This window comes from Pithys albifrons, chromosome 3, assembly GCF_047495875.1.
Source record: "Pithys albifrons albifrons isolate INPA30051 chromosome 3, PitAlb_v1, whole genome shotgun sequence".
Taxonomy (NCBI): Eukaryota; Metazoa; Chordata; class Aves; order Passeriformes; family Thamnophilidae; genus Pithys; species Pithys albifrons.
The window spans coordinates 41079681-41133616 of NC_092460.1; the positions used below are offsets into that span (position 1 = coordinate 41079681).

Here is a 53936-nt window from a genome sequence, read left to right on the forward strand (position 1 = left end):
CCACCAAAAGCTGGGAGCAGAGTGGGGACAGAGTGGCTGGAGAGCAGCCAGGCAGAAAGGGACCTGGGGGGACTAACTGACAGGAAGCTCAACATGAGCCAACAGTGTGCCCAGGTGGCCAAGAAGGCCAATGGGTTCCTGGCCCGATCAAAAATAGCGTGGCCAGCAGAACCAGGGAAGTGATCCTTCCCCTGGACTCTGCATTGGTGAGGCCACACCTTGAGTATTGTGTTCAGTTCTGGGCCCCTCAGTTCAGGAAAGAGATTGAGGTGCTGGAGCGGGTCCAGAGAAGAGCAACAAGGCTGGAGAAGGGACTGGAGCACAAGACCTATGGGGAGAGGCTGAGGGAGCTGGGGTTGTTTAGCCTGGAGAAGAGGAGGCTCAGAGGTGACCTCATCACTCTCTAGAACTACCTAAAGGGAAGTTCTAGTCAGGTGGGAGTTGGTCTCTTCTCCCAGGCACTCAGCAATAGGACAAGGGGCCATGGGCTCAAGCTCTGCCAGGGGAAATTTAAGTTGGAGATCAGAAGAAAATTCTTTCCAGAGCGAGTAATCAGGCATTGGAATGGCCTGCCCAGAGAGGGGGTGGGTTCCCCATCCCTGGAGGTTTTTAAATTGCCATTGGACGTGTCACTGAGTGCCATGATTTGGTAAATGGACTGGAGTTGGACCAAGGGTTGGACTTGATGATCTTGGAGGTCTTTTCCAACCCACTTGATTCTATGATTCTATAAGGAGGTGGGAGCAATCCAGCAGGGCTTCCCAACCTCCCACAGTTTTTGCTCTCCTTGCAGAGAGGTCTCTTCCATACCCTTTAACACTGGCAGGTAAAAAGGAGCTACTCTCAGGCTCACAGCCTCATCCATACTCCACACAAGTTTGTGATGTGTAACTGGAAAGTTCCTACTGTGGCACATGAGGGAAGAGCTTTGTCAAAAATGCTACCCAGACAACACCCCAGAAGTGATTAAAACTGAGCACGATGGTGCCTACCAGCAGAAGGCACTTGAGCTCCCACAGACATCAGGAGACACATCAAAGGACACCTTTTCTGGTGTTCCATCTGATGTTCCAATTTTCTTTCTCCAGCACAGATGAAATTTTAGAAACTTACAGAAAGGAGGTTATAACTAAATGGGAAAACTCCCAGAGGGAGAGAATTATGCCTGTGACTGGGGTTCATAGGTGTGAGCTTAACCTCCATGGGAGCTGGAAAGGACATTGAACTGCTCTTCATTTGCACCAGCTGATGAATGTGATGATTCCATGAAAACCGTGGGGTTTGCCTTTCTCTGGTCAACCACAGTTTCAAGGAACATGCAGGTCACCATCCTCAGAGCACTGGAACCTCCAGCATTCCTGGCTGGTGGTCAGTGTATCCTCTGAACACAAGCAGCCTCGTGACTGACAGAGCCTTTGGAAGCCATTTGATGAACAACCAATTTTAGAGAATGACAGTGAAGTAAAACTCCCTGTCAGTGAACAGTGAGCCAACCTTGATCTACCCCACTCTCTCATGACACATTTTTCCATGGCTTTTCTGGGGGCTTTTCCTGAAGGATTTTCTTATAGAGTGCTGAAAAATCTTCTGAGCTCTGATGGGTTGTTGGGAATAAAGGGCTGATGAACGCTTTGGAGGTCAGCAATTGTGTTCAGCAGCCTGTGATTTTCAGAGGACTTGCCTTGGGACTGGAGGTGATTCCTAGCAATGCCACGCTACTTTTTGGAGCAAAATTTTTGTTTCTCTCATTTACAAACTACTGTTCCCACTAATAAGGTTTCATAGATAATACTAATTCCTCAGTGTAAAATATTAAGTCACTGTAAACAATCCCCACCAAGACATTTTAGCTAAAAGCATTCATAGCATTTGGGTAGTCTGATACCGTGTTCCTTCTCCTCAGCTCCTTGGTTTGCTCAGACTACTGCCAGATTTCCTAATCCTTCCTCATGTCAACTGAGATGGTGCAGGGTCCCTGGACCAGAACCATGCTGCAGCCTGTCAAAATGTGATAGAAGATGGCCCTGAAGCCTTCCTTGACTTAAACTGCAGCTGTCATTCTCCATCAGCCCCCACTGCTGCAGCTTAGCTCTTGCTGGCGCAGCACCCCCATGCAGTTTCAGCTGGGCTTTTTGCTGCAGGTCTCCACTTCTCACACAACTGATGCTTTTTACTGTCCTCCTCTTCCTCCCCAAAGAACCTTCCTCGTGTTCCTCTGATTTTTCTTCTCTGGCCCTGTTCCCTCTGTGCCTAAGGTCCCACACGCTCCCCTCCCCTCACCCACACTGCCCTCTCTGTGCTTTCACCACAGCATTAAGCCATCATTAGGAGGAACAGAAAAAAAAAAGGATTCTGAGGAACCTCTTCAGTGTCAGGTGAGGAGTATTTACAGTAAGACAGGGTGAGCAGCACCATCTCACCAGCATGAGACCTCACTCTTAGGATGACACTTCATGCACTCTGTCCCTGTGGGGCTGGAAACCACAATCCAGGCTCCCATGATATTTCCAGTCACATGTGTGGCAGCACAGTGAGAGGCAGCAGGTGGGTCTGAAGTGGAGGGCAAAGAGCCCAGGGAAGAAATGAGAAGGTACCACTTAGCATGCTGAGCAGCAATCACAGGACACCAGAGGCATCGCCACTGCCAAGTTTCTGTAGGGGCTGAGGAAGAGAAGAGTAGCACCGAAAGATCTGTGGGGCAGTGAAAAAGCTCAGCTATATTTAATAGGGAGCACCTTTCCTGTGTGAAGATTAGGAGAGGATTTGTTAGGAAGTGCCCCCAGTGGACCAGCTGTATCCCAAATACCACTTCCTTTCCTTATCCCTTTCAGTTACATGTCCTGATCTCTCTGATGGGATGAAAACAGGGAATAACTTTTCCAGAGTAAAAGCTGGCACTCTGGTTTTGGGTCAGTTTGTATGAGAGCTAATTCAGCCAGAGTATTGCACTTTTACCAGCTGATCACAAGACAAATGTCCCTCAAGTCTGACTCCTCCACCAGATTGCAGTGTCCACAGACCTGCACCAACAGAGCACTGTGCCTTGGCAGGCTTTGCCCAAAGTTGGCTTCACTGTCTTAAGCTCTCAAAACTCATATAATATGCCTTTCTATCACCTGTGTAAGAGGTGAATGCCATGGAAACCTCCATGTATTTCTCCTCACAGCTCTCTCCTTGTTGAGGAAGGAGATCACAGGTCTGTAATGATTTGGTTGCCCTAAGAGAAGGTGGAGATGAACCTGGATCTCCTTGCTGGCACATGGATAGTGTTTTCCCAGGTGTCTGACTGTACAAACACAAACCCATGGCACAATCTTCTCCCCCAGTAATCTTGCAATACTGCACCTGAGACAAGAGACACATGAAGCAAAGTGATAAAACAATGGGACACAGATGAACCAGTTCAGACCAAGGATCCACCTAACCCAGCATTTTGTCTCCAGCTATTCCCAAATTTATTTTAATGCTTGTTTCTTCTGTTCCACTATCAGGCTTGATGCTTCCCTCTGCCTCTCACCATGCTCACACCAGAGCCCACCACTGGCAGTGTCCCAAGCAGCTGTGACACAGGGCTCTCTAAGGGAGGCTGAGCAGAGCTGGGCATAACCCTTCTATCCACCCCATCCATCTGTCTGTATGTGCTTCCCCCCATCCTGAGCCCGCACTGCTCTCCCCAGCACACACAAATGTCCATGCTGGCAAAGACCCTTGGCAGAGGGGGCAAAGGGTGGTCAGCTCTGTGCCAAACCCATTGTTGTGTCTCCTGGCTTTTCCCTTTCCCTCTCAAAAAAAAAAAAAAAAAAAAAGCCTGCTGTACTTCTCCTGAGGTGAGCTGGCCAGATAATCCCCCATGGTGCCCTTCCCACAGCACTAGAATCTGTCCGTGTTCTTGTGCACCCTCAAGCAAGAGTGGACTCTGGATGGTGGCAGCTAAATGGGTCAGTCACTGCTGGTTTGCCTTTTTTTTTAAGTTTTTTTGCATATATGTGAAAGCACTACTTTAAGAATGGAAAAAAGAAGTAAAGGAAAAGCAAACAAGTGGAGCTGAAGTCCCCAGGGTCCAAAGCTGCAAGAAAACCTAAGAGAGATGCAAGAACGGGACAAATGTACATTATGGTTCCCCACACACGCTCCCATTTCCATCCCCTCGGGAGACAATGGCAGTCACTGTGCCTGGCTGGGCCCAACAGCTGGAAAAATGTACTGAATCAAACTTCAGAGCATGTCTGAGACAGACATACATGGAGATAACTGTATCTGCTTTCCTTGGAGACAGAGGGACGCTCTGTGATCCTCGCACGTCCGATGTGGAAGTGCGGGGAAAACCCTGATCCTTCCTTAAGGTCTAAAAACAGGGGCTGCCCTCACAAAATCACGTCCAAGTTGCATGGCAGACAGAAAGGCAAGCATTAGGCTGCGAGACAGCATTTCCCTTTCTGTCACATGAAAGATGAGTTCATTAGAGAACATCCTCTCTCAAGCCTGTAGGGAAAAGCTCGGAGGCTCACAGATAAAACAGCTTGAGTTATGTCTTCCTTCGCTTGCACTGAGTACAAGCACAAGGATTTTTATTGTCCCCAATGTTAGCAACATTGCATCGTCCAAAAGACCTTGTTCATTTATCAGCTTCCTTAAAAATCTTTTGTTCACAAGCCTCCTTGTGTGTGAACACAGAAAAAAAAAATTCAGCTCTATCTAGTATCAGCCTGCAGCTGTTCACTGACAGAAGGATTCAAAAGCTACGGATATGAACATGGGAAAATCCACCCAAAGCAGAAGGAAGACACAGTAAGTAACAGCTGCATGACAAGAATATGCTGTTTCTGTAGTGTGAGGGAGGGGAAAAAGCTACAGTTACAGTAAGCATCAGAAAGTTGTCAGCAAACATTCTAATTGGGGTTCAGCTCAGAAGATAAGCAAAATTACTTCTACTTCTAACTTTTTCTAGGTATCTGATGGTCTTCTGGACATATGTTCTGATTCTCAGCAGGGTTTGGAAACTCTGAGCCAGGAGCTGGATCCTTTGAACCATCTTCTAAGTACTGGAGCCAGCAGGTTTCAATCTGTCCCTGACTTTCAGGACACAACAAGAAAAAGAATCAGTAACACTCTGTCCCTCAAACCTGCTAAATCCATTCAAACCCCTACACATAATATTCTGATTATTCATAACAGGGCTGTGTTTGGGACACAGCATGTATTACCCATGTGCTTTTTATAGTTCCTTCAACCAAACAGATCCCACGCACAGAAGATTTCTAATGTGTTCTCAGGATGTAGGTCTTCCCTTCAATACTTCTCGCTGAGACCCCACAGCCAGAAAAGGAGATTAATGCTGACTTCTCCAGCTCTCCAGGAATTTTAGCTTAAATTTTTGTATGCATCCCCCCCTTGAAGTCATAATTTACCACCTCAGGGATAAATAACTATTAAAATACGTAGCAGAGCAATTGTGTAATGTTTGCAAAAATAATCACTCTGTAGACGTGCAAGAAAATCTACAGAGCCAAATAATACAACAGCAGAGCCTATCTGCACTTCCCTGCTTCTGGTTCTGTCCCATCCTTTGTCAGCCCCTTTCCAGGTCCTCTTAGGAGGAGTTTCAGAAGTTGTTCCCACATCAAATTGAAGCCATTCACAGGAACTTGTCTCATCATAAAGGATTCTCTCCTGCAGAGGTGTGTTCCCTTCTTGATGTTTTACCTTTCCAAGCTTTGTTTGTAAATGGCTTCTTAACCCTGCTTCTAAGGCAATTAGCTCAATTGGTTAAAACTTGGTTGTAAATAATGCCAAGGTCATGGGTTCAATCCCCTGTATGAGCCATTGACTTAAGAGTTGGACTTGATGATCCTTGTGGGTCCCTTCCAACTCAGAATAGTCTGTGATTCTGTGAATGGTCACCTCAATCCCAGCCTGCTCCAGGGAATCTGTGTAGCCTGACCTTCTCCATGATAGAGCAATTCCTTTGTTATCTGAAGATAACAAGCCCATTCTCAGGTGCCAACAGTCTCTAATAGTCCATCTATTCATAGACAGAGAAACCAGTTCCACTCCCTTTTTTCCTCGTGCAATGTTTGTCAGATAAGGGCTCCACAGAAGACTGTGCTAGAACACAAGAGTGGAAACCACCTATAAAATGAACCTTCCTCTCTGATGAGGGAGGTGTTACCGTTCAGGTACTGCTCCGACAAGATAAAAATTATGCTTTCCTAACCTGAGGGAAGCATCTGTTCTAAGAATGCTGATTGTCACCATCTGAGCTTTATCAGCAAAAATTTGAAACCCAAAAGAGAAACAGTTCATGTCTGGACATCAGAACAGCTCCCAGTCCAGTGCCCTAACTGCCAGCAGACACCAGCTAGGGCAGAGCTGAAGAGCAGGATGAGGAGCTAGAAACAATATCTCAGGGAACAAACTCCCTTTCAAAGAGGCTATTGCCATGACAAGATGAGATGAAAGCTCAGGTGCATTTCAGCACACAAAGAAATGAGGCAGCAGCACAACAGAGTTTTGCTTGGGGTACAGATTTGCACCATCAGGGATGAAGAAAGACCACAGCTCACAACCAAGAATGGAACCGAGGGAGGAGACAGTGGAGGACATCTGGAGGTTTCAATGAAGGAGAGCAGTGTGGACATGTGCTACTGATTTTCTTAGTTAATAAGGCAGTTTAGTTCCATTTACCAATAAAACCCACATCTACAGATCCTGCATGCTACATCCTGAGCTATATATATGGAGTTCTGTAAATGGACAATGAACCCCTACCACAGCTTCTTTTTGCTTTTCAAATACTCAGGAGACTTCAAGGGGATGAACAAGCATTGCAGCCAGGAACGCTGTGATCAGGCACAAGGATTCTTAACAAAGAAGCAAAAGTTGAGATCTTAACCTTTCTTAACAAAGGTTCTTGACAAGGTTCTTCCACCCTGAGAGCAGTGCTGCACTGAGGCATCACCCAGGGAGACTGCGGGATCTTCATCCCTGGATATTTTGGCTGGACAAGGCCATGAGCAACCCAGTCTGGCTTGGAAGGTGGCCCTGCTGTGAGCAGTGAGCTGGACTAGAAGGTTTCCAACCTAACTCATAATATGAGCAATGTTCTCCTCAGACCTGTGCATAGTTATATGCAGCAAAACATCTGAAGGGCAGCAGCACCACCCTTTAGAGAACAGAAGGTCGTGCATAGGAAGTTGTGTCTGTGTCTACCAACTTCAGAATCAGGGCAAACAGCAATGGAGCAAGAGGGTTTTCTAGCAGAGAATGAAAAACAAAATGCTGCAGAACAACGTAGCAGAGCTGCAGAGAGTGGAGGACATTTCCTCTACGAGCCCTGGGAAGAGGTAGCCCTTGGGAAATCTCTCTCCATTGTCCAGTTACTGCTGAAGGATTTTGCCCCTATGGAGTGATGATGGAGGAGCTTTGGGAGCTCTCCAGGGGCAGCAGCAGTGGATTTTGCAGAGACCTGAGAGAACCTTTCTTCACTTCAACATGAGGGCAGCTATCACTTCATGTCTCTGCCCAAATGACCTTCTTATCCACATCAGGAGTTCTGCCCAGACCAAACAGGAACCTCTTCAGATCTTTGGATATAACGCAGACAAAGCAGACCTGATTTCACCATGCCTGGCAAGGCATCCCAGGCAGTCAAAAACTGCTGGGAGCTGAAATGTGAAATAGCTGGGGCTTGAGGTTGAAACAAGGATGTTTGCCACCCCATTGCACAGAGAATGAGACCTCAAGATCTAGGTTGTCCATTACTCATACAAATGCCTAGCAAAGCCTCACTAAAGGGCACCAATGCTGAGCATGAGGATTTGGGGTGGCAAGAGATGCCAAGGAGCTCATGGGTGAGAGGGATGTCACACCATCCACAGGGTCTTGAACCTCAATAAAACCCTTTATTCAGAAGCCATGTGGCACCTGGCAAGTGGCTGAAGACTCTGGCTGTACATGCCACTGTGAAAAGGGGTAACACCTTTCAAAATGCTTCCATTTCATCACTCATGTTAAAATGCACACATCTTCACTTGGAGCACACTGGTGCTGGGACACTCCATTTTCAGGCTAAAATGCTGCATTGCCAAAAGACAAGGAGAGAAAAAAGAAGCAAACGATAGTACTGTATTCAGGTGGTCATTATTGGTATATGCAATGTAATATTTTAGGCTATTAATATTTTAACGCAATTTTCCCAAGTGTAGGTGTAATTGACACAGAGCAGATATCCAAATTATTTATCCATGGAATAGCTTTTAATTCAGCAGTTTGGGAAGAGGAAATTAACACGTAAAATTGTTTACCTCCGTACAGAGTATTTATTTACAGTTTTATTTTGTGTTACTATTGTTTTGGAATTCTTATTTGTCAGCCTCAGATATCAATGGTTCACACCTGTAATTTGTCAGAATTGTTCTTGCTCTTTCAAATATCTGCTCCAAAATCAAAACACCTCCAAACCCAACAAAAGAATGCCAGTGTTTATTACATTTCTGCATACCAGGGGCCTGATCCTGCAAAAAAAAAATGTCACCAGCTTTCCCTTTCAACTGACTTCCTGTCATGTGGGAGGCACCTGTTGCATGTTCCTACTCCCTGGAAAGGAACATCTGCCTTATCACCCAGCTCACCAAGGAGAGGATGGAGCACTGGCTGTAAAGGACATGGCACCCCTGCAAGATAAGGCTGTGGCACCAGGGAGTCAAGCAACACACCATTTTCCCTGTCTCCTGTACAGCCAGAAAAGTCCCAGTCCTAGCAGAAAATTCCTCATCCATTTCAACTCCTTCGCTTCAGGGAAAACTACAAGATCTCACATTCTGCAATTCTCCATTACCACAGGTTATAGGTGGTTCTCTACAGATTCACAGATCCAATAATTTTAAAGCCAAAATGTATCTCAGGGATTATGCACCTTTTTTTTTTGGTGTTACACTGGTCACAGAACCCCACACTATAACTCCACCTTCAGCTCTGCAAGTAGGATTTGTGGCAGAATATACCTTTTAACTTTTAACCTCATGAAACCTTAAAGACAAAGACACAGCCCTAAATGAAATAGAAGGGATTAATTAAACCTTCAGTCATTAAGTTCCCCTCGATGTTTGCCTAAATGTGGTGCCTACCACTGTGGTATCTCTACCATCCTACATCCACCTGAATTTCTCTGGCTTACATTCATGTCCAACCTGGGAGTGCCCTTGGGCTGACTGCGATCATTTTACCAGGTCTTCTAACCTAAAATTTGAGTCCCAGGTACATGATCATTCTTGTAGTTCTTTTTTGACTCCCTTTCCACCTCGCTTAATAAAGGAATCTGAGTGGATGGAGTTGTGCACTCCTTGTATAAACACAGTTTTTCTAATTATTACTCTGAAGAAGTTTAAGGAATGAGAAAGAATGCAGCAGAAACTTTGCAGAAAACAGAAAGGAGTAATTAATTTAAAATATGTTAATCAATCAACCAGAATTCATTAGTTAATGCTGTTAACTGTTGTGCTGCATAAAATCTCTCTCTAAAGTTAAACAGTTTTATTACAGGGTATATTTTACTTGCTTAGTACTTATATTCTCTAAGGTGGCTGTTAATTATAAAGCTCCCGCCATAGAGTTATTTAGAGTTGAAAATCAACTGTACAATTAAAATGCTCCTTGGAAATACATGGGTGATGTGCAGCAGATCCTGTGGTACCCAAATCTTTTCCTAGTCTTTCGTGCAAAACCAGAGGGAAAAAAGATTAATTTTATCATGTTGTTCCTGTGAATGCACAGCATGAAATTAAGGAATGTACCTTCGAACAGCTAAAAATCAGATATATTTAAAAAAAAACAAAACAAAACCAAAACAAAACCCAACCAAGCTACCAGGATAAACTGGTATGAAGTGACTGAAGCTGGAATAATTTTATTTGAAATCTACTGCACATTTTATTATTCATGGTGTTTGCTTTCAGGGCTTTCCTCATCTTGGACAGGGGAAACACGTTCATCTGTTTCTTTTTTGGTTTCCAGTCGGTTTCACTTTCAGATTCTCATGTTTCACACTCCAGCCTTCAGGTTTCAAGCCCTGCAAGGGATACTTAGTTCATTTAAACAAACAAAAAACCTGCGGCCGCCGGACGAACACACACAACGTGTCTATTGGTCTGCAGAGCTTGAGCTCATCTGTCCACTGTAGCATCTTCATGATGGATACGATTTGCAGAGAAAAGAGATTAAATAAATAGGAGCAATGACAAATTAAGGATCTATTTTAAAAGGAAAAAAAACCCCAACCAAACAAGAGTTTTGCAGCGCTCTTAAACTGACACCAATAAAATATCATTATATATTGACGATTAGATGATTAAAGTCGGATTAATGATGAGGAGCCGCGACACCGGACTTGATGCCCTGAAGGACTGTCCCAAGACCTGAATAGTGACGGCGGTGTTGCCACCCGGTGGCTGCGGTGGGGTTGGGAGCCTGACAGTCCCTTTCCCTCAGGGGTGGGAACGCGGCGCGGTTTTCCCGCGAGCGCGGTTTTCCCGGGAACGCGGTTCTCCCACGGGAGCGCCCGCACCGCCGCGGGAAAAACACACCCCGGGGATGCTTGATTTAATCATTTATGCTTTTAAATGGGAGAAGCAAAAGAAGGGGAGAAAGTGCGAAAAGGGCTTTTTTTGTTTGTTGTCGTTAGTTTATCTCCCCCTCCCCCCCGCCCCGATTTTTTTGTTTGTTTGGGGTTGTTTGGTTTTCTTTTTTTTTTTTTTCCGGAGGAAGGGTGGTATTTAACATATGGCACTCGGTAATCTCTACACGGAGGCTGTTAAAACATCTGCTGCCCCCAAACGCGTGTGGCAGCGCCCGTGGGCACGGGGACAAGGCGAAGGGACATCTCGGGGCCAGCGGCTTCCCTGGGCCGGTGTTTCCCGGCTGGAAACGGGCACCGCGCATATAAAAGCCGTCTCACCGGGTGAAAATATTTTGTTTTTGTTTTTGTTTTTTTTTGTGGGTCTTTTATTTCCTTTTTTTTTTCCTCACGTTGCTGCAGATCACCGACACCTCCGCGTGCAGAGCTGGAATGCTTCCATTTATTGATTTAGGGAGATGTTTTCGGTTTTTTGTTTGTTCGTTTTGCTAACGGGACACCTCCATCAGACACATACAGAGAAAGGTAGCCCTGGGCTACTCCCCGGGCTGCCGCTCCATCGCGGGGTGCGGAGGGCCCCCCGCATCCCTTCCCCGCCGTGCCCCAGACATCACCCCACTTCGGAAAGTCGGTGCCGGACAATCAGGACACTCGTTGTCCTCCAACCCTCCCCGCCCCTCCGAAACCCCACATAAATCACAATCGTTGCATTGTCGGGCTACAAAGCCAGACGGGAGCGCTTATGAATTTAAGTTTGGAGAAGGAAAACGTGCGCTGACACAACACGCTCCCTGTTCACAGGAGTAGGCAGGAAGGGGAAATGAATGGTGGAAGTTAAAGAGCCTTTCATTACGGAGCGCGCCGCGCCGCAGCGGGTCCCCGCTCACCGCCCTCGACGGACGGCGGGGGGTGTCCCCTCCTCGCTCCCTTCCTTCGCCCTCCTAAAACGCGAGCCTTGCCAGGCCAAGCCGTGCCCGATTCCGCCCCCGGTAAGCCCGCGGCTCGGGGGGGTAAGGATGCCAGGGGCGACACAGTGCCCGACGCTCCCGGTGTTTCGGGAGTCTCTCGCTCCGTGGACGGGTTGAGGGGCCCGCGGGGCTGATTTTGCGGAGCAATGCTGCTACTCGGCTTTATCGAGGGCTGGGGGCGACGGAGAGAGGCGACACTCCTGCTGGCTTTCTTTTGGCGGCCAAGTAGCGCTTTGCTCCGACAGGCGGGTTCGGTGCGGCGCCGTACCAGTTGGTTCTTGCCAGGGAAGGCTCGCCGCTGGACTCCAACGGGAATAGGCAAAGCCAGTCCCACCCCTCTCATCCGTTTGGATGCGGAGGAGCGAGGGCTGGCGTGGGAGGGGGCGCCTGTGCCCACTCGCGGGCATCGACGGCCCCTCGCCCCGTTTCCCCTGGTGCCAGCGGCGCCCCTACGGCTGCCGTGACCGGCCGTGCGTCCAGGTGAGGGGGCTGCCCTTCGCCCCCATCCCTCCGGGTCCGTTCTCGATGCCGGGGCACCACGCGTCCTTAAAATATAATCTGCCCGGTAACAATCAGCGCGCAGCGGCGAGAGCGCCAGAGCTATTGGCTATGCAAATAGCGGGAGGGAAGCGGCGCCCCAAACTCCCCCCGCCCGCACTTTTAAGGCGGTATTTCTGTGCCTGACCACCGCCCCCCCCCGCCCGCTCCATCCGTCAAGCCCACCCTCCGTGCCGCCCACGGGCAGGGGGCTGCGGGGCGGCCGCTGCGGGGATAAGGCGCCCCGCACGCCCCGCGCCGGCCCCGGCAGCGCTTTTCCTTCCCCTCAGGGAGCCTCCGCGCTGCTCCGCGGAGCTGACACATTTTGCAGCTTAAGGAGAGACTGCCGGCGAAGTGCGATGAGAGTGGAAGTCACGGGACATAACCCCTCTCACCTCCCCCTCCGCCCTCCCCACCTCCAACCTTTCTCCCTCCTCCTCTTTCTCTCCCTCCTCCGCTGCGTTTCCTAGAAAGTTGTATCAGTGTGACCATGCAGCGCTCAAGCGGTTCGCCTGGTCGGAGGAAGTAGCGTGGTCGTTGTTCGAGTTCACCCCGAAGGCGCCGCGGAACCCCACACTCCTCTAGGAGGGGGTTTTGAAGGCTTCGATCTTAGCAGGGAGTTCTGTCCCCCTCTCCGGCTGCAGGTTAAGGACATTTCATACTTCTCCCCCATCGTCTCGGTGGGTACCGAGGGGAGCCCATAGTTTCTTGCAATAAAACAAAAAAGAGGGAAATAGACCGGGACAGGCTCCTGCAGAAGAAAAGCGTAGAGCGGATTTAATTTGGATGCTGGAAGAAAAAGAGAAGCTGTCATTCGTGTGTGTGTGTCCCTATACGAGGGCCTCCTGGTTCCTTGTTAGCTTATAGAGAGGGAGAAAAAAAGCGTTTGATGTTACGTCTGACCAGCTGCTGTTCTCCATAATAACAAGCGAGAGAGAACTGCCTGCCCAAGCGAGTTGCGTCACTTCGCTTCAACTTTAGGCTAGAAATCAAGAGAGAGGGAGAGACAAGTTTCAAGGGAGGCAGGAACGAGCTGGAAAGCCCTGCCGTCTTCCTCCCACCTACCTACCCCTCCTCCTCTACCCCTCTTCTTTCCCCACCCCTTTCTCCCCCCTCCAAAAAGAAAAAAAAAGGAAAAAAAAAGAAAAAAGAAAAAACCTTTCCCATCAGAGAAAGAGGGAGATCTCTTTGGAAACATGGAGCTGCTGTGCTGCGAGGTGGATCCCATGAGGAGAGCTCTGCCGGACCCAAACTTGCTCTACGATGACCGCGTTTTGCACAACTTACTAACCATAGAGGAGAGGTATCTGCCCCAGTGCTCCTACTTCAAGTGCGTCCAGAAGGACATCCAGCCCTTCATGAGGAGGATGGTGGCCACTTGGATGCTGGAGGTTTGTACACCCTCGGAAGCCGGGGGGGAGGCAGAGCGTGCCCCGTCCCTTGTCCCCCTGCAGCCTCTCGCCCCTCCGCTCGCCCTGGGACTCCTGGTTGCCGAGCCCCCTCTTGTCCCCCGCTTCCTGAGCTCACCCGGTGCGCAAGGGGCGCGGGGGGCACCGGCAGCCGGCGGGGGAAGTTCCTCCTTTCCGGGGGGCTCCGTGGAGCGGGTGCAGGAGGGGAGGAAGCGCGGCGTGTTGGGATGGAGGGGGGGGTGGCGATGGTGGTGGGTGAGTTGGAAAAGTCATTTGCAATTAACAAGCAAAAGCAAAGCCGCCTCCGGGAGCGCTTGAGATTGAGGCATTTGTGGGAAAAGGGAGCTGCGCCCGGAGCGGGGCGAGGGTCGGGGGGTGCCCAGCGTTTTGCCCGGCGAGGGTTCCGTGCCCACGTATGCAGTGGGGAGGACGTGCCTTTTCCTCGCCATGTTGCGCTGCATGTGGATTCTGCTCGCCGGCGCCGAGCCGGGCTTCCGTCCCCTTCCTTTCCCAGGGGCTCGGGAATGACCCCCGGCGCGGCGGAGCGGGACCCCCGCGCTGTCGGGGCTCCGTCGGGCGGGCGGCGAACCCCCCGTTCTACCCGATGCGCCGGGCGGTGCTGCTGCGGGCCCAGAGCACCGCAGCCTCGCCTGCCTTGCACTGCCCCCACCACCCATCCTTTGCCCCTTCGCATCTCCTTTGCGGGGCACCTTTCCCGGGCGAAGCCCCCCGTGTTGGAAAGACGAGACTCCCCACTTGGTTTTCATGTGCGATTTGTGCTTTTTCTCCGCCGCTGCGATTTTTGGTGAATTTTTGAAAGAATTTTGCCGCTCGCTCCCTGCTGAAAGGATCCAGGCGGCTCGGGCTCTCCCCACCCCACCTCGCCCTCGCTGTGTTTCCCGTCCTTCCCCCCCGACGCGGGATCGGGGGCGCAGGGCTGGGGGACACCCCGCGGGGGAATTTTTGCAATTGTCGGAAACGATAGGAAATCGTCCCGGGATGCCGCCGGCCCCGAAACCGCGACCCCCGGGGAAGTTTTGATATTTTTTATCGATTTTTTGAAAATATGACGAAGTAAAAAAAGAAAAATTGGGTCGCAAAAAAAAAAGTCAGAGACTGCTCGCTTTGCTGCTTGCTGGATGGGGCTTTTCGGCTCTCCCACACAGTGTCTTGAATTCATTTCTTACTGAATGAACTAAAGGAATGTGAAAGCCGATTGACAGCCTTCCCGGCCTCTCCAGAGATCTCCCCCTCCCCCAAAATTTAGCTCCCCGGAAAACAAAAATAGCAGGAGCCCAAGCAAGGGAGGCAATGGTCTTGTTCCGTGGGTTCACTCATTTAATTATTTTTTCCTTCTTGTCTCTTTTTGTCTCTTCCCACCCCCTCTGTGCATCCCCCCTTTCCCCGCCACCCCATCCATCCCTCCCCACGCTCCTCGCCTGCAGGTCTGCGAAGAGCAGAAGTGCGAAGAAGAAGTTTTCCCCCTGGCCATGAATTACTTGGACAGATTCTTAGCTGTGGTGCCCACTCGGAAGTGCCATCTGCAGCTGCTGGGGGCAGTGTGCATGTTCCTGGCCTCTAAGCTGAAAGAGACAATCCCCCTCACAGCCGAGAAGCTGTGCATATACACGGACAATTCCATCAAACCCCAAGAGCTGCTGGTAAGCAGCGCCAGCATCGCTTCCCTGCCCCTCTCTGGCACCCATCACTTCGCCACTCACCCCAGGCCTTTTTTTAAAAAGAAGCCCGTGCTTTTCCCAGGTTTCTGAATAGCCACAAAGCGCTGAAACACTCGGGGGTCAAGCGGGGAGGTGGGGGACACGCATGGGGACATCCCTGTCACCCGAAGTCGTGCCATGCGGCGCCGCGAGCCGCGTCCCGCCTCACGCGCGGGCATGGCGGTTGCAGGGGTTGTGCTGTGGTTGCCCCGGCGGGTGTCCCGGTGTCCCCGCGGGGGGACCTCGCCGGGCGCACGTGCGCGGGGCGGGCGGCGCGGCGTCGCCCCCTGGCGGCAGCAACGCGGCGCTGCCGGGGCGGGGCGGGGTGCCGCGGGATGCCCCCCTTTTCCCTGCTGGAGAGCCACTCCCGAGGAATTCCCGGGGGATCCGCCTTGGGGAAGTGCGAGGGGGTGGCTGCCCTGCGCCTCGAGGTAGCTGCACCCTGCAGGTTATCACTGACGCAGGTGGTACTTATATGTGTGTATAAATAACCATCACAGAGGATTGACCAGGCTCTGCTCGGGGGTGCCCAGCGATGGCACAAGAGGAATGGGCAGGAACTGATGCCCAGGAAGTTGCAGCTGAACATGAGCAAGAACTTATTTCCTGAGCACTGGAGCAGATTGTCCAGAGAGGGTGTGGAGTCTCCCCCACTGGGGATATTCCAGAACCCCTGGATGCAATCCTGTGCTATGTGCTCTGGGAATGGCCCTGTTGGAGCAGATGACCCACTGTGGTCCCTTCCAACCTGACCCATCCTGTGTCAGTTCAACCACCCTGTGCCTGCTGCTTCTCCAGGGATAAACACAGCAAAACACAAAACAAACTGATAATTATTGAAGGGAATAACTAATAATTATTGAAGGGAATAACTACTAATTACTGAAGGGAATAACTAGCATTTACCTGGTGGTGTAGAGCGCTGGGCACGCACAAGAGCCCCTTGGTGACATGGATGCTCTGTTGGAGAGATGGAAGTAGCCATCCAAATCCCAGGAGAGTTTGTCCTATGAATCACTGGGAATTCAAAGAGATTCACATGGCCATCTGAATCCCAGGAGAATTTCTCCTCTGAATCACTGGGAATTCCCTCTGGGGAGGGGTGGGAGCTCGTGCTTCCGAAGAGTAAAGAGCCTTGCCCTGCAAACCCTGCAAACTCATGGACATGAGTTGTCATTAGTGGAATGGACTAGAAGGGGAAGTGTTGTGGTCCCCATGTAAGAAGATGCAGAATGGTGTCCCTACTTTTTTATCGGACTGTAGCCACGTGGATTTCAGCATGTGTTTTAATTGCTTCCCTGTATTCAGTCCTCCAGAGTTGCTGTTCCACATCAAAACCTGTCACATCAGTAATACTGGGAAGAGCAGTCTTCAGTTCATATAATTGCCATTATGTTGAAACGTTTTACAGGTTTTCTTGAGAAAGAAAAGAAACCCACCTGATTTTTGTGGCCTTTTGCATATATGTGCATGTGAGATTTTTCAAGCAATGGATGGCTCTGTCATAATCCAGTAGGAATGCCTGAAGGAAAGTTAAAGTGGGCAACTATTCAGACTGCAGAAATGGCACTGTAGGGTCCATGTTTATGGTCTCTCAGCAACACTGGTTGACGTCTCCTGGGCTCCTTTGCAACTTGCCAGCTCCACGAGCTCAGCGGGGGCTCTGTGCCATGCTGGGCTCTGTTGGGATGGCGTATCTTTGGGACACAGGAACCGGCGTGTGGAGTTCAGTTAATAGCAAAGAGCTGCTGGATGAGACAGCAGGCAAGCTGAGGGCCTGAGCTTTGTTCACTTTCTGGTATTCCAAAGTTGGTTTTAGTTTAGGTCTAGCCCTGCTTGAATCCCATGGCTGGATCTGGTGATTCTGTTTCCACATGGATTCCCACTGCGGGGAATGGCCAGTAGTTACATACACACCCAGGTTTTCCTTTGATTTCACTGGGAGTTTTGGATGTGCAAAGAATGTGGGAATGGATCCTATGTGATTTACTGGCAGATAATTTACACAGGCTACTTCTTGGCTGTGTTGTCTGCGTTTCCTTCCTGCAAAGCTTGTCTTGGAGTAGTTTAAGCACCATCAGATTTATGTGCAGGACATTTTGAATACAGTTTTGGGAGGGAATGCCATCAAGCTAACTTGCCCTTTTGAAAAAAGGAATGTATAGGTTATTTTTGTGCTTGGCTATCCCTAGAGCTTTAAATGGCTATAAAGTAAGGACTATAACCATTTAAAAGAAGTTACTAGGAAAGGACCACAGTGACCTTGGCAATATCTAATTGCAGGCTAAACTTTCTGGGTGGGCATTCTGCACTGGATGCAAAAAAAAGAAAAGTAAAACCTTGGCAGGAGCTGCCAGGTCTCATTTTCAGTAGAGCTTGACATTTCTGGTGTTTTAAAAAAAAAGAATTTAAAGTCAACAACTTCAAAGCAGTAGAGGCATATGGAAAAAATGGCTTGAGCAAAACCAATTTAGCAAGTGATAAAGTTATAATCAGAAATAAGTGAAGTAGGGTATTTATGGCTTGGCTTCTCTTCCTCTCGTCCCGCTTCTGCAGGAATGGGAGCTGGTGGTGCTGGGGAAGTTGAAGTGGAACCTTGCAGCTGTCACTCCCCACGATTTCATCGAACACATCCTAAGGAAGGTGCCTCTCCCTAAAGACAAGTTGCTTTTGATCCGGAAGCATGCACAGACCTTCATTGCCCTTTGTGCCACAGGTAGGCTGAGGGGCTCTGGGGGCATCTGCTGCTTGCTGTGAGGTGAAAGGGCAGATTTGTTACTGGTGATACATCATCCCTGCATCCTTAATGATGTGGGAGGAGCTGCTGAGTCCTGTGAAACTGATGTGACTCAGGCCCCCGGACTGTGTAGAACCAGAATTCCTGCAACAGGGACCTGCAGTGCAGTTGCAGTCCTGGCCCTGCAGTGCTTGTGCAGTGAAGTCTGTAAGACTGGGTTACATCACACTGTTCTCTGCTTTATCCACTCACTAATATTTTTGAAGATTGATTGTAAGGACGGATGTGGGACAGCCAAAATATAGGAAGCTGTTGCAGTACATTAACCCAAAATGTACTGGCCTAATGCATTGCGTGAATGTATTCGTAAATTTTTCATTAACTGGACTCTGTCCAGATAAAAGGTAAAAATAGTATTTTAACATGTGTGATATTACCACATCCTTGAACATAGAGAATGACAATTCAGAAGGTTTTTTTTTTAAAGAAACATTTGGACTCTTTCTCTAACTTCGCTTCAAGAAAGCAGTGAAACAATTCTGTCCTTAGGAACCATTACACTCCTTTTTTTGTCATATGGCTGAATACAGTTCTGAATACAGTTCTGAAGATTTTAGATGAGATGCTTCTGTGGAAGTAAGGGTTTTAATTTATACCTGTCTGCAAAATAAGTTTTGTTTTATTGGGGTTTTTTGTTGTTTGAGTTTTTTCCCCTCAGTGGCTTCTAGAAAATAAGTGTACACTTAATTTTCATCCAAAGGGTTAATGGTGAGACCATTTTTTGGAAGCTAAACCTGGAACAGACAAACAGCATGCAGTATTTTCCAGAGTTACCATCAAGTAGTGTATGGCTCAGTGTTTGAACTCAGTAGTTTGACATACCTAGTCCTTTGTGATAGGAACTATTCCATTTGTGTATTTGCAGAGAGGAAATGGAGACTGAGTGCAGCTTTGGGTTTGAATGTCTGCTGCTGTGCCTGCCTCTTGGTATTTAAGATGTGGTGACTGCTTTTACAGTGTAGACCAGTTTTTCCTACCTCTGTTGGTCTGTTTTAGAGAATTGTATATGGGCTGTGTTAGGGTAATTGACTTTCTGGTTACCATGATGCTCAGGCTTTCCCTTTTTTTCCCACTACTGCATGATCCTTTTCAGACAAAAAAACCACTGGGCTCAATATAAATATTATTGTTCAAATTCTGCAGAATCACTGGGTAATTCATCAGTCATTTCAGACTAATTAGCTATGTACTTTAGGATTAATATGTTCAATCAGCTTTGCCTTCTTTCTTTGCCTCCTCCCCTTACTTCATTCACACCACCTTTCCCATGGACATTTCTCTGGATCCTCACATCACCATCAGCCATCAACCTCCAACATATCTGCATATGATCTTCCAAACCAGACCAACTTTCCCTCTCTTTTGTTGCCTCCACTTCCTACAATAGTGTTCTGGTTTGTTTTTCTTTTATCCAAGAAGAAATTTTCTTCAGTGGCCTAAAATTTCATTACGTTAACTTCTCAAATCCCGGTCTATAATCCTTTGCCCTTGAAGTTTTCCATATAATCAAACTGTTGCAAGACTGGGGCCCATGAAGGAGTCTCCAAAGTCTATGGTTTCTTTCCACTCCATGAATTCTTTGATGGTTAGCTCCATGCTTTAGTAGTCCTTTTACTGAGCTCCAAACAGTATCCCCTTTCCATCCTTTAAGCTCAGTCATGCAGTTCCCTCATGTGTTTCCCGCATGTGATTTCCTTCTAATGTTATATGTCTCCGCTGCATGAACTGAAGTCCTTTACGAAGAGTTTAAAGAGGCAGCAAGTCAAGAGTGCTTTTAATTCTTACAAATTAAAGACATAGTTCTGCGTACAGAGCTTCCCAAAAGTCAGGGCACTGTGGTGCTGGCTGTAGGTTTTCTTTTCCTCTCATGCCATTTTCCACAGACCACTGTTCTGGCATTTAGTTTTGAAGAGGACCCACAACCCTTTGCCATTTTGAAAGCAAAGATCTTACCCAAGGCCTCACTCCCACATTCCCAGTTTACAGCTAACTCCTACCCCGTTTCCATTACAGAAATGTTGTTACTGCTTTAGTTCCCTTTCACTGCTGCTCTTTGAAGAAAAGCCCCTTCTCATCAGACTTCCTTCCAGATCCAGTTATTTCCTTTTCTTGTCCTGTTTCTTGCAGAACTCTCATCAGCTGCTCTGTTTCTTCTTTCTCTTTCTCCCTCAAAGCTGCTGCTCTCCACCAGCTCAGGTTAAGCCTAGTGTTTCATTTCCCCATTCGCCTTCTTTCAGCAATATGACCTCCTTTGACATGTGGCTTGCTCTTCCCTTGTTCCCTCCATGTGTGTTTTTAGCCTGGGTTTGACTCTTTACTGTTCCCAGACTTGACCTCTGCCTGCCTCACAGCTCTGGTCTGGAGCACAGCAGTGAATCCTGATTCATCTCAGCAAGCTTTCTCTGCTGTCAAGTACTTGTTCTTTAGTGTATCATCCAAAATCTGGCATATTTTGGACTTTAATCCTCTAGTCTGAGTTCTTCTTCACCAGCTGCTCCATTTTAATTTCCCAGCAAAAACATTACATTATAGCTGAAATTCCCAAGTGTTCCCTGCTGTACAGAGCCGGCTGTGATCTCAGTCCTGCAACACTTTGTGTCAGCAGACAGAGAGGGAAGGAACCACCAACAGTTAGTGGGTGTTACTTTGATACTCGTCTCTATTCTCTTTCCCTTTGAACCGCCTGCAAAAGGAGGTGATAACTCTGTCCTTCTGTATATTCCTTCAATCCCATTTGATCAGTTTGGCACTCTCTCCATTTCTTTGCCTTTATTTTGAGCCCAGTTCATGAAACAATCTGTCTGGATATAAACCCACAGCCTCTCCCCAGTCCTTGCAGTGATTAATGATTCACATGAGCATGACTGGAACTGGAATGTATCCCTCTTTGCCCTTGGTTGCATCTGAACATACGGCTGCTGAGCAAGACAGAAGGTTGTTCCCTGAATAAAAAGTTCTCTTTTCCTATAGCCCTGCACTCACAGTGGTTTCAGAAGTCTCCTTTTCCATGAGAATGGGATGAAAGCAGCATCCCTGGTGGTGCTGCCAGTGCTGTGGCCATGGAGACAGAGAGCTGTTATTGGGAGAGAGCTGATCTGTTAGCTAGGAATTGCTCATGTGTAGGACAGGTTTCTTCCAGCTTGCTCACTGCACAGAAAGAGTGTATAGATTGACATGATGAACTTAGAGGGGATCTCATCAATCCATATAAATTTATGTCTCAAAGTCAGGTGCCAGGAGGATGGTGCCAGACTTTCCAGCGGTGCCCAGTGACAGGACAAGGAGCAATGGCCATAAACTAAAACACAGCAAGTTCCACCTCAACATGAGGAAGAAATTCTTTGCACTTAGGGTGGCAGAGCACTGGAACAGCTGCCCAGGGAGGGCATGGAGTCTCTCTCTTTGGAGACATTCCAAAGCCACCTGGACACGTTGCTGTGTCACCTGCTCCAGGTGACCCTGCCTTGGCAGGGGGTTGGAGTGGATTTCCCAGAGGTCCATTCTAACCCTGATGATTCTGTGATTCAGTGATTCTTCAGCATGAGAGGATCCTGTTTATCTGTGAGCCTTCCTTTGCTCACTGGGATCTTGCTGCTTTTCTCCTTTGCCCACACCTCCATCTGTTCATTGCTTTGCACCCTTCATTCTCCCTCTATCTCTTTGCACAGCACTCCACAGTTTGGAAAACTTTTCTCAGGGCTTGACCATTTTGCTGTGCTATGCTCCAAGCCAGGGGATCACTTCTGGAGGAGCGGGAGAGGGCAGTGGTTGCAGAGGTGTGTGTGGAAGATGCCACACTGCTGCTGAAAAGAGACCCATGCATTGTTTCCTTGAGTTCAGCGTGCCCTTCATTTCTTCTTCCATCCTGTTCAGAGTCACAGATGCACAGATGCTTCCTTGTGTTCCACTCTGTTTTTGGAGGCTGAACATGCCACTGGTTTTGGTGCAGGATACCCCTTTCTGTGTGAAAGCCTGAAAGGGACTGGTGGGTTTTGAGGAAGGACAGTCTGTGCACTCACAGAAGAGCAGCTGCCTGTCTTTGAACACGAGCTGTTAACAGAGAGACTCATCTCATTGAGGAGCTGCCCAGGGTTTTAGTTGAGTGGCAGGCAAAACTTGGAAGCAAAAGTGTCGGCAGGCTTGCAGAGACAGAAGGCAACTTATGTCAAACCCTAGACTCAGCCCTTTGCATGGTCTCTTCTCTATGACTCCTTCAGCAAGTGGGATATTCCCATGATGGAGACAGTGCAGCATCTCAGAGCAGTGACTTTCAGAGCCTGTGTCAGCAAAGAGACTAAGAAAAGGAAAAATTCAGCTGTAAGTCAGTTTTGTATAGTGTGCCAAACCTCTGCCCACTGTCTCTGGGACATTAATCATCTGCACTTGAAAGCTGAGAAGGCCTTTTTTTAACTTCTGGGCCAAATCCTGTGTCCTTCTTCAGACAGAAGTTCTATGGAAGTGTTGTCTGAGCAAAGACTGCAAGATGAGGCCCACAACCCTAGTAGTGATCTGGAGGGTAACCACACAGGATGCTTTGTAGTACAAAGAGACATGTCTGGTCCTCAGGACTCCTGCTGAGCAAGCCTTCTATGCATTACCTTCTCATCCAGTGTAAGTTACTGGGCTCTGGCCCTGCAAAGTGTGATACAAGTTTTATTTGGGCCATGTTCTCTGCAAAGGGAAAGTCTGCAGAGGCTTTATTGTGTGAATTAATCTCTTTGGAAATAAAAGGTATTTTGCATGGCAGAGAAAGAGTAATCCAAATGAATTTATTGCTTGTTGCTGGGAAGGGCAGCTCATATCAATAGATTGAGCTCTCCAGACAAATGGAAGCACAAGAACCAAGGGATTGCCATCAGCAAGTAATCAGGGCCTGGGAAATGTTTCATGACCAGTCAAGTCTGGGAAGATGAGGTGGAAGGAAATGTGGCAAGAGAGCCTGTGCTGATACAAGCTGGCATAATTTGAGAGCTGCCAGATGCATTGCCCTCTTTCCTACCAGCTGCAGGTCTCACCTTTCGGTGGTTCGAGCACTAACATCATCCTTTTCCTTGGTTAGGCTTCCCTAAGGAAGGTACAGAATAAGTGGAAAGAATAACCAGTGCAAACAGTTTTTAAGAAGTAGTATTTAAAATCAGCTAATGAGCATAATGTGATGACTGCTAATAGTATGTAATGTGTTTCTGTGTCTTTACCTCATTTCAACAGTTGTGATGAATTACCAGCATTTAGGATACTTCAGACCCATTTGTGTAAAGGCCAAATACTGCTTGTCTTACTGGAGGCCAGGAACAGAATTAGGTGTCTGCCCTCCCTCCTGCTCAGAGAATGGAAGCCTGTCTGCATCTTGTTTTACCTGACAGTTTTTTGTTGGGTTGTACTTGGCACTGCCATGGCTTTTTTTTTGAAGGGCTGAAGACTCTTCTGGTTTTGCCTTTAAAAGCAAAATGGGTTTAACATGGGCCAAATCTGCAGTGTTGTATAGAAATATGAGAGCAAGAACAAAAAGTGGCCAATGAAGTTAAAACCAACTGCATTTGAAAAAAAGAGTAGCACACCAACACTGGAATTGCATTTGAATCAGAACAGGCAAGAATTAAATCCACTACTTCCATTGTTTCCCTTAGACCTTTCTTTTAAACTTAGATAGTTAAATATAGATCCATGCTTGTCTTAATCGTACAGTCATTGATTGGATGAAGTTTGGGGCTGGTTGTGACCATTATCTCTAGATGGTTTAAAAACTGGTGTATCAATACTTGTTCTTCTAATGGAGGTAACATACCCTTTTTCCTCTTTTTTTCCCCTCACCACACTGTGAGAAGCATTGGCTTCCTTAAAACAGCAGTTTCCATTTCTGTAGTTGCAACTCTGAAAATAAACCTCTGTCAAACTACAGAGATGAAAATGAGCTACTCAAAAACACAACCAGCAGCCAGAGCAGCAACATGGGTCATTGTGAGAAGGAAGAGAATTCCCCCACCTGGCTTTGACACACCAAACGCATTCAGCCTGGATATTTAGTCCCTTGTTTCTAAGGCCCTTGAGGAAACAGGTGATACTGAAATGGGACTGAGATGGTTTCTAGTGTTTATTGCCAGGGAATAGAAAGTAAAGCACGTCCTGCTTTCTGACAGTCCAGTATCTCCCCTGGAAGTGTTCCTATGCTTGGATTCTTGTTGCCTACACATTGTGACACCACTCCTCTAAATTACAACAAGACTCTTTTGTACTTTCCCATGGGAGTGGCATAATCACAGAATCAATTAGGTTGGAAGAGACCTCTGAGATCATCAAGCCCATCATATAAACCTATAAATCACAACAAAGTTAGAGTCAGAGCCATACCTTCAATGAAGGCTGTGGATGCCCAATATCCAAGGTCTGAAAGAAGCATTTTCCCCATAGCCCTGGCTCAGGTGTGCAGGAAAAAGTGATCTGCGTAAAATTTCAGGTGTCCAGGGAGAAGAGCTTTGTATAAAATTTCACCTGTAGTTCAGAGTTCATCATATACAACAAAAATTGGAAGTAAAAACACATGTCTCAGCTTCATATGTTTAGGTCCTCTGTCTCCCCCTTTATCTATCTATCTATCTATCTATCTATCTATCTATCTATCTACCTATCTATCTACCTACCTACTATCTATCTATCTATCTATCTATCTATCTATCTATCTATCTATCTATCTATCATCTATCAATCAATCATCTATCATCTATCTAATTGATCTTGGGGCAAATTTTTGATTTAATTCTGGGGATCTGTTCTACCTGGGTGAAAAGAGAGTGAGGATGGCAGGCCTTGGTTTGTCATGGAGAAAGCAGAGGTAGAGGTTTATAATTGATAAAAGCATGCAAAAAACTTGTTTTGAATTTCTCAATGGAATCTAAAAGACTCTAAAGGGCAGTTCTGCATCCCCTCAGATGCAGTGCTTAATATTTATGCTTCCATTGCACCTTGACAAACATTTCACGTAGTTATTGCTTTGCTTGAATATGGAAATATGTTAATTATGGCCTTTATTCTGCTGCCTGCTCTTTTCCTCAGCCTTTTCTATTCAACCCTCTAGGTGGCCCAGCACAATGTGTCTCCTTTTCTTTCAGTGAGCTCTTTCCACACTAATAGGGTCCAGAGTGATGTGGAGAACCATGTGCACAAAATTGGTGCACCACCCCCCATTCCTTTGTGGGCATGTCAGGTTAAATTCATATCAGCAGGAGGGTCAATGCCGTGATTTTCAATAGCGCGAGATGAGGTGATGACTCCAGACAATGGTGCCACACTCTCCAGTTGGAGACACTTGCCTCACCAGTTGCAGTAGTTAATTAATATGCTAAAAATAGAAGCCAGTGATACAAATCGCTGCCTGTTGTACAACAAAGACTGGGCATGTGTAGCTTTGATAGCCAAGTTTATGGTGCTTGTTATGGAGGGAAGTTAGTTTAAAGCTAGAGGCGATGTAAGACTTTCTGGATGCTGAGCTTTAGTCACTCTGGGCCTCTGGCTATTCGCTCGCTGTCTCATTTGCATTATGAATGACATTAAGGGAACTAACAAGGTTATTGGGCATAGAAATGTTCACATGTGACCCCACGTGGAAGCAGACCTACAGCAGTGCTGGCTGGCAGGGACACTGTGCCTCTTTATTCAGCTTCCTAGGAAGACAGTTTCTGGGAGTAGGTATAAAATCAGCCACGAGAACACCGGTGTTGGGAGAACGTGGAGGTCTTGGTGCAAGCCCTTAGGAGGCAAGGAAGTTCAGAGGGCAGACTGGGCCTGTGTCCTGTGCTCTGCCTGGTGGTGAGCGTGGAATGCAGTACATGGGAGTTCCTGCTTGAGGCTCCCCATCGGCCGCCCAGGTCTGGGTGAAGCTGCTCCGTGGGGTTTCGGTGCCCTTGGATAAGGGTGTGGGTCCAGACCATTTCTGCCTGCTGCTGGCTCAAATGATGAGTGGGGCAGAGTGGGTCTCAGTTCTCACCCTCTCCATCTTTGTTTCAGTAGGGACTGTCCAAACACAGGTTTGAAAGGCTTCGCATCATCTTTTTATTACAACTTTCCCAAAACTCGAGACAAGGAGGGGTAAATCATGCAAAGTCCATTGCTACCCGTAGTAACCAAAGTTACTTCAGTAAAGTCCAAAGATCCAACACAGCAGTTGTTTCCCAACTTAGTGTCATGTTGGCCATGTGAAGGAAGCCTTGTTCACACCAATCATAGCATGTGGGATTGGCAATCCCCAGGAAATGCAATGTGTGCTAGAGGAGAAACAGAGCTGTGGAGAATGTAGTCTGCTTTAATTTATCCGTTTATGAAGAAATTTGTGGGATTGCTGAGGAATCACTCAGTGTAGGTGGGAGCAGATTTTGGGCATGTGAAGTGTCTTCCATAAATGTTTGACCATTCTTAAATTTCACAGCATTTTGTGATTTGCTCTCTGGACCAGGAGGACACTGGACAGTCATTCAGGCACATAAACACTTTCAGCCTTTATAAAAACCTCCTGTTATCAGAGTCTTTTAATCATTCTTGCTCTTCATGTTGGGCTTTTGTTAACTGGTGTATACTGGTTTGTATAAAACCACATGAGGTAAATGTGAAAATTATTTTGATCATAGAATTGCTAAGGTTGAAAAAGACCTTTCAGATCATTGAGTCCAGCTGTTAACCCAGCACTGCCATGTTCACCACTAAACCATACCCCATTTCCTTTTGTCCTGTCTCTTGTTACCTGGAAAAAGAGCCTGGCCCCCAGCTGGCTACAGCCTCCTGTCAGAAGTTTGTAGAGAGTGAGAAGGTCTCCCCGAGCCTCCTTTTCTCCAGGCTCAACACCCCCAACTCCTTCAGCTCTCCCTCATAAGACTTGTGCTCCAGACCCCTTCCCCAGTTCTGTTGGCCTTCTCTGGACTTGATCCAGCCCCTCAATGTTCTTGCAGGGAGGGGTCCAGAACTGGACACAGGGTTTGAGGTGTGACCTCCCCAGTGCCCCGTACAGGGGACAGTCCCTGCCCTGGTCCTGCTGCCACACTATTCGTGATCCAGGCCAGGTGCCATTGGCCTCTTGCCCACCCGGGCACCCCTGGGCTCATGTCCAGCTGCTGTCACAGCACCCCCAGGGCCTTTCCCACTGGACACTTTCCAGTCTCTGTGCCCCAGCTTGGAGCTGCAGGAGGTATTGTGACCCAGGGGCAGGACCCAGCACTTGGCCTTGCTGAACCTCATCCCATTGCCTTCAGCCCGTCAATCCAGCCTGTCCAGATCTCTCTGCACAGTCTTCCTGCCCTCCAGCAGATCAACACTCCCACCCAGCATGGTGTCATCTGCAAACTCACTGGGGGTTCACTCAATCCCCTCATCACAGTCATCAGTAAGGATATTAAAGAGAACTGGTCCCAACAGTGATCCCTGAGGGACACCACTAATGACTGGCTGGAAGTGCAGTCATGGAAGTGCAATTCCTGTTACCTTGCTGAGATCACCATCCTTAGGGCTGTGTCCTGCACTCAGGAGTCAAGGCTCTCCTGTTGACTCACTCATTAGCAGGGCCAGTATAATTTCATTTCTAAGAATCAGCTTTCCTATGTACAATGAGTTCTTACTATTACAGTAGTCCATATTTTAAAAATACTTTTTGGAATAATGGTAGTCCATATTCCTTGCTTCAAGGAGTGGGAATTTGCTCCTTCAGAAGAGTTTGTCAGAGTGAGGTGACTGCTGAGCTCCCCTGGTAGGAAGCAGCGTGCAATGATGGGCTTGCAGTTTATCACCTCCTGGTGACTTTGTGAGACAAATAAATCCATGTCAGGATTTCTATGACTCCTCTTCTCTCCCCACTTCTAACATGGCCCTTCCAGTCCATCTGGATGAATGCTATGACCCAAGTCCCATTCTTGCTGGACTGCTGCAATCCCAGGGACATGTTCCAGCCTGGAGAAGAACATGCTGTCTGCACAGCTATTGAAGTGTCTGCCAGCTCAGAGTCTGGGAGGCTGAGAACAACTCTCCGTGTATGGTTACTCAGGCATAAACAGGCTTATAGAATTTTGCTGGATGCACAGAAAGGATTTGGAATCTGCAGTTGGGCAGTTTTCTGTAATAATCTGTTTCTATAGACTGAATATATTGCTTGTGGTTTATTTCATATTATTTATTTACTTTATATATAGTATATATTATTTAATTATTTCATAGTAAGTATTGCTTTGTTTTACTCTGCATTCACCACCAGTCTCCCTAGTTGAAAACTGGTTAGAGGAAGGTTTATTAATGAGTTGTTATTGAACCAAAGAACGTACAGATCAAGTTTCATTTTAGGAATATGTCAAATGATGTAGGAGATCTCCTGAAAATGGTCTTTAGTAAGACATGCTGATAAACCAGTGCCTACGGCAGCATCCTAGCCCATGAAATTGCTGTATAAAGACCAGGATTTTATTTTATTTTTTCTCCTGATTTCACAGTTGTGCAAGAGGAAGTTCTGAAATGCATTTTGAGCTTGTTTATTAAGAAATAGTAGTAATGACAAATGGCATCTTTGTTTTTTCCTTTGATTACGTAGCTATGGGCTGTAAGTGTTCTCACTTCCTAATTGCTAAGGTAGTAAAGATGAACTGTTAATTAAAATCTCTTTCCTGGACAGGTCTTTAAATGCTCGAATTAATTAAGTCTTTAAAAATTGACGTGACTAAAACTCTCATTTTGGTCCTTTGTGATACCTTATTCCAGTTGATTTTCCAGTTATACAGAGGGGTCTAATGTGACCAAGACCCAAATTTCTGACATAAATTACAGAATGCCTCCTTCTTCTCTTTCCTTTTCTTTAAAACTAAGGAAAGACTATAAAAATTGTCCAGGTTTACTTTATGCATCAGTGAGAATAAAAGAGAGAACTGCATTTCCATTTTAATTTGCAGGTCTGTTCCCCCTCCTTTGACTGCTTATGATGAGCAGTGTGACTAATGAGCTCCACGGGACCAAAAAGAGTGGCACTTTTCCCTTTCTTCTCCTTCCCCGGGTTTTATTCTTGGGTGTGGGGTTTTTTTTTATATTGCTTGCCTCTGATGTTTTGCAGCTTTTCTGGCCTGGGCTTGGACTAATTCCCAGATCTGTTCCTGCAGATTTTAACTTTGCCATGTACCCACCATCAATGATAGCAACTGGAAGTGTGGGAGCAGCCATCTGTGGCCTTCAGCTCGATGATGGGGACAGCCTCACGGACCTCCTGGCCAAGATCACAAACACAGATGTGGTGAGTGTCCAGCATTCCTCTCCTTTCACTGCTGAGGGCACAGTGGAGCACCAGGCTGTGAAAGGTGTCCTGATCCTGAAAGCTCAGGGGGGATGCTTTTGGAGTTAGTTGCAGGCATGAACCCAGCCTTTGAATCTCCAAAGCTCCTTGGACTCCCAGGACCAATTTTTATTCAGCCTTACTGGTTCAGCAGCTTGGTGGGGAGAGGCTGCTCTGCCTGCCCTCACTGGTGGTCCAGTGTCACAGCCCCCTTGGGTATGCTGAGTGATGGGACAAGCAGGCAGGCAGCATTCCCTGGGGCATAAAGTAAACCAGGAGGTCTTGTGGTGGTGTTGGCCCTGTGTTTGCAACCTTGAAACTGCTCTTTGGCCCTCACAGGGCCATGACCCTGAGATTAGCTCAGCTGGTTAAAACTTGGTTGTAATAAGGCCCGAGGTCATGGGTTCAATCCCCTGTATGGGCCATTGACTTAAGAGTTGGACTCGATGATCCTTGTGGGTCCCTTCCAACTCAGAATAGTCTGTGATTCTGTGAAAAATGCTGGCACAGTCTGTGATCATCTAAAAATCTTTGGCTTGAAGGAAGTGAGTAAGTAGTCCAGTTTACCAAATACAGGAGAGAATTTTGATGTCTTTTTTTCCCTTACAGTCAGATTGATCCTCATTTTCACATGCACTTCTGTGGCTTCCCATTTCTTCTGATTTGAACTAGATTTGCACAGAAAAAGGGACTTTTCCAATTTTGAATGCTTATAGTGGGGACCTTAAAGATCATCTCTTTCCAACCCCCTGCTATGGGCAGGGACACCTCCCTCTAGCCCAGGTTACTCAGAGCCCCATCCAGCCTGGCCTTGGACACTTCGTGGGATAGGGCAGCCACAGCTTCTCTGGGCAACCTGTGCCAGGGCCTCTCCACCCTCACAGGGAAGAATTTCTTCCCAATATCCAATCTAACCCTGCTCTCTGTCAGTTTGAAGCCATTCCCCTTGTCCTGTCACTCCAGGCCCTTGGAAATAGTCTCTCTTCGTCTTTCTTGTGGGCTCCCTTCAGGCACTGCAAGGCCACAATGAGGTCACCCCAAATCCATCTCTTCTTCAAGCTGAACAATCCCAACTCTCCCAGCTTTTCCTCCCAGCAGAGCTGCTCCATCCCTCTGATCATCGTGGTGTCCCTCCTCTGGACTTGCTCCCACAGGAAGGACATGAACGTTTTTGGAACAAGACCAGGAGAGGGACACACACACACCAAGATGATCAGAGAGATGGAGCAGCTCCTCTGTGAGGAAAGGCTGGGAGAGTTGGATGTAAGCCCCTTTTGCAGCATCTTGAAAATTGGACAAATTTTTATCTCCTCTGCTGAATTTTTCTATCCAGATTGTTTCAGTGTGAAAGAAAATACCTACGAAAACAGCTTAGTGGTTCTTAAGTGGTCAGAAGAAAACAACATGGGGTTTTTATTCACATTGACAATTTCTTCACACCTTTCCTTTTAAATCTGCCAGATTTTACTTTTGTCAGCAATGTGGTTTTTGTCATCCTGGTAAAAATCTTTCCAGATCTAACACTACACTCCTTCAGAAAAAAAAAATAAAGACACTCTTCCCAAATAGCAAAGAACCCTGAACATTTTACTGTTCACACCTCCTCTCCAAATGCCTGTTGGAACTGAGTAGAGACGAACTTTCTTTTGCTCCTGGTGTCAGACCGTGGAGGAGAGTCTCAGTCCCCAAATCACAGCATACTTGGGATAAAAGGAGCTTTTGGAGAATTTAATCACTAAAAATTAGAAGGCTTTGCTGAAGTTAGAGATGCTGTCATTTTATTCAAGGTCTATTGTTGTGGCAGAGGTATCCTTAACTCCCTGCAAGCTTTGAAGTGTCAGCCCAACCAAAGGTGACCAAAATTTTTAACTTGGACAAAACAGTGTGTTTTTATTTGGATTTGGGAGAATATTTTGGTAGAAAATTTCCTTGTGACTTCTGCATTGGAAAAATGCAGAAGGACCCAGGAGTGGAAACTTTAATCTCACATTAAGAGATAAACAACAGAAAACAGGGTTTCAGGGAAGCATGGAGCAGTCTTAGCAATAGGTAGTAATACCACCCTCATGTGCAAAATGTATTGTTAGAAAAATGTACTGGCTAGATTGTGTAACCATTAGCCCAGGGCTGTGTTAATAAAGAGTAAAGACTATTGTAATATATTTTACAGTAGGACTTAATTACAGTTGAATGAACAGCTTCAGTTCTCTCACTTCCTAATTTCTGATGCCTGAGAGCTGTTCCTGCAGTGACACAATTAATTCATTGTCACTCTGTGAATGATTTTGTTTTCAAGGGGGAGGTTAGGGGAGAGGGGGAAATGAGAGTTCCTGGGCTTCAGAAGCATCACATGGTAGAAAAGCAGGGGAACTCACAAAAGTCACAGTTCTGCAGAGGAAAAACTTCTGTGCCTCATGGTAGCCCACAAGAAGCATCAGGAAGCTGAGGAAGAGTCCTTCCCAACCAGAGGGTGCTGGGGCTTCTGGTACTTTTTGGGTTTGGCGTGTGTTTGCTTAGCATGGAAACAGGTAATAGGACTTCCTCGCTGCCTTTTCAAAAAATGGCGCTGTCTGAGGTGAAGCATGAAAAATTTCAGCTTCAAAGCTGTGGGCGTGTGAAATGAGAGAATGATAATGAAACCCTGATACAACTTCACTGCAATGAGCTTTTCTGAACTTTTACTGGTTTATAATGACAATTTAGGGTGCAATCTGTTTGCAGAGAAATTACAGTATAAACTAGGAGGCTGAAACTGGTGGAATTTTTTAGATTTACACTGGCGTAACCGAGCCTGGGGTTTGGCCTTTAGTGTAAAATTAAGGTTTTTAATGGATGTTTTATTAAGAATTTGACAAAAAATATGTTATTAATAAACAACGTTTAATTTAGAGCCCAGCTGGATAAGCTGCAACCAGCACATTGACTGGAGCACATTTGTGTTGGATATCCTTGTATGAATCCAAAGCAGCACTCCAGACTCCAAAGAGGATCGTACAGTCTAAAGGGATAATAGTTATTCCTGATAAATAGGTGTCCTGAGCCATTTGGTGAAGGTTAAATTACAGCCTGGAGAAAGAGTGACAAGAGGGCCATGCAAACCTTGGTTTCATTACTCCTTCCACCCACCCAAATAAACCCCAGGGAGCTACTCTGGGAGAAGCTGAGAAGCTCAGCAGCCTTAGGGGTAGAGAAAGTAGCTCTGCATGGTATATCTGAATGGCCTCTTGTGACTGTTACTGTCCAAAAGAGTCATTAAGATCTAATCCCACACAATGTAGGGAGGTGATTTGCCCCCTCTACTCTGCTCCCATAAGACCCCACATGGAGTACTGCTCTGAAGGTGTCTCAAACATAAGAACATGGAACTGTTAGAGCAATCCAGAGGAGGCCATGAAATTGATAATAGGACTGGAGCACCTCCCTTATGAAGACAGCCTGAGAGTTGAGGATGTTCAGCCTGGAGAAGAGAAGGTTGTCTGGAGACTTCATAGCACCTTCCAGTATCTGGAGGGCCCTCCAGGGAAGCCAGAGAGGGACTTTTCATCAGGAATTGTGGTAGCAGGACAAAGGGAAACAGCTTCGGACTGAAACGGGGAAAATTTAGCTTAGATACTAGGAAGAAATTCTCCCCTGTAAGAATGGTGAGACACTGGCACAGGTTGCCAAGAGAAGCTGTGGCTGCCCCATCCCAGGAAGTGTCCAAGGCCAGGTTGGATGGGGCTCTGAGCAACCTGGCCTAGTGGAAGGTGTCCCAGCCCATGGCAGGGAAGTGGAACTGGATGATCTCCAAGGTCCCTTCCAATCCAAATCATTCTATGACTCTATGATTCTAACTTCACACAGCTCTGACAGGATGGGGATTGCATGTTCCATTCTGTTCTCCTGCCAGGGAACATTCCCTTAGTTGCTGCTTGCAGAGGAGAGGCTGGTGGGCGAAGGGTTAACAGACGTACTCACAGGAAGCCCTGGAGCTCCCTGTGCATCTCTTGGTGGGTCATTGCAATGGAAAAATAAACAACTCAGGAAGTCAGGTATTTCCATAGCATCCCAGAGCAGCACTCTAGGGTGAACAGTATCCTGTCCCTGGTGGAGCCAGATGCTCTGGAGGAGGATACAAGCATCCCTGCTGAGCACAATTACGGGATGTGAGGAAGGATAGCTCAGTGGGCAGGGCACGTTTTAGGGCCTTGTAATCAATATGCTGCTTTGCCCCAGACCTGGGTTGGGTAAATCTGCCCCTTCATGTCCTGGATGAGCAGCCATCCCTAAGTTCAGTGTGTCAGCTCACCAGCCATGGCTTTTCCAGCTGCCTCCCTGGGCATGCCTGGGAGTGTTCCCATAAATCATGTTACGGCATGTGTGCCAGGGCCACATCTCCTCCCGGAGGAGAAATACATTAAGATTTCTGAGGAGCTGGAGAAACTGCTGCCGGGGTAGGTAGATGAAAATCTTCACCTCTTCTAAAGCACCTTGGACCAGAATTTTGTAGGATAAATTCCATGAGAACTAGACACACAGCTAAGTTTTAGACCTTCCAGGGGCCTCCTCCAGTGTGTTTTCTATGAGGCTGAGCACACTGAAATGTAGAAACTGTTGTCTCATATTAAAAATGTGTTCAGGGTTACCCGCTGACAGAAACTGACAAGGTTAGATCCCAAATTAAGCTGATTAGTAGCTGTTTGTTTAATGAGCTCTGCAGCACTATGGTCACCAGAAGGGTTGGTCGTGTCCACTGTGTGTGATAATGGGGGTTGTGTGTGCACAGGAGCATCTTCTTAGAGCCCAGCTCTCCCAAGTGATATCTGGATGACACAAGGAGTTGTCTCCCCCAGCAGCAGCAGCCAAGGAAAGGTTTTCAGGCAGAGCCAACATGTAGGCCTGTACATGGGCACAGTTCCTTTCTAAAAGTCTGTTCCCACGTGGGAACCTGGTGTGTATTGAGTTGTTTGGAAAATCTTTGGGTAGAAAGAAAACAAGGGACCAAGCTTTTCTTAAAGCCTTGTCAAACAAGCTGGCTGTGAGCCCTTGTGAATGTGGAATGGGGCTGTTCTGTAGACTGGATCCACAATAAATGGCATTAAAATACCCCATTTATATGTGCCATGCATGTCAGTGCTGGGTTTTTTTTAATCCTCAAGATCCATGAAATCCTTTCATAAAGATCCCTGCAAATTTCTGCTCAGAAATGAAGTTCAAAACCCCGCCATGCTCAAGAATTCAGTTTGTGTTGAGTATAAAATCATGGAAATCTATCTTGAATGGATCACAACTGAACATTGTCCCTACAGCACACACACCATTTATCCCTTCCTTTGTAGTGTTCAGGGCCTGTGGTTTTGGAACCAGGGAACAGGACTTGCTGTATCTTACCCTGCCTTATTTGTTGCAGACTGCATTTTGTATGCAAGGAAACAACAGGAAAAATAGCCTCCAAAAGAAAGGAAGAATGAGATAGTTTCCTAAGTTGTCTTTGCCTGAGTTGGCAGCTGCTCCGTTTCATTCAGCTTTTTGTTCCCCAGTGAGTGCTGTGCGTGTGTAGCAACAATGGGGTGATGCAGTTACACCGCAGGCTCATGGCTGAGTTCCGTCACATCCATTCATAAATCCGACACTCTGAGGAAGCCGGGCCCCTGAGGAATCGGCTCCACAGCCACAGGAGCTCCCAGGTCATGGGCAGTCTGCTTGGAGACTTGCCCTTGACCTCCATGGGCAGGTTGTCACAGCTTGTTTAAAACCCCCTTTTCGAACAAACCCTCGGGACGTTTGTTACATCAGGGTAAATTCCCAACTTTTCAGAGCTGCAAAGGATTACCTGTTAGACAGAGCTTGGAATCCCAAGTCACATCAAGCAGGGAGTATCATTCCAGGTGTGGCGTCTGCCCCTGGATCACCCTGCCCAGTGTTTTGGCTTTACTCTCACTTTTTCCAGTTCTAGGAATATTATTTTCTTCCCTTGCAATGAGAAATAACCGACATGAGCAACAGGAAACCAACAAACTGACTTGAAACAAGCAGTGAAACTCAATCTAGAAAGAACGCTGTTGAAAGTGCTGGAAAGGCCAAAAAATTTGCAGAGAAAAGTGTCCCATTTTTCACATGCTTAATGTTAGTCACCTTATTTATTGCATTTTTGCAATAATGGAGCAATAGCAAGTGGAGAAATTCTGGCATAGATGAGGGTTTTTTGGTCTTGTTTTGTACTTAAAATGAGATGTCCTCGTTAGACCTCATGAAATGTCCTTTGGAAGAGCAAATTGCTATTTTCTGTATTTCCAGATGGAAAAAGAGATACAGACACTTACCTGTGATTGATGCTCTTTGTTATAGTAGCAAACCCACACATTTAGGAGCGAAAATATTTCTGCTTTTAAACTATATCCATGAGATGTGAGATCACTGTGATAAAGTAGGTGGATATGATATTCCCACAGCAGCTTTCCAAGCTTTTGCTCTGGAGAACATCAGGGCACATGAAGCTCCCACTTTGGGAAGGATTACCTGTTTGTGTCAACAATGAACCATGTGCTTTGGAGAGATTTGAACTGGGACTTAAATGGGAACCAGTGGAGGAATCCAGCCTTCCATTTGTATTCAGGAGTACAGATGACACTTTCCACGTTGGAATTTATGTAAATCCCAACTCTTTTTAATGCCTGTCTGATTGCTGCTTTCTTAGATTATCCAAGCGATGCATACATGACCAGTGAACAGTATTGTCACTTCAGATATCGCCAGCATCCTTTCCATTTATCATACAAGATAAAAAAAAACCCTTTCCTGATTTCCCTTTTGCAGTTAGTTTTAAGAAAGAGAAAGAGATCGGGGGCATTAATTTGTGAATTAATTAATGTATATGTGGAAGACCAACCACCCTTTAACACACAAATGCCAGAAGGTGTTTTTAGCATTCCCAGCAAAGCACTCAGGAAAGCACCCAGGGTTTGGATCCAGCTTTCTAAATCCAGTCATAAAATTTAAGGGCATCAAAAAGTGTCCAGCTCAGTATTTTGCATTGTTTTCATACAGATATTTTGTATGCATCTATTGTTTGTATGTATATATAACAACAGCCCTACTGTTACTTTTCAGCAGTTGGTTGTAAAGGCGAGCAGAGTTGCATTTGGCTTTTGAAAGGCCTTGAGAAATGATCCACTTAGGCACTGAGTGGGATTATTCTCAGCCTGACTTTTTACTGGCTCAGGCTTTGGCTGCTGCTGGCCTTATTTATTCTGTGGGTGCTGATGCACAACCCCTCACCATATAGGTAAGATCTTGTAAAGGGCTAAACAATATTTAACGAAATATTCTAGCCTTGTTAAACAGTAGTTTTGCAGTCTTTGTTTTCTTTCTTAAATGCTGCCATAATGCATTTTCTCTGGATTCCCAAGTGAATGCCATCTTGGATGGGCAAAAGCTGGATGCTGCAAGGCTCAGACCCGTTTCCATGTACCCAGATATGTTTCCCTAAATTTAGTTTCTAGTAAACAAACATGAGGGCTCTTCCCGGGGTAACCTTTTATTATTTCTTCTCTCAGGCAAGACCCAAACTGAGATGCTAAAGGGGAATCTAAAAGTCACAGTACAAAAAGTACTGTGTCCTGAGGCACTGTGGAACAGACTAAAGCTGAGGTCATCCCCTCTGCATGGCACGGCTTCCTGCCTGGTGGAGTCAGGGAGCACCAAATGGGATCCAGGGTGCTTTGGGAAGAGCATTGCCAGCAGGTCAAGGAGGGTGATCCTGCCCATCTGTTCAGTCCTGGTGAGGCACATCTGGAGTGCTGTGTCCAGCTCTGGCTCCTCAGGACAAGAGGGACATGGAGCTTCTGGAGTGGGTCCAGCAGACGCTGCAGAGATACTGAAGGGACTGGAGCATCTCTCTTAGGAGGAAAGGCTGAGGGAGCTGGGGCTGTTCAGCCTCCAGAAGAGACACTGAGAAGGGACCTCCCCCATGTCTGTCAGTGCCTGCAGGGAGGGGGCAGAGCATGGACCAGGCTCTGCTTGGGGGTGCCCAGCAATGGCACAAGAGGAATGGGCAGGAACTGATGCCCAGGAAGTTCCATCTGGACATGGGGAAGAACTTCTTTGCTGTGCAGTGACTAAGCACTGAACAGATTGGCCAGAGAGGGTGTGGAATCTCCCTCACTGGGGATATCCCAGACCCATCTGTACACAATCCTGTGCCATGTGCTCTGGGATGGCCCTGCTGGCGCAGGAGGTGGCACCAGCTAGTCCATTGTGGTCCCTCCCAACCTGACCCGTTCCGGGATTCCCTGAAGCTGTTGCTGGCACAGGGAGTGCACAGTCAGGCAGACCTGGGTGTTACATGCACAGTGTGAATCCAGGGGTGCACTGGCATTTCATGTCCCTGCTTGGCTGTGAAATTAATCTGGTGGGTTAAATCTGGCTTAGAGTGGTTGCCACTGTGGGAGTAGGTGTAGTAAATGGACAGCCACAGTCCCCTTATGGTCTTGAAACTTTGGACAGGAAGAAAGAAATAAACGATGTGTGTGAGAAGTGGTTCACTTTCCTGTGAGAGCCCTCCACTGTTGGCATTGGAGAGGAGCGGTTTTTGTGGGGAAGGACTCTGCTCCTCAGCTGGGGTGGGAGCTGACACAGAGAGCACTGTCAACCCAAAGGGGACCATTGGGATGGGGGGCCAAGGAAGACTCAGAACTGACTGGATAAAGTCTGTGGCAGAAACTAAGCCAAGTTACTAAACCAACTATAAAATGCCTCTTCAACACTCTTCCCTTTTTTTTCTCCCTTTTTTTTTAACAATCTATCAGTCCAGTCATCATTTTGCAGGATGGGAGAGGATGTGGGTCCCAGGCTGCTCCTGGAAATTGGAGCCATCACAACTGAAAATCCCAGTTATTGACAGTGCAAAGCAAGAGCCTGTTGGTTGAGTTAAGCTGGAGTGGCTTTCCCTCATAGCTTGCCAATGAACTATAAATTAGAGTTTAAACTGAAAGCTGGGGGCCCGGTATAGGACTTACATGTTACAGAGGTGTTGAAAAGTTCAAGAAAATGAATTATGTATAACATTCTGCAGGATCTTTCCCAGTGCTTATACTTTCTGTCAAGATTGTCATGAATGGAAATTGAAATCTTCAAGTATTAGTGACTTGAATAAGTAGATCATGCCATAGAGCTGCTGATTCCTCCTTCCAGTTATTTTCACTGCCAGCAGTTCCATCACAGCCATCAGACCCCTCATCAGACACAGAAAAGCTTTTCTTTTCCTTCCAATGCATTTCAAGTGTGCTAGTAAAATCACCTAGGGATGAAAGAGTTTCAAAACTCAGCCAAAAGTTAATTGCCTTTTTCGTTCTCTACATGGTGAAGTAAAAATAAAACTATGGAATGGAAACTACCAGAACTATTTTAATCATTAAAACTACTAGACCATGTAGAAGAATGGGAAAGTTGATCCATGTGACACACAGTTAAAAAAGTTTTTTATAAAAAACAACAAAGACAATCCTAAAGGAATGGCCCAGTCCCTGGACTGCAAAACCTGGGGCCACTGCTGCAGTGCACTGTAACGTTCTTTCAGGGAAGATCTGCTGAAAACAATGCAATTCATGTCTTGTTTCTTTGATACATTTGTAAAACTTTCATTTTCTCTTGGCTGTGTGATCTAGACTAAAATGAAAGCCCACCAGTAAAATATGTACGCATACAGCAAATCCCCATGAAACTTGGAAGGGTGAAAAATAGTGTGTCATGGTAATGCCTGGATGTTTGTCCTTAGGGGTGTTTTTATATTTTTTGTATCATGTCCCTTAACTTTGGACTGACAGAAAGTTCCAGTGGTGCCCCATTCATAAAATAAAGCCACTTGCCTTATCACACTGTAACAACTGGGGTGGTAAGATAGTATAATTTAGGTTTTCTTCCTTTCACCTGTGAGATTAATATCCAAGGAGCTTTAGTATGCAAATAGCAACATTTTTTTGGAAAGCTATTTTATGCTGAATGCAGCATGCTGGTCATTTTACCTTAAGTTTATTTGTTTTAAAGAGTTTGGTGGTACTTTATTTTAAGTTCAAAACCCAAGTTTAGACCAGAGAAATAATACAGAGTGGCCTATGGATTCCCATACGAAATAACATGACAATTCCAGTCAAGGCCGCTTAATTGATTTTATGTACAAAATGAAGACATAAGAAGTGACCCATTTCTCTCTTGAGATTTTAGCCTCTTCATACATTAAATGAATCATGACATTGCCCATCAGAAGTTTGTATAGTAGTGGTGTAAATGATCGTATATAAGGGTGTTTAGGAACAGACAAAGTAGACTCCAAATGCTCAAAGCTTATGTTCCTCCTGTCACCACCCTTCCTTCCCCAGGCTTGGCTGCAAGGAAATTGCCTCATTGAGCTTTTCAGTCTGAAGCTGCTTGAAAAAAATCTGGCTTGTTTTCAGAAGGACATAATATTTTGAAATTGTGCACCACTGTGCTTTAAAAGGCGTTCTTACTAAAAAAACACATTATGAGTGTAGTCTATTAAGAGTTTCCAAACTGGTGCCTTGACCAATGAAGTGACTTTTTGCCATTGCCCTCTTACAAGTTACAATGGACCTAAAGCCTGCCAAAGCTAATAACATGGGATTTTCTTTAGCTGAGTTTCTGGTTAACTTTGCCACTTTCAGGACAAGAAATGGAAAGGATTTTGCACCAAGAAAAATTGGGTGTTCATGAGCTCGTTGCACCCATCACAAGCATCAGCTTCATCAGCAGAACAGATACTCTTCACTAAATATTTTAATAGCAGTCTTCTTCATCGCTGTGTCTAGTTTAAGTGTGGTGAATCCTTCAAATTTATTTCTGTATTTGTGCTTCACGTTTATTGTGGGATTCCTGATATACAGGGCTCCTGGATTTGTGTACCCTACTGTTTCTGAGTGTTGTATGGTATAGTTTGAAATGCAGTGGCCTCTGAGACTTGATTGTGTGGTTTTGACTTACGTATTTCTCTGCTATCTGTTTTTGCTTTATTGTCTATATGAAATTATTGCCAATAACTGTTCCTAGGGCTTGTATAATAGTCCTGCTCTCAGAGGGAAGAGCACACCCTATACCTTCACCTCCTTTGCTGCTGAAATGACTTTTCTTCTCTGGAATGTGCTCAGAGAACAAATTCTATCAGGAATAGTGTGGCCAGCAGGACCAGGACAGTGATTGTCCCCCTGTACTGGGCAGTGGTGGGGTCAGCACCAGTGTGCCCAGAAGGCTTTGGAGAGTCAGTCTGAGAGAGCTGGGGGTGTTTCACCTGGAGAAAAGGAGGCTCAGGGGAGACCTTCTCACTCTCTAGAACTCCCTGAAAGGAGGCTGTAGCCAGGTGGGGTCAGGCTCTTTCCCCCCTCAAGTAACTTAACCCTGCACAGGAAAATGGAAAAATTCTTTGCAACACTTCAGCCTCCTGCTCCGGAAGACCGCACAGATCATAAAATCATAGAATCATAGAATGGTTTGAGTTGGGAGAGATGTTAAAGATCATCTCATTCCAACCCCCTGCCATGGGCAGGGACACCTTCCACTAGCCCAGGCTGCTCTGAGCCCCATCTAACCTGGCCTTGAACACTTCCAGGGATGGGGGAGCCACAGCTCCTCTGGTCAACCTGTTGAGCTGGGACCAGTAAAATATTAATATTAGAATGTAATAAATATGGCATTAGCACTGTTTAACCCAGGTAGTTTGTACTCAGAGTGTACACAACGTGAAAATTCAAGGCTATTTTGTGTCAAGAGCAGACACTCCTTAGGGGAATACCAGACTGATGCTCTTCCAACTTTTGCTAGCCCAGTAAGGGATAAACCAGCCCTGGGTGTCTCCACTAACGCTAACACTAACACTAACTTTTTGTCTAGGACTGCCTTAAAGCTTGTCAGGAACAGATCGAGGCGGTGCTAGTGAACAGCCTTCGGCAAGTGCGGCAGCAGCAGCAGCAAAGCAACCCCTCCAAGACGGTGGATGAACTGGACCAGGCCAGCACTCCCACAGATGTGAGAGATATCAACCTGTGAGGACATCACCACACAGTGTCACACTTGCTCCCCCAGTCCAGTTTATTTTTGTTATTATTTTTAGAGTGATTTTTTTTTAATCTGCTCCCACATAGAACATATTTAAAGCTCTTTTAGGTAAAAAAAAAAACAAAACAAAACAAAACAACAAAAAAAAAGAAGAAAAAACAAAACAAAAACTTAATAATGAAAAAAAAAGCATTTGGTGCCTGTGATGTTCTACAGAAGGGAATCCCACAATATATTTGGTAATTGCAATTTGATTATGTATCAGTGATATTAAATGCTTATAAAAGCATACAAAGTAGCTAGATCAATCTAAGCCTGCATTTGTGGGAACAAGTAGAGTATACTTGTCTGTGTATTATGACCTAGTGCATACACCCCTTTTTTAGATTTAAGAAAGGAATCGTGTGTGCGAATTTATGGTTTGACTAGATTGCAAAGCAATAGAGTAAGGGGTTTAGGGCAAAGTGGGAAAAGATCCCTGAAGCAATTGAACCATTTTGAGTGCAGAAGAGATTTGCTGATCTGTCACCTCTGTTATTAGTCAGAAGTGTTTGTTGGATCTCTGTATGTTAGTTTTGTTTACTCTTGCTGTCTGTGGTAGCTGCTACCTAAGAAAGAAGATGCTTTATTTTACCAGCCAGAAGAGCAGGTGTTTTTTGGTTTTTTTTTAGTTAATTTTCTTTTCAACTTCCCTCTCTCCTCTTGACTTTTTTCCACTTGTCCTTCAGAAGTGGTTCATTCTAAACACAGCAGCATCTTTGGCATAAGGGCAATTCTGTTTACCCAGCTGTGGGCCAAGCCAAAGTTATCAAGTGTCCACATTCAGTCGGGGAAATGCATGAATTAATCCTGCCTGGTTGGCTAATCAGACCTCCTCCAACTTTTGGATTGCAAGATGTGGTGGATCATCTATGAAAAGCATTATATTCCTTTACAGTGCTAATGCTTCACATCATTTTTAACTTCTGGCAGCTTCTTAGCTTGGCCATAAAGACATTTAAATGATTCTCTGTCCTTTTTTACATAAACTCACAGTGTCAAAGAAGATCAGATTTGGTTTGATACCTCCTCTACCTTCCCATCTTCCCCCACCAACCCCACACACTTTTTCAGCATTTCATTAATTGATCCACAGTGAGCGTTTTTTGTAAACCATTTCATTCGAAAAGCACTTTGAAAATTGTTCCTAAGGGATTAAATGAGATGGTTTATGACAATTTTGCCGAGGAGATAAAAAAAACCAGGAAAAAAAAAAGGAAAACAAAAAAAAAAGGAAAAAAGAGAAAGAAGTCACAAAAACAAGGCGTATAGCTTCTTATAGTCAATATTTCCCAGTATTTGGTTAGTTGTCGTGTTGCTGGAAATACCAACACCCGCTTCAGATGACATTCCTGTCATGACATTCCAGATAAAAAAGCCTGATCATCTGTATTGTTCAGTGTCACAGAAGGATCTTAATACCACCTGCATGCTCATCTGTGGACAAGGAAAGAACATTCCTGGTGCAACAGACATGATGGTAAACACCAAGGTGTGTGACTTGGAGTTTTATTATAAAGGTGTATTCAGTGTACTTGAATTTATTTTTCCTGCTCCACCTGTAACGAAGAGGCATTTAGATGGCAAAGGAGTTGGAGCATCTTTTTTTTTTTTTTGCACAATTGTATTAACAGTTTGCAGATATCCAATATGAAGCTGTTGGTTGAAATGTTAATGTTTGCATTTTTAAGGCAAAAATCCAGAAAGAACATGCTACTTCGAAGAATATTATATGTATGGACTCAGCCGTATTTGGCTAGATGAGGGTAGAGAATGGAGTAAGAGTCTAAGGTTTTGTTGGTTTTTTTTGTTTTGGGGGTTTTTTTGGTTTTGGTTTTTTTTTTTTGCGCTGCTAAGAAGCTATGATTTGTTTCATTCTTATTCACATTAACAGTACTTAGCTGTATTGTTTCACTGAGTGTGCTGCTATTTTATAAACATTTTTATAATATATTATTTTACTGCTTAAATTTCAAATCCTGAAGTAGATGGTTAAGTGGAGATATGATGAGTTCTTTGATTTACTGGAAATGCCCTGTACAGTCGTTTTGTTCTTTTTTTTTTCTAATAGCGTGTTCATGATTACTTACTTTATTTTATTTTGCCTTCTCTTTTTTCTTTTCTTTCTTTTTCCTTCCTTCCTGATCACATCCTGCAAAGATGGTATACTTACCTCAGGTTTGCTCGACAAAACAAATGGTTCCCATTCTCACAATACCTCACACAGTGACAGTCTGGTTTTGACCCGGGGTCTGCGCTCTATCCGCACCGGGGAGGGGTTGCAAGCAGCCAAGGTGGGGCACTGGCTCCTTTTTTTTTGGTCTTTGGTATCCTTTTCATAGTGGAAAAAATGCATTGACTCTCCACAGGCTGGTCCATCTTTCCCAAAACTTCTGGTGGGCACAGCCTTGTCCTCACCTCCCGCCTTGATGTTCTGCGCTGGGAGCTCCTGGAGTTCAGCGACAGTGTCTCACCTGGAGGAGAACAGAAATAGTTGATGTTGTTGAAGCCAGACTCCTCACAGCATGTGTGGGACAGATCAGACCATTCTGTGTGCCAGAGGGTCCCAGATGGTGGCATGACGACTCAGTGTGAGCACTGGCACCATGTTCATCATGTTGGCATGGTTTGCTCCCACCTCCCACCTGCCCCATTCCCATGGGATCACAGGGGTGATCCCTGCAGTGTCACCTCGCCCAGGAAGGGGCTGAGGGCCACCACTGAGGTCAAACCCAGTTGTGCTGGAAGGAGCAGCACCATTCAGCACTCCCAGTGCCTCACGGGGTCCTGGGAGGTCTGTGCTGGCCCCAGTCCCTGTGTGGGTCCCCACCAGAGGTAGGAGTGTCCTGGGCTGCAGTAACATACTCAGCAAATATTAACCACCTGTTTACCGTATGTTGGAGTTCTGGAAAACCTAAAAACTTGAGTGTTTTCACGCTTCCAAAATAAAATTACTGCCTAGTCTTCTCTTCTAACAGATGTTAAAGGGAGCGTGCTGTTACTGCAAATGAGATGTTTTGCCCCCTGAATTGCAGAAACCTTCCAAATGATTGATTAAATGAAAGAATAATGAAAAATGTGGTGCTGATTATGCCTTCCCAGGTGCCAAAGGTTTGGCACAATTGCTAAAAGCATTTCTCTCTCAGCTTCCTATTGATGGTACTTTGATGATCTCCCCCTCCTTCCCATTACTGTAGTGTAGGAGCACCTCAAAGTGTATGGTTTTGTATTTCCAACATGCTCCTGAAAAAGAAAAATTATAAATCCCATGTTAATGTTGATGATTTGTGCTTGAGTAATTGGATGGCTCTTCATTACTCAGCAAAGCACCTGGCCACTGGATTTTTTCCACTATGTTTATTACCATGTTCTCATGTACCTCAGAAATCACTCTCAGTTGCACAGTTTCTGTTCTCAAACTTTTTTGGGTTTTTTTTTGTTTTGTTTTTTTGGGTTTTTTGGGGTTTTTTTTGCTTTATTGAGTGTGATGCCATATCAAGTCAATGTTATTCTCTCACAAATGTGCTCTTTAAGAGATGTGGATGTTTATGTGGTCAGGGGGTGCTAGAAAGTGTGGTAGTAGGCATCAGTGGAAACAAAAAGTATTTAGAAAGTACACAAGGTTGTTTTCAATGGGTAAGACTCTGATAAGGTGTAGTCTTGATTACCTTTTAAAGGGTCTTTGTTCAGTGTTGTCATTTTTATTAATAACCTGTTGTTTTGACTAGTTTTAAAGATGGTTCTAAGAAAAGTGTTCTGATGGGATTAGGTATGCTGTATGGACAATAAACTCACCTTGACCTACATTTGCTTGCCTTGCTTTTTATTCATGCCCTGAATTTGGCTGGATCACTCACTTCATCATCATGGTTTTTCCTTGGTGTGATGGTGCAAAAGGTTTGATTCTAATGCCTCTGATCTGGATAGGTGGGTGCTAACAGGCATATAATTTGTGCACTGTTGAATGTCACAGTCACAGAATAACCTGTCCTGCCTCCTGGATAGGCAAATCATGGCATATTCCTCTTTGGAAACAAACCCCTGAGATTTAAGAAGCACAAAGTCCTAAAAGGTAGGTAAGTTGCAGGATCAAAACATTTTGTGGGGATTAAATGGAGCTGGTGAAAAGTTGTAATAAGTACATGGAGTGCACATTTTTGCAGCTGATTGAAATATGATTTAAATCTCCACTCGGTTAAAAGTTAGGTGGTTTTTCTTTCTGTAAACTTCGGGCAAACAGTAAAAGGAGTGGGATTTCTGGTGAAGGCAGATATGAACAAATAGAAAAAAATAGATGTAAATATGAATTAAATATGAAATAGGAATGAATTATAAATGAATAGGAAACATGAATTAAATCAGAAGGCTGTGATTTGGGAGGTACAGATCTTTCTAGAAAATAATCACATAACTTTGGGACCTGTGACTTTAGGCAAAGACTCTGAAGATTTCCTTGCCTGTGAGCCTCATATTTCCCAGGTTGTTTGCACCAAAGGTAGACATTCTAAAACATCAAGAGCCCTTGTGTTTCTGGCCAGCATTTGACAACATGACCACCAATTTCTGGCATTTCATAGGGACAACTTGGAGCATTTGAAGAGCTGGAACTTGTGAAAGCTCTTACACCTTCCTTTTGTGGTTTAAGGTTCAAAGGAGTCTAATTTTAGGTTAATTTCCAGCCTAATTTCAGGTTTTAGGGGATTAATTCCTTTCCCAATACATTGTCACCAGTACTGAAACTGCATGGATGTGCTCTGTACCTTCATGTTTTAAAAGAGGTTTTACTAAATCTAGATTGAGAAGGAAGGAGATGCTCTGTTGTCATTAAATGTATATTTTCAGAATTGGGACACAGAAGCTGAAATTGAAATTAATTGGACAACAGCCTGTCCCCTTCCTTTGAAGAGAGCTGGCTGGATGCTGAGAAGCCACAGATAATAGGGTTAAGTTTCACAGTTACATGGCCTGTGAAACCATTTTGTATTGTCATCTTCTTACCATCTGCAAACAGTTTCTTCCCATCATGATCCTACACTTCATGTAAGGACAGCCTGAGGATATTAAGAAGGGACAACACAGAAAAACTATGATTAAAACAACTGGGTGGGCCCATGCTGGACTGAATCCTGTGTTTAGGAAAAATTGTAAGGCAAAGGTAAGAAAGCTTTAGCACTGAGATTCCAGAAAAAAACAAACCAATGACACAATTGCTTGGTGTTTCCAATGTCAGAATGCAAGTTAGATAATGTTTTATTTTACATTCCCCCAAATCTTTCTGTAGGGGAAAGAAATGCAGGGAATTTTCCTTTGTGTTTCAATGCAGTAAACCTGAATGCTTCCAGGAGTGTTTTCAAACTCTTCTACTGCAATTGCTGTCGTTTTTTTTTTTAAATTTGTCCAGGAACTATGCAGTCACTCTTTATTCTGTGCTGCCCTAAAAAGCAAAATTCCCATCAAATCTCATGCAACCAGCACAAGCAGAATGAAATTCTTTCCCTGCTAGAAGACAGTGGGAGCTCTTTAACAGGTCTAGTAATTTTCCCACCAATTCCAGCTCGTTCATGCCTCATACTGTAAAAATATTAGTCATCCGAAGAAATGTAAGGCTGATGGAAAGGCAGGTAGAAAAAGTTTATTTTAATTTTTCCTGGGGAAGAAAAAGGCCAGGAAATCACAGGGCTTTGCAGCTCTGTTGCTGGTACACTTTCTCAGCCTTCTGCAGCCCCTTGCAGGTATAAACAACATTAGTTGCATTCAAGTGTTAGAGAATTTTGGTAGAGTCTTCTCTGTGTTGTTTACAAGTCAAAGCTGGAAGGGAAGGGAAACAGGCTATGCTCTACTTCTTTACCCCACCCAGCTTGCTGAATCTTCCCTCCCAATTAAGGGAAAGTTTATTTTCAAAGCACTTTGGGGATCTCTTTAGATCTTTGGAGAAAGCTAATTGCACCATGTTTGCTTTGTACCTACTTGAAATATTAAAAGCAAACCAAACACTCTTTTGCTCTTCTAAATATGATGATATCTCTTAGGAGGAAAGGCTGAGGGAGCTGGGGCTGTTCAGCCTCCAGAAGAGACTCTGAGAGGGGACCTCCCCCATGTCTGTGTGTGGAGGGAAGGGATAGAACATGGACCAGGCTCTGCTCTGGGGTGCCCAGCAATGGCACAAGAGGAACAGGCAGGAACTGATGCCCAGCAAGTTCCATCTGGACATGAGGAAGAACTTTGCTGTGCAGTGACCAAGCACTGAACAGATTGCCCAGAGAGGGTGTGGAGTCTCCTCACCTGGGATATTCCAGACCCATCTGGATGTAATTCTGTGCCACGTGCTCTGGGATGGCCCTGCTGGAGCAGGGAGGTGGCACCCGATGCCCCACTATGTTCCCTCCCAACTTGACCCATCCTGGCATTCTGGGATTGTGATTCTATTTAAAAGGGTTCTCAAAGGTGATTTGCATTCCAGCTGTGTGCAGCCTTAGGGGCACAGGTGCCATAGTATTCTGACACCAAAAAGTGTGGCAGCTGGTGTTACTGCTGCTGCTTCCAGGAGTGAAAATTATGGGAGTCTTAGTGAAGACATCAGGGAGAATGTGAGGCCACACAGGTGGCTTCAGGTGTGCAGTGGGGAACAGCATCTCCCACTGATGAACACATTAAATCAAGACCTGTTAGGATTACAAATTAAGGTGAGTAAAGCTGAGGTATTGACACTTAAGTTCAAAAAGCCACTGAGGCTGCTCTGAGTTTTGCTGCAACCTGATAGATAGAAAGGAGCTGATGCAAAGAGGAAAAAAATAAAAAGTGAAAATGTTTGCCTTAAATGCCTGTCCTTCTGTGGAAATGATGGGGTGATAGCTTGGTCTTACTATTGAGCTTCCTCTAAAAGTAAACTGGGATGTTATTTGAGCTCTTCCAAAATGTAACATGCAGAAACTACAAGAATTAGGACAGAGCAGGGAAGGAGAGAGAGAGAGAGAGAGAGAGAGAGAGAGAAAGGTCAGCAGACTGGCTGCATTTGCCTCCTCAGATTACTTGGTAATGCTTCTTAGAGCAAATGCTCTGCTTCATCTGACAAGGGACTCACAAGCATGGCTGAAGAGAAACAGATTGACCTTTCTGATGAGGAGGGAGCTCTGAATGGGACATAACCAGCTGGAGGATGAGAAATGAAAATAGCACTGTTACACAGCACACTCCAACAAAAATTCCTCTCAATTTTTCAACTTTCTCAAATTTTCTCTGAGATCTCATTGCAGGGACAGCTTCCTCAGGAGGGGCAGTGGAGGGGCAGGCACTAACCTCTACTCTGTGGTGACAGGACCCAAGGGAACAGCTGGAGTTGTGTCAGGGGAGGGTTAGGGTGGATATTGGGAAAATGTTCTTCCCCCAGAGGATGGTGGGCACCGAACAGGATATCCAGGGCAGTGGGCACAGCACCAAGGCTGACAGAGCTCAAGGAGTGTTTGCACAACACTCCCAGGGGCATTATGGGCTTGTTGGGGTGTCCTGTGTAGGGCCAGGAGTTGGACTTCCACGATCCTTGTCCCTTCCAACTCAGGATACACCATGATTCTATGATTCTAAGTTCAACTTCTTTGCTTCTTTGATCAGCTTTTTATTTCAGTTTCTTTGCATTTGCTTCTTACCCACAACAAAGACCTTTCTGGAGTGCCCCAATGGATTGTTTAACCTCCCAAAATAAGGTATGGAGGCTCTAGCGATTTGCAGCAGGAGTGCCTGAGACGCGGGCGTGTTCCTCCTTAATGTTCAGCAGCACCGGAGCCAGAGGTGGAACAGGATCCTTGGGAAAAGCGAATCCCATAAAACGGGAAGGTGCAGAGCGCAGGATGGCCGCGAGGTGGCGATACTGCCCCGCCCACAGCTCCCGCTGGACCTTCCCGGGAATTGCAGCTCGGGAAAGGAGCATCCTCCCCAAGAAAGCCTCCGAGAGCTCACCTGAGCCCCGCCACGCTCCCGCTCTGCTCCCTGCGTCACACTGAAATCCCTCATAAAAACATTTAAAAGCTTCCCCGAAGTTACTTTCCCATGAAAGAAACCGATGTAGTCACTGCAGAACCGCGTTCTCCAGCACGTCCGATTTGCAGGACTGTCCACAGCACAGTGTCCCTGCAGGATCTGACTGGGTTATGCATTTCTTCACCCCAGCAGGCCCTTCACACGCATATTGCACAGAGCAGGACAAATCCGGAGAGATTCAACCTGGGTTTCTGCTGGGCTGCTGTACTTGTAAGAGCAAGAAGAGAGATCAGATCCCAAATGACAAGTGGCTGCATTCCCTGATGATGTCACTTTTGTATTCCTAATTGCCAGCTGTTGTTGCATGGAGACCAGACCAGTGTTATTTAATGTCTTCATTAATGACACAGATGAAGTGCACCCTGGGGAAGTTTCCAAAGCACACCAAGCTGAGTGGTGGGACCATCCATAGGAACCTGGACAAACTTGAGAAGTACCTCATGGGAATCTCATGCGGTTTTACAAGACCAAGTGCTGGTGCTTCACATGAGTCAGGGCAACCCCCAGTACCAATCCAGGCTGGGAATGAACAGATGGAGCAGCCCTGGGGAGAAGGACTTACGGGTGCTAGTGGGTGAGAGGCTGGGCATGGCCCATCCCAGAATCCTCCCTGTGCTGGGCTGCACCCAGAGCAGCGTGGGCAGCAGGGGAGGGGGGGATTCTGCCCCTCTTCCCTGCTCTGGGAAGACCCCCCTGCAGAGCTGCCTCCAGCCCTGGGGGCCCAGCACAGGAAGGAGATGGAGCTGCGGCAGCGAGGCCAGAGGAGGGACACCAAGATGGTCAGAGGTATGGAGCAGCTCTGCTGGCAGGAAAGTCTGGGAGAGTTGGGATTGTTCAGCCTTGTCTAGGTTTGAGAGGAAAACCCAAAATGTTTACCCACAAGCGGAGGAGGGGGTTTCCTCCACAATAATGACGCCACTCTTTATCAAATTTAAGAAAAGGAACTTTAATCGGAAAATGGATACAAGAAGGATAACTGTTCTTAACTGATATATAGATAAAGATAGATAGCTAGATAGCTAGATAGCTAGATAGCTAGATAGATATGTAGGTATAGATATAACTGTAAACAGACCAGAGCAAACTGCTTCCCCAACACCAGCAGGTTTCCTCCTGGAGAAAAGTTATACTTATGGGCAGTATCAATCTCACAGCCCAGCTGGCTGCAAGGTGAGCTCCCAGTTCCTCTCCAGCGATGAGCACTCAGATGAATTCTGTCTCTCCCTCTGTGTCCGTTGTCCCAAATGAAGAAGGAAAACTGGAAGCGGAGAAATGCTACGTGTCCTGGAAAGCAGCTGCAAGTTCTCTCTCCCAGGTCGCTGCCCCAGTCGGGGCAGGCAGGCCGTGATGCTGCAAGTGGCGGTGAGATGAGCAGAGACCGGGACCCCAAACGCAGAAACCAGGAGAACAGCTGTAGCAAGGAGAAAGGAACCAGCTTACCAAGAAGCAGCAGCAGCAGCAGCAGCAACGAGGAGCAGGAGAAAACGGCTTCCCTCCTCAGCAGCACACACACCTCGCTCCTGCCAAGCTAAAAAATGGAAAAAATGTCCCCAAAAACAAAAGAGACAGCCTGCCCCCCAGTTAACCACTTGTTTTGTTAACTAATGGCATGGGCAGTTGGTGGCAGGGGAGAGAATTTACATAATAATTCCAAACTACAAGACTGGAGAAGAGAAGGCTTTGGGGTGACCTCATTGTGGCCTTGCAGTGCCTGAAGGGAGCCCACAAGGAAGATGGAGAGACTATTTCCAAGGTCAAGGGGGAATGGCTTCACAGTGACAGAGAGCAGGTTTAGATTGGATATTGGGAAGAAATTCTTCCCTGTGAGGGTGGGCAGGCCCTGGCACAGGTTGCCCAGAGAAACTGTGGCTGCCTCATCCCTGGAAGTGTCCAAGGCCAGGCTGGATGGGGCTCTGAGCAACCTGGGCTAGTGGAAGGTGTCCCTGTCCATGGCAGGGGGTTGGAATGAGATGATCTTTAAGGTCCCTTCCAACTCAGGCTACTCTATGCTTCTATGATTCTATCATAACTCATTCTGGATTTATGATACTGTCTGATGCTCATGATATGACATCCATATGATGATGCACTTACTTGATGGTCAACATTACTGAAATTTAAAATTTCTATTAGAAAAAAAGATCCTCATTCAAAAATGTTTCATTTCCAGCTTCACAAAAGCTTTTCCTCTCTAGGATGACTTCCTCAAAATCCTGCTGCTCATCTGGTGAGCTTCTGTGCTCAGGGTAGCAAGTTGTGTTTTATAAAAGTTTTAATGGTTCAATTAAAAAAAAGAGACTCATGAACACAGACTGATGTGATCTGCTGCTGCAAATCAGAAAAATTTCTGCAGAGGAAGAAATGAAAAATAAGAGTGTTAATTCTTAGGAAAATAAGTGCACATGCTATGAAGGTGAAGAAGATGGGAGAAAAGGTAAGAAGACTAGATGGAAAAAGGAAAGCTGAGCTAGTAGCCAAGGCACGAGGCTAAAAGTCAGAAGCTACAGGCTTTGCTTGCTGTTCTCTCACAAACCTGAACTGTGCAACTTCAGACTTTAAAACTTTGCCTGAAGGGCTGTCACTTCTGCAAATGGAGCTGCATCAACACATGCTCTTATAAGAATATAGATGCTGACAATGTTGGCTCATGCTTGATTCTTGTCCTTCTCAAACATGCTCAGGACACAGCTGGGGTCTTCTCATCGTAGCAAAACATGGTTGTTTTTATTGGTGATACAACAGAAATAGGTTAGAGCTGAGTCACTTGGCACTGGCTCGTTTATAGAGGCAAAACAAGTCACTGGTCTCACCCCTTGAAAATGTCAGTCCTGAAATCTGTGCAGGAAAAGTGCTGCAGAAATACAAGGCTAATTCCACACTGCCAAAGGCAGATAAAAAGGGAATGAAACAGACCCACTGTTGCATTAAATATTTGATTTAGCACCTGTTTCAAACTGCTATAGAATGAAACAAATTATGTTTTAGTCTTCATTAGAACGTGTTTAGTGTTAAAGCACAAACCAGGTGCAAAGTTAGGTCAGACGTCTGGGCAACCCAGAAGAATTTCTGATTTTTAGATAGCATTTATTTCATCTGGTTGTGAAATCCAAAAGGAAATACACTCAGCTATCTGACCAACTAACATTTTGGTTAGTTATGTTGTCTGTAATCCATAAAACTTCAGCTTTCTAAGGGTAAAAGGATGGTTTCCAGCCACTTCTTGTGTTACTTTGTCTGTTTTACCAGCAGTAGTTTCTAGGTTGCCCAGAGAAGCTGTGGCTGCCCCATCGCTGGAAGTGTCCAAGGCCAGGTTGGATGGGGCTCTGAGCAACCTGGGATAGTGGAAGATGTCCCTGCACTTGGCAGGGGGGACAGCAATAAGATGGTCTTTTGGGTCCTTTCCAACCCAAACCATTCTGTGATTCTGTGAGTTCTGTAGCACAAGGCCAGTGTGGTCCCAGCAGGCTACGGATGCTCACACCACACATAGCTTTGTCTAGTACCTTGCTGGTCTGAAACTGTTCCTTTGAACTGGCTCTCCTTTGCTGATGGGGTGTGATTTGGCTCCTTACACTTTTAATTGACTTTTAATTGTAAGTAATGTAATTTATCCATTTATATATAGATATCAATGCATTGATACCACTCACCAAAGCCCTGTTTCCAATTAGAATTCTCAGCTGAGTTGATGTAACCAGACTGAGCATCACCAGGTACTCTGTGTTCTGCAAAGTGCAAAACTCACTCAGTCCTCTGGTGTTGGTGTTGAGTCTATTCAGTGCAGGCAGCTCGGGGTGCAGCTGCAGGAGGGCAAGTGTCACCACTAGGGTGGCTCCTGGATCCAGAGTGTCACTGTCAGGTGGCTCTTGGACCCCAAGTGTCACTGCCAGGGTGGCTCCTGGACCCAGAGTGTCACCACCAGGGTGGGTCCTGGACCCACAGTGTCACTGCCAAGGCGGCTCCTGGATCAAGTGTCACAATCAGAGTGACTCCTGGAACCAGAATGTCACCATCAGAGTGGCTCCTGGACCCAGAATGTCACCACCAGAGTGGCTCCTGGACCCAGAGTGTCACTGCCAGGTGCTCCTGGACCCAGAGTGTCACTACCAGAGTGGTTCCTGGATCCAGAGTGGCTCCTGGACCCAGAGTGTCACCATCAGAGTGGCTCCTGGATCAAGAGTGTCACTGCCAGGTGGCTCTTGGACCCCGAGTGTCACCACCAGAGTGGCTCCTGGACCCAGAGTGTCACCATCAGAGTGGCTTCTGGACCCAGAGTGTCACTGCCAGGTGGCTCCTGGACGGAGGGGCAGGGAAGTTTCCTTAACACCAGAATCACGAGAAAACCATGTGAAAACCAGAGTTTTAGGGTGCGAGCCACCTGGTCACAGCTGCAAATCACAGTAACATTCCGGGTGGAGGTTAACTTTGGGTCCAGCTGCAAGCCTTACACTGCCGAGCCCTGTCCCCAGCGTGCC

General features: G+C 46.1%; 1 protein-coding gene across 3 annotated transcripts; it reads left to right on the top strand.

Moving 5' to 3' along the window:
* The first annotated feature begins 12610 nt into the window (after positions 1–12610).
* Positions 12611–45233, top strand: CCND2 (cyclin D2). Of its 3 annotated transcripts, XR_011697417.1 has the most exons (6): positions 12611–13526; positions 14990–15205; positions 17819–17978; positions 29177–29307; positions 41224–42919; positions 43588–45233. XR_011697417.1 is itself a non-coding variant. In XM_071551473.1 (5 exons), the coding sequence occupies exons 1-5, from the start codon at positions 13332–13334 to the stop codon at positions 41377–41379; spliced, it is 858 nt and encodes a 285-aa protein (XP_071407574.1). In that variant the 5' UTR covers positions 12611–13331; the 3' UTR covers positions 41380–45233. The 3 variants fall into 3 exon arrangements, 2 of the variants coding, with proteins under 2 accessions (XP_071407574.1, XP_071407575.1); XM_071551473.1 differs by having other exon boundaries at positions 41224–45233; XM_071551474.1 differs by lacking the exon at positions 14990–15205 and having other exon boundaries at positions 41224–45233.
* Positions 45234–53936: the final 8703 nt, after the last annotated feature.

Excerpts from the sequence above, each read along its gene's own strand:
- CCND2 (XM_071551473.1), top strand. The coding sequence starts at position 13,332 with ATGGAGCTGCTGTGCTGCGAGGTGGATCCCATGAGGAGAGCTCTGCCG. Across the intron at positions 13,527-14,989 it reads TGGCCACTTGGATGCTGGAG|GTCTGCGAAGAGCAGAAGTG; the intron begins GTTTGTACACCC and ends CCTCGCCTGCAG. Across the intron at positions 29,308-41,223 it reads AGATCACAAACACAGATGTG|GACTGCCTTAAAGCTTGTCA; the intron begins GTGAGTGTCCAG and ends CTTTTTGTCTAG.